This window comes from Lygodium microphyllum, chromosome 26 (assembly GCF_053477565.2).
Source record: "Lygodium microphyllum isolate KBCC chromosome 26, Lygodium_microphyllum_v1.1.10, whole genome shotgun sequence".
NCBI classification, from domain to species: Eukaryota; Viridiplantae; Streptophyta; class Polypodiopsida; order Schizaeales; family Lygodiaceae; genus Lygodium; species Lygodium microphyllum.
In genome coordinates, this window is record NC_141160.1 from 61,824,963 (window position 1) to 61,897,051 (window position 72,089).

Sequence of the window (72,089 nt, forward strand, 5' to 3'; positions counted from 1 at the left end):
AATCAAACTGGTATCTTCAATGTAAAATTCTTCCCTGATTGTCTTCTTGAAAGCTACCCAGTCAGCATCCTGCATGTATCATTCAGTAATCCACGCTTTCAATTCATGTACAGTGACCCAAACAAAATACTGGCTCTATGCAAGTTGAGCCACTCCAAAGAATTCCATCTTTTGAGCATAGGTATGTACATATGCATATACATTCCTGCCATTGAACAACTTCATCCTCATGTTCAACTGCTTGCAAAGCATTCATCACAACACTTTCTGTCTGACTAGAAGCATGCTTCACCTATTGTTGTTGTTGTACTTGCATAAGCATATTCATATTTTGCACCAACTGTTGTAAAACATCACTGGAGATTGTGTTCAAAGATTCTCCCATCTTGTCTTTCCTTCTTCTGATGACCTTTCACGTCGGGTTCACCAATGTCGAAGGGGTTTTTATCGAAAGGTCGAATCCACCAAGGATCAGAGATAGAAAAAAGTAGAGATAGGAGATAGAAGAGAAGAAAAAGAATAGACAAGAGGTAAACATGACAAAGACAAAGCACAATGAATCAAATCAATATGTATTGACAGAACCTGGAATCCCTTGTCAAGCACTACTTAGAACCAATCTCCAGGCATTAGATCTCCTGGAGCTCCCTTGAAAGGGATGCAGGAGATGTGGGAGAGAAGAGCACACACAATGTAGGTGTTGTTAATAATGTTATGACAGCCTTATTGCACTTTCATATATATACGAATAAAGAATATGGGCGGTTACTGTATAGAGCAGGCTCAAGGGCCTTTTACTCCAACAACCTCCCACTAAAAGGCCAATGGGCCAGGGAGTGAAAAAACAAAAATAAAAGAAAAGAGACAGGGTGAGGAATCATGACATCTCACCCAACGCCCAATCCGAAAGCGTGATGTGCAATAAGTATCGGGAATCTCCGAGTCCAAGACATCCAGGAGGGAAGTGATCCCCCAGTCTATACAAGGGAGCAATCCAGCACAACTCATGAGTGCACGGCTATACATCATTATTATCAGAGTAGCGCATAGTATCAGTGTGGCACATACAAGACAACGGAGAGCATCCAAACTCCCCAGAGTCAATCATTGAAAGGGGGCCATCCCGGACACAAGTCAGAGATGGGGTCTCAAGATAATATGCGGCCTCAACGAAGTGGAAGACTAACATACGACTGTAGAATCAGCCATAAAGTGCACTGAACGTGTATCAAGAGGCCTAAGATGTGTTTGCGTCTCATAAAAGACAACATGACGACTACATAGAACCTGTTGGGCATCTAAATCCCAAAACCTGTAAGCTATAAAGTCACCATCTCCATAACCAAGGAGTATGCATCTGCGTGACATGGGCTCATGTGGCATACTAATAGATGCCAAACATCCTCAAGTGATCATAGGAGGGACTCATGCCACTCCATGCCTCATGCAGAGTAATAACATCCAAAGAGAAACACGACGTCTGATTAACCAAGTAGACTGTCGTCATAAGGACCTCGGCCCAAAAGCCATAAGACAACCTAGCTGTGATAAGCATAGAAGCAACCTTTGCCTATAAAGTCAGGCACATGCTATGAGCAATCCCATAATACTATGGGCATAAGAAATCAATGCCATATTGTTGACAAGAGATCCATAAGCTGGGAGAGATAGCATGACTCTCATAATCCATCTGCAAGCATCTAGGCCTACTACCAGCAAAATCCATAAACTTGTCAAGCATAGTAACAGCATCCTCAATCCGTACCAAAGGGTAAGCCCAAACACGGTGGGTATCATAATCCATGAAGGTCACAAAATACGACGCTCCATCAAGTGATTGGGAAGACATAGGTCCATATACTGCAACATGGACTAGATCTAGAGGAGCATGCCTCACACGATCGCCATAGGCCAAAGAGACTCTGCACAGACCATGAGTACAATGAGGGCAAGTAGCATGGGGAAGAGCAAGCAATAAGCCCATATCACATAAAGCATCCATCTCAGTGTGTCGTACATGGCCTAGGTGACAATGCCATAACAATGCATGTGGTATCTACGTAACTGCAACCATAGAATCTCCCACATGAGAGACATGCACTACATAATCACTGCCATATCTAGCACCTCTGGCCAATACCAAGCAACCACGATGGATTTTCCATGAAGTATCCCCAAGAGAGACATAATATCTTGCACCATGCAATTGATTGATAGAGATCAGGCTCTTACTGAGCGTAGGTATATGCAAGACATCATGGAGCATAAGAGAAGACCCATTTGGCAAAGCCAAGTGTATATCCCATGTACCAATAACATGACAATCCTGCTCAAGGCCCAAAGAAATACATCCGTCAACCCCCCTGTAAGAAGAGAACCAAGCTCTATGTGGAGTAACAAGACAATATGTCATACTATCTAAAAGCCAATCAAAGGTATGACCATATCACTGAGCAAGTAATCTATAGGGTAACACAATGCCAGGAGTCTAGGCTCAGCTGCATCATCATGGGTAACTACATGCACCATACCACTATCAACAGTGGTCTCACCTACTGCATCACTGACTCTACTCTCATGTCTAGTGCGATGCAATCTTTTCTGCTTTCTAATCCACTTGAAGCATTTACACTTCACATGCCCTATCTTTCCACAATGAAAGCAAATAGAACCTGTAAAACTTGTAGAAGAGGACAACTGCTCTGTAATAGCATGAGTAGGGCTGTCCAATACATCCAAGGAGCTCAAAAAATCAGGGGAACTCTCATCAGAGAGAACAGGCTCATCAAGAGGACTATCTGCATGACTAGAAAAGCTGGAAGTCGTCATAGCATGCTGCAAAGGGGACTCATCCAAACCAGAAGGGGAGAACACAAAGGCATCAACCACGGATGCAAAAGCTCCCACATGGATAAGCCTAGCAGACAAAAGCATGACATATCCAACCAATGTAGCTCACAGCCATAAAAGCATAAGCATGCCTCAGAGCCATAAATGCATAAGCATCCTCAAAACATAGGAGTATACATAACTTTGCAGTGTCTCATACCATGTACTGACATACATGTCCAGCCAAGAACGGCAGGTGGCAAATAAACCTGCAAGAATCAAGTTCTAATAAAAGCCCAAATATCTGTGTAAAAGCATCCAGGTAAGAGGCTCTGTAAAATACATAGCAGCAGCAGACCATGTGCATACACGGGTGGCCATAAAGATCAACTGTTCCCTGATATACACGGGCAATAGCAGCCCAAATAGCATAGATGCCATACAACAGAGAAGCAGGACGGCCATAACTGTAAATCCCAAGCACTATCCAAGTTCATTGATCAGTAAGTATCCCGCATATCAAATGCAAACAAGCAATCACAACTCAATAGGCAACTGCCAAAACAAGGGAGTAGTTAAGTACATCCAAGTAATTAACCAAGATCCATAATCAGAGCATCAAATCCCATATAGCATCCAAGGTCGTAATAGAAAAAGCCAAGTCGTAATGGAAAAAGCCAAGTCAATGTCCAATTGCTCAAGGGAATACTCAAATGAATGTCGAGATGAGCTCAAACAACTGCCATCCACAGCCAAAGCATAAAAGAGACATCATAACCTGTATTGGGTAGCCTAGGCATAAACCATATCATAGATGAAATGCGAGCTACAAAGAAGTGACAATCAAACCCAAATCGAGCTCTAATCTCAGCTCAAAAGCATTTCGGAGCATAAACAAGACATGTAACATAGTCCAAATACATCATAACATCATACCGGTAGCAGGGAGTACCTCGTGACCAATAGGCATAACCCAACTGTAGCATAAATAGTTTTCGCCCTAACTCATAGGCATACATTCCATGACATGTAGGCACCAACCGGGCATAATTGGGCATCAAATGCCAAGATCTATAAGCATAAAATTGAAGTAACATGTGGCTGCCCTGTTTTGGACAATATGGGATCGTTCAAAACAGTCAATGGCTGAGCTAAATCAGTTCCAAATGCGTCTCATATAAGAGGCATAACATCCACAAGTGATCCGATATCAATAGACATCAGTAGAAGCATCACATAAGCCATAGGCATAAAAATACATGATGTCTCGGACCTGAAATCTATTGTTGAATATTATGTCATCAGAATTTGGCAAATCCGACAACACCATCGTGTCCGGAGCATGCCAAAACCCCAATGTAGACTCTTATCTTGCCTGAATTGGATTCCGAATGCCCGAGATATGACAAAAAGAGTGATTTTTGAGCCATTTTTGCAAACATGTGCAAATAAAACGTGCGCATGCTACTATACTTGAGGGGCCAAATCAAGGTGGATAGGGCTAAGTAAGAGCCCAATGAAGGCCTATAATAGGCCTACACAAGCCTAGGACAAGTCCAAGCAAGAGGTGAAGAGAACAAGCTTCAATGATGGAAGCTAAGGCTGCCTCTTCATGAAGCCATGTTGTTCATGTCAAAGAATGACTGAGAAGTGAGTGAGAAGCAAGCTCTCATACCTCGTGTAGATGCCGAGGAAGGCCAGGAAGCGCTCGCGAAGGACATGCTCTAATACCAGTTGAAAGGGATGTAGGAGATGCGGGAGAGAAGAGCACACACAATGTAGGTGCTGTCAACAATGTTATGACAGCCTTATTGCACTTTCATATATATATGAATAAAGAATATGGGCGGTCATTGTACACGGGCAGGCCCAAGGGCCTTTTACCCCAACATCCCTCGTAGACCAAAAACGTGGATAAAAAAGAACAGCTCCTCTACTGCTCGAAACCCAAATCTAATGGCTTCGTTGGCTTCAAAAGGGGGGTAAAACCTCAGGACACCTGCTCCAGGATCTCCCAGTTCACTCCTTCTTCTTCTAGTTTAAAGTGCAGTTTTCAGCCTGTCAACAGCGATCGCGGCGCGCACGATTTTTCCAATCTTTCTTTTTTATGAAAAATCCCATAACAGACTGAAAAAGCAACTTGCTTTTTGCATGCCATCCTAATCTAGAAACTTTTCTAACTTTTTTGAATTTTTATGATAAATAATATAAAAAATAGGATAAAATTATCCAAAAATCTAGTATTTTTGGACCATTCATGCCACTCACACTATTACTAATGACTTAGATCACATTGACTCTCTTGATCAATAAGAAAGTCGGATGATGATGCACTCTAGAGTTTTTCACATCTGTCCGCGTAGTGGCACGACAACGTTAGATCTTCTTTCAAAACCACACATCTTCTTAAGGTGATTACATAAATCAGTTCAAGGCACAGGATAGTGTGAATAGGGCTGCTTGGAGCACTTTTGAGAGCAATAGTGTGAACACACATTAAAAAACTTAGCCTGAGCGTGAAAGGGAAGATTTAGTTAGCCTTTTTTTAAACCTAAAGCCTTAGACTTTAGAAAAAGAAGGGAAACAAGGATAATGTCGAGGAGCAAGCGACGAATATGGTGAGTTGCTTCAGCAACGCAGCACTATTCCTAGCGCAGGTCGTGGTTTTGCAAGGGTGCGCTTGGAACTGCCGCAAGTACCAGCACCTCCCTCAGCCTCGATCAAATCAAGCAGCATCTTTGTCCAAGCATAGGCATGCTCTTTGTAGGAACAGAGTACTGCACAAACGCTAGTCAATCAACTGACAGCCGTAGGCACCGTGTTCCACAAAGCTTGCTTTCGATGTAACTATTGCAAGGGCTCCTCAAAGCTTAGTAACTACTCCTCATTCGAAGGAACTCTCTACTGCAAGCCTCATTTGGATCAGCTCTTCAAGCGGATTGGAAGTTTGGAGAAGAGCTTCGAGTCTAGTGTGCCAAAAATTCCAAAATCAACAACTAGAGAGTCTAGAAGGCTACAATCTTTGAAGACGTCAACTACAACACCCAAGTCCTATTTTTTAAGCTTTTGCTTCTCATCATTTAGCTTCCCTACCTCTTCTCTTGATTGACTAGGCCTCCTCAAACTCTGTCATTTTCTTCTCCTTGGTTAAGGATCGATTATAGTTCTTCTTCTTCTTAAGACAATAAGGCCTCAAGGGAATTGATGCCTAATGCATCAAGCTAGATCAAGCAATCAGAGAACTTTCAATGAGAATATCAGGTTAGTGGATTGTGTAGATCTTACATGGAAGCAGTATCGGAAGAAGGCTCACAAAGAGAAGAGACGAGGTTGATTTTAGGTGAAGAGAAGGATGAGAAGGATATGAGATGAAGAAAAAACCAAAGGTATGGATATGGCAGAGGGCCTTAAGGTAGGTTTGACTCCTACTATCCATTCATAATAAAATATGGCTAAAGAAGGACTCTACTCTAATGTAGCTAGTCATAGCTCACCATCGCTCTGATACAATGTTGAGAAACATGGATCTAGAGCTATGCTAGCTATGGTGGACGGAGGTTACAAACATAAAACATGATTGAGATAGAGAATTGTAACTCAAGTGAATTAGATTCCAAGACAGATTAACTTGGACTCATAAACACAATCTTGAGTGATACAAAATGATAGTACCATTCCATTGAAATGAGTGTCAAGTACATGCCTTTATAGCTTTTTTGGATAGTACCACTTTTGTTCTTTGTACTTATGGGATTTTGGACATCTGTCATAAAGCTTCTAGAGCATACATCTTTTCTCATAAATCCATTTATGGGCAAGCCTCTTTTGGGCACACATCCACCCTCTACGGGCATTCATGTTAAGCATCATTTGCTATTCTCAACAATTGCATGCGTTGTTTGCGACATTACTAGTTTTTTATGATCCTATGCATCTTGGCCATTTGTGGAAACGATTCAAGGTTGAGATGATAGATGATTTACTATATGGCTTGGTTTCTACTCATGGGCACAGTCAAATTGCTCAAGAATTGGCTTTTAATTTGGGTTTTGCTACATTTGGAAAACATCTTGTGGCAACATGGGCAAAGTTTGGCACATTTTGATGGAATGCATGAAATTGATAGTATCTTTGGTGTCAAATTATGCAGGAAACCCTTTGATTTGTGAGGAGCTAGATATTGACATCGAGAGCCAGCAAAATAAAGCATTGCCTATGGATCCAAATTGATTGAATGTTAGAAAAATGCATATTTTATTGTGCTTGATGCTATCACCTCCCCATGTCAAACTATTTGCTTTTTGGATGGACTTGGTCATTCAGGAAATACATATTTATACAATTGCTTGCTTGCAAATTTGAGAGGTGAGGAAAAAGTTGTACTAGCAATAACATCATCTAGAATTGTTGCTTTGTTATTGTCAAAGGGAAAAACAACACATCAAGGTTTAAGATTCCTCTTGAGCTCAAGATTAATTCATCATGTGACATTCTGATGCAATGACAGCTTGCAGAATTGTTAAGGATGGCATTGTTGAGAATAGCAAATGATGCTTGTATGTACGCCCATAGAGGCTTGCCCATAAGTGGCTTTGTATGAGAGAGAGACAATGATGAATGCTCTAGGAAGAGATGTCGAAAATCCCATATGCACAGTGAGAATAGTGGTACTATCCAAAAGCTATATAAGCATGTACTTGACACTCATTTCAATGCAATGGTACAATCGGTTTGAGTCACTCAAGATTGTGTTTATGAGTCCAAGCTAATCTCTCTTGGAACCTAATTCACTTGAGTTACAATTTCTCATTCTAATCATGTATCGTGTGTTTGATTTGTGCCCACCATAGCTCATCTAGTTCTAGGTCCATGATTCTCAATATGGTATCAGAGCCATGGTTGAGCTAGTGAGGGCTGAAATGATGAACGGGTTGCCTCTTACCCCTCTTACCCATCCAACCTCCAATCCTGACTAAGAGAACTAAAGAGGGGCACCACCTAGCCAAAGGGAGGATGGGCTAGGACATCCCTTTCTCAAAGAGAATCAAAAGAACCAAGACATAAATTTACAAGAGAGAATATATGTACTAGACACCCCATTATAATATGAGTCAGAGAGATGAGAGGGGAGGGAGACAAGAGGAGAAGAGGTAGAGGAAGCTTGCCATTAGGAGAAGAGGTAGAGGAAGCTTGCCATTATGTATTCATGGAAAGAGAAGATGAGAAGAGAGGGAGACAAGAGGAGAAGAGGTAAAGGAAGCTTGCCATTATGCTACATAATAAAAGAACTCACATCAAAGAGATGGACTAGAATGAGGGTATTCTAGAGTGCTCTCATGTGCTTGTCATTGTCCTCCTCCCTCTCCATTCTCCATGGGCTCTTTATATTGCCTCCATGAGGGATTAGATTAAGCTAATCTTCTTGATTAACATAATCCTAGATGATGTATGGCATCTTTGAAAATATGGAGAATAGTGGATGGGACAAGTCTCCACCTTGGTCATCATGCAAGAAGCCAAGGGTGGTAGTAGACAAAATAGAGAAAGGGAGCTAGATTACAAGAGGTGGGTGCCCAAAGCACTTTATTATAATATATTTACAAGAAGGATAGAATGGAAAGTTGGTGTGGTGAAAGAGAGAAGAAAATTGCATGTAGCCAGCAGTCTGCACCTTCGTTTCAAATCCGTGAAGAATCAGAAAAAAGTTCATTCTGCAACTTTGTAGATCAAGTCGAAACCGATCGGGCCTCGCGAGAATTTTCTTGAAATTTGCTTTTTCTTGGGAGTTATTGAGATTATAAAAAACAGCTTCCAAAAGTTGCTTTGACTTTAGTCCCCCATGTATATAAATACATATAAGCATGTGATAGAAGGGATCCATGCTTGTAAGCTTTTGCGTAAGATCCAAATGACACCATGATGTGGATATTGACTTGTGTGCTAGGGTGAGGTGTCCTCTAATGATGGTGATAGATTCCAAATCTTAGTGATGCAAGCGGAGCCCATGTGTAGTTGGAGGCTAGTCCTTTGAAAAATCTATGCACTCACTCAACTCCTAGGTATAATCCATTTCCATCTTCACTAAGATAACCATCCCTTTTACCCTTTACATTGACATGCCTCCTAAGAACTTGTTCCCCCCATTTGCTAGAGTTATCATAATTGAGAAGCAATGTAGCATACCTAGTGCTTGAAGAGTAAACCCAAAGTGATATGGTAAGCTTTTGATAGGGGTTTTGGCCAAATTTTATGGTAGTAATCCGGGTTGTAAAAAACCCAGATCATTAGTCCTCCCCTTAGGCTAGAGGCATTTATGCCTCTAGCTTGCTAATGATGGTCCAATAGAGCAAGGAGGACTACACCCCCTCATTGGTGGCTCTTCATTGAATGACTGCTCCAAAGTGTTCATATTTCTTTGAAAATAAGACTTCAGTCGCCATCCATTCATCCTTACCTTGTGATCCTTCCCATCTATGTCACCTAGCTTATAGCTGCCATTTGGATATCTCCTTATGACCATGAATGGCCCTTCCCACTTGAACACAAGTTTAGCATCCTTTCTGTTATCAAAGCAGTTATCATAGTGTAGCACAAGTGATCCTTCCCTTATGTGTTTGCTAGCCAGCTTCTTATTAAATGTCTTCCTCCTCTCTTTAGCCTGCATGGAATAGTGTTGGACTGCCGCTTCTCTGTCTAACTCCAGCCTCTCTAGATCCAAGATCCTTTCCTCTAACTTGTTATCTTGATTCTTCTCTCGACTGGCTACTAAAACATGCAAACTGGCCAGTTCCACCTCTATAGGAAGCAAAGCCTCTTGCCATAGACGAGGTGAAATGGAGTATAGCCAAGTGAGGTTCTGAATGAAGTCCTATAGGCCCAAAGAGCTGCACTCAATTTTTTATCCCAGTGCTTGGGATCATGTGTACTTGCTTGGTAATTATCTTACAAATCAGCCCATTCACTTTTTCGACCAAACTATTACACTGTGGGTAGTAGGGAGTAGAATGCGTATGCTTGATTTTTAGCCTTTCCATTAGCTCCCCTACTAGGTTCGCCCTAAAACCAGGACCCCGATCATAGATAATTTCCAAAGGTGTGCCAAACCTGCAACAAATATTTTCAAACACAATTTTTTCCACTTCTTGGGCTGTGATCCTACTAGTTGCTGAAGCCTCTGCCCACCTCGTCATGTAGTCCACACCCATTATGATGTATTCCTTGCCAGACTGAGTTCGTGGGAGTGGCCCTATTGCATCAATCCCCCATTTCTCAAATGGGCCATATGTAGTTATGGGATTTTGTTCCTCATGCACTAGCTTCCTTGGTCCGGCCTTTTGGCAATCATCACAAGTGCGACACCAATGTTGCACATCTCGATGTAGACTAGGCCACACAAAACCGGCATGGAGAATCTTCCTACTGGTTATTTCTTGAGCAAAATGTCCGCCACAAACCCCTTCATGGCAGCTCTTAATCACATCCATAATCTCCTTTGCTGTTGGCACCCTTCTAAGCACTGCATCCTTTCCTTTGCAATACAACGCATCATTTATAAGCGGTATTTAGTGGCCTTAGTAGCCAGTCACCTTTTCTCACTCTTACTCATATGTGTAGGTGCCTCACCATGCTCAAGAAAATAAAGCACATCTTGTAGTTGAAACTTACCCTGAAACAAGGGAAGCTTTACTGCAATGATACCCACCATTACCTCTTTCAATTTTTCAGCTATTAGAGCATCTGTGTCACCATTCGTGTGCCTTGGCACAAAATCGATTTGGACTTTCTGTAGCTTTCTCATGAGAGTTTTAGCTTCCCTCATTTTCACTGCTAAGTTATCATTTTTACAAGCCCAAATTCCTTTCATTTGCTTAACAATTAGCATAGAATCCCCAAAAACATTAAGTCGAGTGATACTATGTGAGAGACACCACCTCAAACCTAAAAGCAAGGCTTGATATTCTACCTCATTGTTAGAATGGACATCCTCCAAGCTGATACCTTCTCCATAAAGTTTGTCACCTTCAGGACTGAACACCACTATTCCTGCTACCGCTCTGTCTTTAATACGCTTGTAGGCCCCATCGAAGTAGAGGGCATGGGCATTCTCCACCCGTGGCGGCTCCTCAAGAGGAGGTGTCTCCTCTTTTACCTTTCCCTTCTCCTTTTCCTTCTTTTGATGGCATCTATGGGTCAACAAATCAGCTAGGCAAGCTCGAGTAGAATCCTCCACCTTGAAGGTGTAGTCAAACTCTTGGAGTTGTATCACCCACTTAGCGATTCTGGCTGAAACATCCATGTGCTTTAAGGCATAGGGAAAATGCTCTTCTGTTGTGATTACTGTGAACGGCCTAGGGAGAAGATAAGGACGAAACTTTCTTACAGCAAACATTAGAGACAAAACCATCACCTCCACCATCTTGTACCCTCGTTCTGATGATGTCATTACTCTGCTAGAAAAGTAAGCTAGCCTCATCAGGCCAGTTTTAGCATCCTTTTGTATTAGTGCTGCCCCTAGAGCATCTTCCCCAAAACTCGGATTGACAAAAAACTCTTGATCCTAGCAAGGCTGTAAAATTATAGGAAGGGTGCTAAGAGCCTTCTTCACCTCGTGAAAGCATATTTCGCTTTCGTCACTCCACAGGAGCTCCTCAAAGTGGGTTAACTGTTGCAGTGGAAATACTAATTGGGAGAGGAGATGAATGAACCGTCCCATATATCGCACCTTCTGAATGAAAGAGGTTAGTTGCTTCACAGAAGATGGTGATGGCACCGCCAATAGGGCCTTAACTTTGTTTGGATCTGCTTCAATGCCCCTCTCACTTACGACATGCCCTAACAAAGTTACACTGCTTTCGCCAATGCGACACTTCTCATGGTTTAACTGCCCCCCCATTTGACCGAGGCGGTTGAAAGCTTCATCCACCTTCCCCAGATGTAGAGCCTTAGAACTATAAATACAAAAATCATCAATAAAGACCCTGATGGATTTCCCAAAATATGGCTAGAAGACATAATTCATGAATCACTGGAAGGTAGCTGGGGCATTTGTTAATCCAAATGGCATTACTTTGTAAGCAAAACACCCCCAAGGCATAATGAAGGTGGTCTTCTGTTGATCCTTCTCAGCTATTCGGATCAAGAAATAACCTGAATACCCATCACAAACAATGTATCTCTCATGTCCGGCCACCTCGTTGAGTATTTCATCCTGAAAGGGAAGAGGAAAGTGATCTCTCTTTGTTGCAGCATTTAGTGGCTTGTAATCCACACAAATCCTCCATTTTCCATTCTTCTTGGGTATCACCACCACAAGTGAAACCCACTCTAAGTCTCCTATTGGGTAGATGAAGCCTGCCTTCAAAAGTCGGTGCACCTTAGTGAGTAGAGCGTTTTGTTGAACTACTCCCAACCGTCGTAGTCGCTGCACCACTGGCCTTACTTCCTCTTTTAGATTAATGTGATGTTGTACTGCTGTCACACCTGTGATGTGTTCATAATCAAAAATAAAAAGTGCAGAGTGTTTTATCACCACTTCCATGTAGGCTGCCTTCTCCTCAACTAATAGATCCTTAGCCAACATTTTTTCTAACCCCTCCTTCTCAACCTTTGGAACTGTTGTGGAATTTCACTACTAGAAGGCCCTTTTAATGTAATCCCCATCACTTCTAGAGAGCTTACTTCCTCCTCATTAGAAGACTCTCCCTCTATCATAGATGACCAGCCCTCACTGGAACTCCATTCATCAGCGGTGGTCTCTAACACAAGATCCTCCTGTCGGCCCTCCTTCATGTTGTAGATAGTGCTCTTCCATTTTTTCTGCAGCCCCTTTTGTGGCCTTAGCTCTAAAGCCCCTGTCTCCCAATCTTGTCTGGCTTTCATTCCCATTAGCCATGGTCACCCGAGAATGAGTGGATAGCCATCCCCCTTCACTGGCATCACATACATGTCAAGCTCCAATTGCACTCCACACACATTTACCTTGACTTTCTTTATAACTCCCAAATAATTTACTACTACATTGTTAGCCATTTTGGCCCCAAATTTAGTAGTTTCATTTACCTCTAATCCCAAACGATGCATCAACTTTTCCGTCATGACACAAATCTCTGCACCTCCATCCACATATGTCTTTGACACTCTCTGCCCATTGATTTCGGCTTCCACTAGAGACACAATATCTTTCATCTTTCTAGCCTGGATTGCATTCACATGTCTATTCTTCATGGGTCTAGTGCTTACCATCTTGGACCATTGTCGCCGCACTGTTGGAGATAGATGTAGTAATTGTGGCCATGAAATTTTTGGCCCTTGATCCCTCACATCAGCAAGCAAATCATAAGCTCTAGTACCTTTACCCAGGGAAAAATCATCTGGCTCAATGTGTCAGCGTGAGTGAGCCCTCCTCTTTTTATTGTTGCGTGTCTTTGCAGCCATTGATGACTCTGCCTCCTCTTCTATATTTTCAACCTTCTTTGGTGGTGTAGGCTCCATTCTCTCAATACTATGGGCTTTCTTCACCGGCATTGCTTCAACCTCTACTACTTTGGCCTTCCCTTTGACATCACTCTCATCTAAACTAATTATCCTAACATCATGATTCTCTGGCGGTTGGACAGGCAAGGGCGGCACCTCTGCAAGTGGTCGAGGATGCTAGAGAACTTGAACCGGCGGTGGAACAAACCTTTCCCTAGGTGGTGTCACTTGTTGTCCCCTCCTTCTTGGTTGGAATCCATTTCTTGGAAAATGCATCGGATGAGGGCAAAAGTACATACCATGGCCAGACTCCCCACAATTATAGCAAACATACTCTCTTTCTTATCTCCTTGGACCTCGATTGCCTTCATTTATGAGGGGAGGGGGCCGTACTCCTTGCACCAAATTTAACGAAAGGCTTTCAAGTTGATCAGTAATGCGTTGTAGGAGCTCTTGCTGTGGTATCTCCGGTTCAGGTAGGGCCTCTGCTATTTCTCTAGGCCTTGGCATGGTTGGTAAAACCTGTATGGGCTCAACTCCCCCCCTTCAACTGGGCTTGATACTTCAGTTTTCTATCTTTCTCCCTCGCATAAGTGACTGATTCTTCATAGGATGTGGGAAACTTTCCTTTGACCTTCTCCCTTAGTAGAGGATGGAGTCTGGTTAGAAAACAATCTTTCTTAAGGCAATCAGGTACTCTTTCTCCCTCGGCTAAGGAGGCTGTCCATTTATCCCACAATTTTATAAACATGCCTTTATATGCTTGGTACTCCTCTGGTAAGGTTTGGCGAAGATCTAAGAGTTGTCTTCAAATATCTTCAGGTGGCTCTGTATATTGGTACTTGTGCATGAATGCAGTCTTGAGATCCTCCCAATTACCCCTTGTAGCCTTCGAGAGAGCTTGATACCACACTCAAGCATCACCCTTTAGAACTAAAGTGAAGGCCCGTACTTTGATTGCTTCATCATCCCGGCCTGTGACTAGGAAGGCCATTTCTAAGTCATCCAAAAAGTCCAGAGATTTCTCCCCTTTGTGCCCAAAAAAACTTGGAAAAGCCATGATAGGAAGATGTTGATCTAGCTCAATACAAAATAAAGATGAACACGTTTAGGCCCAAGTCATATCTTATTAAGGGTAGAATAAATGGATTTACAGATGCATTAATCTCAGCAAGACAACGAGGGCCCAATAAGCCCCTTATAATATTTTGAAACCTGAGCTTTGTGCTAACGATTATATGCAGGTTTGTCTAGCAAGTGGACGGATAGGTCCATACAAATCCCTATGGTTCATGGGATACACTTAGAGTAGAATGAATATGTGCACATTAAAGGAGATGTTATAATCCAAAATAGGGAGTATTATGGGATCAGGGGACAACAAGATCTCTCTCAACCTCTCAGCTCCAAAATAGAAGACCAACCTTTGCTGAAAATGTATATTTCTACTAATGTATACATCCACCCGAATGTTTTGAACCGATTGAAAGTTGTAGAAAGTAGGAGTAGTCATTTATGCATTAACTAAAAATTTTCACTACAAACTTTCATGAAGCGTGTTGTTGAAGCTATGGCCTCTTAGATCCCACCATTCGAGAGATGCGAAGGATTTGCTCACCACTGATTAGCATAGCTTTTGTGTGACCATCATCAGCTTTGTAAAGTTCATAGGCCTTGATAGCTACCTTCTCAATTACTTTGAGTCTTCTTGCTAGTAGTAGTTGAAGCGCATCACCATATGTAGCCTCTCGCCAATACCGCACACCATTGATGTGTAAGTCCCCCTCCAAAAACTTGTTAATCCCCGAATTTGAAAGCGCCTTCACCACTTGAAGACGAAGCTCCTTAGGGAGTGTCTTTACACTAGACACCAAAGCACTCAATACAATGCCTTGACCTAGAGACTTGATGAGAGCAAGATTTCTCATGAAGCAAAGAAGGGTGTGTGTAATTAACTTGCTTTACCCGCATACGTGCCGTTTGTCGATAAAGATCCTTCTTCTCTTGAGCTTCTTTTGGAAACCATAGTGGTACTCTTGAGCAGTGAATCCCTTGAATAGGGTTTGATGAAGATTCCTCCTTAGTGATTCTTTGACAAACACTCGTTGAAGAAGAGGACAACTCCTTAGATATTTCTTTCTTCATAGAAGTTGTAGAGCGTAGCTTGAGAACTCCTCAGCGGGGGCACAAAAAATGAGGGCTGAAATGATGAACGGGTTGCCTTTTACCCCTCTTACCCATCCAACCTCCAATCCTCACTAAGAGAACTAAAGAGGGACACCACCTGGCCAAAGGAAGGATGGGCTAGGACATCCCTTTTCTCAAAGAGAATCAAAAGAACCAAGACATAAATTTACAAGAGAGAATATATGTACTAGACACCCCATTATAATATGAGTCAGAGAGATGAGAGGGGAGGGAGACAAGAGGAGAAGAGATAGAGGAAGCTTGCCATTAGGAGAAGAGGTAGAGGAAGCTTGCCATTATGTATTCATGGAAAGAGAAGATGAGAAGAGAGGGAGACAAGAGGAGAAGAGGTAAAGGAAGCTTGCCATTATGCTACATAATAAAAGAACTCACCTCAAAGAGATGGACTAGAATGAGGGTATTCTAGAGTGCTCTCATGTGCTTGTCATTGTCCTCCTCCCTCTCCATTTTCCATGGGCTCTTTATATTGCCTCCATGAGGGATTAGATTAAGCTAATCTTCTTGATTAACATAATCCTAGATGATGTATGGCATCTTTGAAAATATGGAGAATAGTGGATGGGACAAGTCTCCACCTTGGTCATCATGCAAGAAGCCAAGGGTGGTGGTAGACAAAATAGAGAAAGGGAGCTAGATTACAAGAGGTGGGTGCCCAAAGCACATTATTATAATATATTTACAAGAAGGATAGAATGGAAAGTTGGTGTGGTGAAAGAGAGAAGCAAATTGCATGTAGCCAACAGTCTGCGCCTTCGTAACTTCAAATCCGTGAAGAATCTGAAAAAAGTTCCTTCTGCAACTTGGTAGACTAGGTCGAAACCGATCGGGCAACGCAAGAATTTTCTTGAAATTTGCTTTTTCTTGGGAGTTATTGAGATTATAAAAAATGGCTTTCAAAAGCTGCTTTGACTTTAGTCCCCCATATATATATATATATATATATATATATATATATATATATATATATATATATATATATATATATATATATATATATATATATATATATATATATATATATATATATATATGCATGTGATAGAAGGGGTCCATGCTTGTAAGCTTTTGTGTAAGATCCAAATGACACCATGATGTGGATATTGACTTGTGTGCTAGGGTGAGGTGTCCTCTAATGATGGTAATAGATTCCAAATCTTAGTGATGTAGGCGGAGCCCATGTGTAGTTGGAGGCTAGTCCTTTGAAAAATCTATGCACTCACTCAACTCCTAGGTGTAATCCATTTCCATCTTCACTAAGATAACCATCCTTTTTACCCTTTACATTGACATGCCTCCTAAGAATTTGTTCCCCCTATTTTTTAGAGTTATCATAATCGAGAAGCAATGTAGCATACCTAGTACTTGAAGAGTAAACCCAAAGTGATATGGTAAGCTCTTGATAGGGGTTTTGGCCAAATTTTGTGGTAGTAATTCGGGTTGTAAAAAACCCGGATCACTAGGTAGCTAGTGGTGTGATTTATTCACTAAATTGGTCTATGACATAGACTCAGAGAGAGAGAAATAGAGAGAGAGTCTATTGTCTATCGTCTATCAACGAGACAAAGGATAGAGAGATGTCACGTCTTTGTAATGGAATTGTAGTAGGTGGTCTCCTCCTATTTGCGGTTGTAGGGGTGGCCTTCCCCTTCTATCTAGGAGCCTTTGGCCATGGCAAGCCACCTATCATAGATCCCAGTAAGCCATTGCTCCCTCAAGCATGTAAGAGGCCCCTACATTAACACACATTCTCATGACATTGGGCTTCTTCGCATCATCATCTTCATCATGTGCTTAGAAGAGGAGCGCTCCTTAAAGGCCTTGGGCCCCGACCTTGCTGAAGAAGAGGATCCGGAAGCCGAGCCCGTGCTTGCAGTGTAGCGGCTATATGAGGCGTGCAGAGAAGCCTTCACACTGTTAGGACCTCCATTCTCTCCTCAGGAGTTGCAGAGAGACCGCCTTCTTCTAAACAATATCAAGCCGCTTGATGTTGGATTGTATGAAATCCCACCTCAACAAGCAAATGGAGGTTCTGACTCTGCCCGAATAGAGAAAAGGAACAGGGCTAGGCATCATTTAAAAGCATCTCGTTCAACTCCAATCATATCATATATGCACATATACGAGTGTGATGAGTTCTCTATGGAGATCTTCTGCCTACCTATTTCAGTTGTAATACCTCTTCACAATCATCTAGGCATAACTATCTCCAGCAAACTTCTATATGGATCAATGCATGTCAAGGCTTATGGCTGGGTTAACAGTGGTGATGCAACACAATCTAGGCTTGCAAAACTAGTTGTTGATAGGACTATGTCAGGATCTTGTGAACCATCAGTGCTTCACCCAACAAGTGGAGGTAATATACATTAATTCATAGTAGTAACAGCTTGTGTTGTACTAGCTATCTTGGCTCCTCCTTATTTTAAAGAAGATGGCAGACATTGTAGGTACTATCGAGATATTCCATATTCTAGACACATAGGTGAATCATTTGGTGATGGAAATGGAAATTATGCCATGAGTGAATGCCATATATCATGGCTAAAGGAGTCCAAACCAGCAACTGACTTGTTAAAGGTAGCTCCTTACATGGGTCCAATAATTGTACCTTGAAAAGTTTTGCTTTCGTTGCTGAACCAGTGTAACTATATTTGTTTGCACTTCTCCAAAATCCATTGCCATGTCAAGCCCTTTCAGTGATTGTCTATCCATTAAAATCCAAAAAATTCATGTATCCCGAACTTCAATGAATGAGAGTTTGTCAAACCAAGCCCATGTACCCATCAGTGTGTTCATTTGTAAAATCATGAAGCAAAAAGGAGATGTACCACGTGTCAATAAAGGGACAAGAATCACAACAAAGGCAAAGAGCATGAAGACCAAGAAGGAGTCTAAGAAGATCAAAGACATCTAGAAGATTGAGAAAAGCCTAGGATGCCAAAGAAGCATGGAAAAAGAACTTTCTGTTGCTGATAACAAATAATTTTTCCCATAGTGGATGTAAAAGCCCTTACCAAAGATGTAAAGTTTCAAGCCTTAACTTTGTTGAGATATCGAGCTCCACTCGTGATATGCCAGGGTGACCGTTGTGTATTTATGTCACCGACGTGTCGGTTGCAGATGCGGTTGGTACACCGCCCATGAATAATAGCTACATGATAGCTATCCTTATCTATTCTAGTTCGTGGCTCAGTTAGTATGCCACCTTAGTTAGTTGAGTTTGGTTTGAGACCCATATAGAGGGTTCTTCTATTTCTTTGTACTTGAGTTCTTTTGGCTTACACAACTAAGAAGAGGAAAACTGTTTTCAGCCTCCACCCTTGTGTGTCTTCCCCCATTGTGCAAGCAAGAAAGCTTCAAGCGAGACTCCTTCCTTCTCTCCCACAATCTTGACATGGTATCAGAGCCTTGTTCGTGGTAAGGAGCTCAAGAAAGCAAGCCAAGCTCGCGGTGTTCTGGTAAGAGGAGCAGTGTTGCTTTCATTTTCTGTTTTGGGAGCAGATCTCTGCAGGTAGCACAGCCGGAAATTGCAAGAGTGCATTGTCTCAGGTTGAGACGCCCTTCGCGGTGAAGCAAGAGGGCAGTATATGCTGCGGGAGAGAGCTTTAGCTCTCGGCGACCTTGTTTTTTTGATTTGAGGCCATTTCGGGGCCTGTTTTGGAGGCGGAAGTTCTCTGCACGCACTCAGAAAAAGGCCCAGTTTTATGCTGTGCAACCACTGTTCTACAGATCAGTGAAAAGTTACTGTAGAAATCGCATCGTATGCTTGTGCGCAGAGACATTGGGAGTTACAGAATCATCCTTGGTTCCTGTTGATGCAAAATCGTCACTAGGAAGTGACTGTGTGGTCAAATACCACTTTCGCCAGTTTTGCAGATTTGCCCTTGTGAGGGTGAAGCTAAGTTTTTGCAGTGACAGAATTTTTCGCAGTGTTCTGTAATGGCGTCTGATTCTCTCTCACAGATTGTCACTGAAAAGCTTGACAAGAACAACTTCCAAGCATGGAAGTTTAGAATGACGAATTTCCTTATGGGAAAAGGATATTGGGAGTTTGTTGCAGGAAATGAAGAAGAACCAGTTCTTCCTGATGTTCCCAATCAACAGCAGATGCAGGCATTCAAAGCATGGCATGAGAGAGCCAGAAAAGTTATGTACTGGCTGTCTATCAGCATTTCAGACTCTATGATTGTGCATATTCAGGATGCCAGTACGCCAAAGGAGGCATGGGATACTCTGTCAAAGATGTATAGCACAAATACGCAAGCCAGGAAAATGCAGCTCAAGCAAGAGTTGCACAATGTGCAAAGAGAAAATATGAGCATCAACGACTACCACATGAAGGTGAAGAAGATTGCAGATGCACTTGCTTCCATTGGGTCGCCAGTGGAAGATGATGATTTAGTTTCCGTGACCTTGAATGGTCTAGGAAAGGATTATGCACAGTTTCGAACATCCATTTCCGTTCGTGAAAGATTTCCTGACTTTGAGGAGTTGATTGCTCTTCTAATTTCTGAGGAGCAGAGAAATGGTGGTGCATCTTCTTCAGGAGGAACTTCAAAGGAAGCTGTCTTCTACTCAAATGCTGGAAGAGGTAGAGGCAGAGGTAGAGGAGGCCGATTTGGAGGCCGTGGTAGAAATCAGAATATGCAGCAAACTCAAGAAAACCAGTCCTATGGAGGAGGACGTGGTAACTCTAGAGGCAGGGGGAGCCAACGAGGTCGTGGTGGATGGCAAAGAGGCCAAAATGCAAACAGTAATGTTGAATGCTACTATTGTGGTAAAATGGGACATATGGCTAAAGACTGCTACAAAAAGCAGAATGACATCATGAATGGAAAACTGCAACAAGGAAATTATGCATCTTCTAGTAGACAGGGTGATGACAGAAATGAGCATTTGTTCATGGTGCAGCACATGAACAATTCTGTGACAAGTGCAGAAGAAAGCAACGATGTATGGTATGTTGACTCAGGTGCGTCAAACCACATGACAGGTCATGCAGAATGGATGGAGGATGCAAGGAAAATGGAAAAACCAGGATTTGTGGAGACTGGTGATGATACTGCACATCCTATTGTGCAGATTGGAAAAATTCCCTTGTCTATGCAGGATGGGAAAAAGAAATACCTGTCCGATGTATTTCATGTTCCGAATATCACCAAGAATCTGGTTTCTGTCGGTCAAATGGTTGAGCAGGGCTTGCAGGTCAGATTTAATCCTCATGGATGCTTTGTTGAGGATATGAAAAATAAAGGTCGCTTGATAGCAAAAGGAAAGAAGAAGGGCAGAATGTTTACATTGGATGCAGACATGTCTGAATTGAGTGCAGCAATGTTTGCACATGGGACCGGTGTAGTTGCAGATATTGATATCTGGCATAAACGCATTGGTCATGTTAATGTACAGCGACTTAAATCAATGCAGGCCCAAAACATTGTTGCAGGATTGCCAAAATTCAAGGTTGCAGAAATGCATAAGGTATGTGAAGCCTGTCAGTTTGGAAAACAGGCAAGGAAACCATTTCCTAGACATGTTCAAGAGAGTGAGAAGCCATTGGAATTAATCCACTCTGATGTGTGGACTACTAAAGCTGCATCTCTTGGAGGATGTCATTATTTTGTCACTTTTATTGATGACTATAGCAGAAAAGTTTGGGTGTATTTTATGAAAAAGAAAAGTGAAGTCTTTGGGCATTTCAAAACTCTTAAAGCTATGGCTGAAAAAGAAACAGGTCTACAAATAAAATGCCTAAGGTCAGATGGAGGGGGAGAGTACCTCTCAAATGAGTTTGCAAGGTTCTTGCAGGAGCATGGCATAAAGCAGCAATATTCATGCAGTTATACCCCACAACAAAATGGAATTGCAGAAAGGAAAAACAGGCATATTGGAGAGGTATCTCGTGCCATGCTCAATGAAAAAGACTTGCCAGATTTTTATTGGGCTGAAGCAGTTGCTACAGCAGTCTACATAATGAACAGGACTCCCACTGCAGCAATACATGGAATGACTCCAGAGGAGAGGTATACTGGTAGGAAACCAGATATTTCTCATTTGAAAATTTTTGGTTGCATTGCCTATGTACATGTGCCAGATGAGCTGAGATCCAAGTTGGATCCAAAAGCTGAGAAGTGCATCTTTATTGGTTACTCTCTGCAGCAAAAAGGGTATAGATGCTATAACCCTTCTACTCGTAAGTTTACAGTGAGCAGAGATGTTGTTTTTGATGAGATGAGTAGCTGGTATAGACCAGTAAATGTGATTGATGATGAAGATGCACAAAATGGTAATGCTACACAGAATTCACAGCAGCAGTCACAAAATATTAGTGGACCTGGAGCGTCCTCTAGCAGTGGTTCACATTCTTCGCCATGGACAGGCAGATTGAGATCAGGAGAATCTTCTCAAAGCAATGCAGATAGTGGTATGCAGGTATCACGAAAAGGAAAAGAGAAGGTAGATCAGCCCATGTTTGATGTGAATGCAGGTCACTCTTATGTGGATGGTGAATCCAGTGGCTCAGAACAGAGCATTGATGATGAGTTGGGTATTCCTTCTATTGTTACACCTGGAGTAAGGAAGACCAGGGTTGTTTTGAGAGCACCTGGGAGTGAACCTACTTTGCGCAGGTCTACAAGAGCTAGGTATCCTGTGGATAGGCTGAAATATGATGGATTTACAGCCATTCACTATGCATATATGGTCAAAGTGATACAGGAACCAGAACCCACATCTTTTGAGCAAGCCATGGGAAAAGAAAAATGGGAGAAAGCCATGGATGAAGAAATGGATGCCTTGGAAGCAAATGCTACATGGGAATTGGTACCTTTGCCTAAAGGTAAGAATGCAATTGGCTGTAAGTGGGTTTATAAGGTGAAGCACAATGCTGATGGTTCTGTGAACAGATACAAGGCAAGATTAGTAGTCAAGGGGTATGCACAAACATATGGCATTGACTATGAAGAAACATTCAGTCCAGTTGCAAGGATGGCAACTGTAAGAGCAGTCATTGCTATGGCTGCATCAAAGGGATGGTCTTTACATCAGATGGATGTAAAGAATGCCTTCTTGCATGGTGATTTGCAAGAAGAGGTCTATATGGAGCAGCCACCAGGTTATGTGCATGCTGTTCATCCTGAGTTTGTTTGCAGGTTGAAGAAAGCTTTGTATGGCTTGAAGCAAGCACCTAGAGCATGGTCTGACAAGATAGGACAGTATCTTGTCACTATTGGCTTTCAGATTTCCAAGGCAGATTTCTCACTTTATGTTAGAAAAACAGAGAAAGGTATTATGCTACTTGTCATTTATGTTGATGATTTGATTATGATAGGTGACAGTGATGAAGATATCCTTCATGTGAAAATGCTATTAAGGCAGAAGTTTGAGATGAAGGATTTGGGAGAGCTGCGTTATTTCTTGGGCATTGAGGTGATTAGATCACCAAGTGGGATACAGCTCTTGCAGAGGCAGTATGGATTGGACATGCTGTCCAAATATGGGATGACAGGCTGTAAGCCTATTTCAGTTCCTTTGGAGCAGAATGTGAAGCTGAGCACAGATGCAGGTGAGCTTCTAGAAGACCCTACTATGTACAGACGCATAGTAGGAAGCTTGATTTATATGACTATTACCAGGCCAGATTTGAGCTATGCTGTTGGGTTGGTAAGTCAGTTTATGCAGGCTCCAAGGAAACCACATTTGGATGCGGCTAGACGCATACTCAGGTATGTGAAGTCCACATTGCAGTATGGACTATTTTATGAGACTGGGGTTCAGATACAGTTGCATGGATACACTGATGCTGATTGGGCTGGTAGTATTTCTGATAGACGATCTACCAGTGGATATGTGTTCTCTTTTGGGAGTGCTGCAGTCACTTGGAGCAGCAAGAAACAGCCTACAGTTGCCTTGTCGAGCACAGAGGCTGAGTACAGGGGTGCAGCAATGGCTGCATGTGAGGTAGCTTGGTTGCATAAGCTACTTTATGATATGCATCAGTCTACAGATGGGCCAGTTGTCATTTATTGTGACAACATGAGTAGTATACACTTGGCAAATAACCCAGTCTATCATGCTAGAACAAAGCACATTGAGGTGCATTATCACTATGTGCGGGAGAGGGTTTTACTAGGTCTTATTGATCTAGTTTATGTCAGCACAGAGGATCAGGTAGCTGACATATTTACGAAGGCATTGGGCGCAGAGAAGCTGCGCAAGTTCAGAGACCTGCTTGGTGTGCAGGAATTGGGATTGAGCTCGAGGGGGAGTGTTGAGATATCGAGCTCCACTCGTGATATGCCAGGGTGACCGTTGTGTATTTATGTCACCGACGTGTCGGTTGCAGATGCGGTTGGTACACCGCCCATGAATAATAGCTACATGATAGCTATCCTTATCTATTCTAGTTCGTGGCTCAGTTAGTATGCCACCTTAGTTAGTTGAGTTTGGTTTGAGACCCATATAGAGGGTTCTTCTATTTCTTTGTACTTGAGTTCTTTTGGCTTACACAACTAAGAAGAGGAAAACTGTTTTCAGCCTCCACCCTTGTGTGTCTTCCCCCATTGTGCAAGCAAGAAAGCTTCAAGCGAGACTCCTTCCTTCTCTCCCACAATCTTGACAAACTTGACTAGACTGCCAAAGAGCTAGTCTCCCGGTCCATGTTTTCATGCGGGGGGGGGGGGCAAAAGCCAGCAAGGGTAGGAACTCATCATTGGAGGGGGGGGTGTTGAGAATAGCAAATGATGCTTGTATGTACGCCCATAGAGGCTTGCCCATAAGTGGCTTTGTATGAGAGAGAGAGACAATGATGAATGCTCTAGGAAGAGATGTTGAAAATCCCATATGCACTATGAGAATAATGGTACTATCCAAAAGCTATATAAGCATGTACTTGACACTCATTTCAATGCAATGGTACAATCGGTTTGAGTCACTCAAGATTGTGTTTATGAGTCCAAGCTAATCTATCTTGCAACCTAATTCACTTGAGTTACAATTTCTCATTCTAATCATGTATCGTGTGTTTGATTTGCGTCCACCATAGCTCTTCTAGTTCTAGGTCCATGATTCTCAACAAGCATATCTTATTATTTGGGATGAGGCGCTAATGATGCATTGGCATGCTTTTGAGGCATTGGATAGAATATCGAGGGATATAATGGCATGTGATATGCCTTTTGGAGGCAAAGTCATTCTCTTTGGTGGAGATTTTTGTTATATCCTACTTGTAGTGCCAAAGGGTAGTTGTGAGTAGATGGTTGCTGCAACCCTTGGTCTTTCTCCTTTGTGGAATCATATGCATATTTTACATTTGTCTTGAAATATGTGAGTTTCCATGCAATATGAAAATCACAATTTTGTTGAATGGCTTCTCTCTCTTGGTGATGGTCAATATTATTTGGATGGTAATAACCATGCTGCTATTCTGGCACATATGGTTTTGCAAGATGCAACCATGGATGGTCTCATCTCACATGTTTACATGGACATCCATTGTGCAAGAATATGCCTTCTTTTTCAAAGGATGTGCTATTTTGGCCTCTAAAAACAAGGATGTTGGTGCGTTGAACATGGTTGCCTTGCGAGAAATGCTAGGGGATTGTCATATGTATTACAATGTTGATTCTATAGCTGAGACTGATGCAAATTCCTTCCTTTGCTCAAGTGAGTATCTAAACTCCATCAATCTAGGAGGTGGTTGCATTGCTTGGTGTTGAAAAAAAATGCATGGGTGATTAAGAAGCTTGAATCTTGATATGGGAGTCTGGCAATGGTACAAGATTGATATGCAAGCAGTTTCATAGTAAAGTCCTAGAGGCTAAGATTATCACTAGAACCTATGTCAGTGTTACCATCTTCATACTTAGGATAATCTTTATCCCCATGTTTGCAGGGTTGCCCTTCATCATGCGTAGAAGACAATTTCTTGCCACGCTGGCTTTTGCTATGACTATTAACATGTCTCAAGGACAAACATTGGCCTCCTTGGGTTTGTATCTCAAGACGCTAGTGTTCTCTCATGGTCAACTCTATGTTACTTTTAGTCGAGTGAGATCTATTGCTTCCATAAAGGTTTTGTTGGAAGATAGAAGTGTGAACTCTCGTATCACTATGAACATTGTGTACCTAGAGGTGTTGCAAAAAGCTAGATGATTTTGTATTTTGGCTCAATGTTTTGATTTCAAACATTTATCATTTTGCATCATGTGAAAAGAGTCACAGCTGTGAAAGTGTTTTAAGAGAGTCTCTAAAGGTTTTCTTATAATTAATTGTGTTTTCGTTTACATGTCCATCTTATGTTCTATGACTTTGCATGTCTTATGTAAACTTCATTCTATTTTTCTTGATTAGATATGTGAATTGTCAAGTACTGTCGTGTTGTTTATCATTTCGCATTATGATAGAACGTGAGTAATCCTCTATCCCTGTTATGCATATTGCATTTTCTAAACCAACACTTGCAATGTCTCCCAATATAGTAGATACAAGTAATATGAAATATGTTGGAAAAACCATGTCTCGATGATGCTTATCTTATTAGTGCCATTATGGAAGGTATATGTTGCTCCCAGCTTCGTGTTTCTTGAACATTTCTATGTTCGGAACTCTGCATGGCTCCTTTGTGTAACATTGAGATGTGTTGCTCTAAGATGTGTTTGAAAATGTTATATGTACATGTTCCTTATGTCCAAGTCTTCTGTACCAGTGGTGGCAGAGGTCTTGCCACTCCCATGACCAATAGATGAGGTGGGGTGAGATGTGCATCCTTACAACCCTAAGCGTCTAAGAACTATGGAGATGATGAGTAGTTCTTCTTCCTCATGGAGTTTTCAAAAAATTGATGCTAAAGTTGAGAAATTGACAAGTCGAATTGGGCAACTCATGCAATCCTTTTCAAATGAAATATGGATGTAGTTTGCATGCCTACATGATGTTTCGTAGGAGTTGCGAAGTGCAAATCTTCACCTCCATAGTAGTGTTGGTGGAGAGTTCCATTGTGAGTTGAAAGCTGGAATAGAGGGGGTGTATGAAACAAGAAAATTGGTGGATAACATGCCAAAGAGAGAGAGACATGATTCAAGGGGATCAGAGAGTGAGACAAACACTTTGGCCAATGAGGAGAATGTTGACAAAGTTATATTTTTGAAGAAGGAAGTTTCATCTTTAAAATTGTTTGTTGCTAAGTTTAATAGACTATTGACACTAATGAGTCGCTGACTCCGAGCGAACCGAGCAATGGGATTGGTTCATCACAAAACAATTAGGAATATCTCTCTGTTGTGGATTGGCATTTCATTATGGGACTAGCGAATGAATTTGACTCTGCTCATTCAAGGGAGAATTGTATGATGTGGGTTCAATTTTTGTGGGTGACGTATATCGTTTTTGCATATGAGTGTGTTGGTATCTCCTTTCCACTTACACCATTATATATGCTTCTTTTTATATCCATTTCTAATTTTGAAAATTCTCAACAAATCAAAATAGCAAATTTTTTTCAATATTTTCAATTTGTGAAAACATTGGTATAATTTAAAAGTTTTACATAGATTTTTTCTATGTATATGTTTTCTTATTTATTTCATGAAATAGAGTTATTATTTAATGTTAAGTTGGATTGCCTGTTCTTTTTAAAAATGGTCTTCACATTGATGCACTGATAATTTTCATCTAACTTTGCTTAAGGTGAGTTTTCAAACATGTTCATATATAGAGTTTGCTTTCTACAATTTGATATATCTTACTTATTTTTGCACTCCTTGCTGTGCTCAATATCTCAACCTTTTCCACGTGCTTCTTCATATGTCTACACATATTACGCTGTGTCAAAAGCTCAATTGGATCTCTAGGAGCAATACACATTTGTGTTGTTAGATCCCATAATGCGCAAGAGCCTTGCTCATGTTATCAAACATCTGTTGACACTCCCATACTTGGATTCTTCTAGTTCAACATTCATGGAGATTCAATATGGGACTTATGTCCAGTGTTTTTATGTTTTCGCCCCATTTAATGCATTCTTGATTCAAAAAAGACATTATTTGTGCATCCCTCGATGTTAATAGCATCACGAATTCATGGATATTTCATGCTTGGTTAGGGTGCATCAAATGTATCTTGACGTTATTGTGTTTGATGGAGCTAAGATTGTGCACCTTCTTCTAATTCAGGCGATTGAAACTACATTTTCTATTTCAATTCAATTCTTATTTGATACAAGTCTCCATTGGTAGAGAGTATGATCATTGCAGTTGTTCATGTAGAAACAACATGGGAGCATCATCGCTACACAATGTCATCGATGATCCGATGCTCTTGAACAATGCCTCTTTGTGGAAAATAAACTATTTTGAATGGTTTTATAATTTTTGGTGTACTTTTAGCTTTCCTTCATTAGCCATGTTGTAGTCAACTGCTTAATGCTTTGGCTAAATGCACTTTCACCTTTCAATTGTTCTATCCATCTATGACATTGGTCACCGATGTGTACTTTGCCATGTTTTTTGAGAGAATGTCTACAATTTCCTGAGCATGCAAACGACTAATTGAAAAAGTCTTAGAGCTGGGTTGCACGAATGATAACTTGCCTTACTTTCTTTGGAACATTTAAAACTTGAAATTCATATATTTGTGGGTGCAGCATGCTTTTAAAAAAAAGATTTTTGAAACAAATGTGAAGTAAGAAGACGTAGCCTTGCGAACTTTGCAATGATGCCAACTGGATGAAGCACATTAGTAGGTGTGTCGGCCACGTAGCAAGTAATTTTTAAAAGACTCATCTTTCCCCTTTCCATGATCATTTCCTATGTTCAATTGAAAAAGAGAGAGAGTGTGTGGATTTACATGTGTCAAATATATATATATATATATATATATATATATATATATATATATATATATATATATATATATATATATATATATATATATATAAGCCTCACTTACTCTTCAAGATAAAGTCATATTTATTTCTTGAATACCAAACTCATTCTCCTTGTGCCACGTAGGCTTGGGAGTCTCTTGGTTGGTTAGAGATCCCTAAGGGAAAGCTCTAAATAATATATAGAATAGATAAAATATACATATATTAAGGCCCTTTGAAAATTGGCTACTATTATGGATATCTAGTTCAGTGAGACTAGCTCTAGTTACATTTGATACTAAGTAAAAGTAAATGTCTTAAAAAAAGAGTAAATGCATATATTTGTAAATGTAAGTTAGTTATTTGTGTATATGTACATGTATATGTGCATGTGTCATACTTGCACATAGCTATGTAATTGGGAAACCTTTATGAGTCTAGACAAACATGCATTTTATGAAGCTAACATCGTTATATTTATATATGTGAATGTCCTTGCATGCATGGATGCACGTGTGTGTTACTAAAAGGTAATAAAGCCTCAAAAGCTACAAAGGTTTGCCCTAGGTAAATGGTAAAAAGAGTGAACAAATATAAAAGGCAAAAGAGGAAGCATATGATTCATGAATAGATATGAGAGAGAGAGAGAGAGAGAGAGAGAGAGAGAGAGAGAGAGAGAGAGAGAGAGAGAGAGAGAGAGAGAGAGAGAGAGAGAGAGAGAGAGAGAGAGAGAGAGAGAGAGAGAGAGAGAGAGAGAGAGAGAATGTTTACACATACCCAAAATACCTTTAGATTGAGGAGAAATAGGAAGGAAAATGACAAGTGTAGAAGATCATCATTGCCCTTCATTAAAATGATCAAATATTCCACTAACAATATTTTTGAAATTGACGAATCTATTTCTTCATGAAAAATATTATTTGGAGCTGATGCGAAAGTGTAAAAGATCATCATTCTTGTTTAGTAAACTTTCAAATGTTCAACTAAATAAGATTTTTAAAATCAACGAATCAATCACAATGTAGAATGTTAATGGAAAATATTTGTCGCAATGACACAAAAACCTTCAAGATTCACAATTTGCAAGATTTTAAAAATATTTTCCAATTTTTTCTTGCTCACAACATGGGGTGAATACAAAAAGATTTGAAAGTTTGTAGTATGTATTGCTGAGAGCAAAGAAAAAAGATGGATGCCTTTTGGCATATTTTATTTTTATTTGACAAACTCATCTATATTATTAGTTAACAAGAGGTGGGGGGCGGGTGCCACGTGGCAGCCCCCACCTCCCCCGCGTCTGGGCGAGTCTAGGTGCGGAGCGCCTAGTCTGTCTCTATTTGCAAGTCCGCAAAGTACCCCCAAAGCGGCCCAGCCAAGAATTGGAATCATGATCACACTCCACACACTGAGTATTCCTACCATCTGGGTTGCTGCTCCAGGGTGCAGAGAGCAAAGTTATTCTCCATTGTGTGAAAACCTGCCTTAGAGTGAGGTCACGTGCAGACTTACTAAACCTTTTACATGTCAAATAAGTAAAGTCTGCAAGGTGTGACATGCCTTTTTTCTTTCCCAATTACTAAATACCTAACCACCTTTAGGTTTGGATGTATTTTACTAAATACTTTACTAAATACCTAACCACCTTTAGGTTTGGATGTATTTTACTAAATACCTAACCACCTTTACGTCTCGATGCAAATACAGACTAAGCCCTGTGGCACCACTCTTAGAAGTAACGAACGACCCCCCTTTTGACGAGTCTACTTCCATAAGCGGGGGTGTGTTAATGCACCGTTTGGGAACCTCATTACAACAAAAAGGAAAAGAAGGAAGTGCAGGCCAACGTCTCTCTCGTAATATGCAAAGCAATTTTAAAAAATAGATGGATAAACAAATGAATAAACCAAATACCAACAATTGCTTTTTGTGCGGCAATGGGCCCTGCCCAAAATTGAAAAAAGGAAATACGGAGACGTGGGCGGGGGGCGCCCACGCGCACACAGCTGGCCGAGCTCATCAGAGCTGGGTTCAAGTTACGGCGCCCCCACCACCACCACCATCACCATAGTCATCCCATCCATCCATCCCATCCCATCCCATCCTCCCCCCGCCCTCCCCCCTTTGTCAACAATATGAGCTGTGCTCTGCTGTGATCATGAGATGATGCGAGAAGAGAGGAGGCACACCCCCCCTCTCTCTCTCGTCTCCCTGTCTGGCTTCCCCTTCATTGGTCAGAATCGTACCATTCCCTCTCTTTTCTCCCCCACCCCTCCCCCTCCTTCTGCCTACAACACAGTTCCCCGTATGCTGTCCATCATCATCGTCCTGGCGCCCCAATCTTAACACCTAAAAGGCTGAAGGGGGGGGAAACTTCTTGTCAACGGCGCAGGCCTCGGCCTCGTGAATCAGTTTTTCACCGGATTTGCCATTCAATCACATGTTCTCGCCTCGACTCCATTACCCATCCCGTTTCGCAGGTTCTCAATGATTCCACCTCCATTCTTTTTTGCCTCTCGATCCGCCAAGCCCCGGAAACTCAACGCGTCTTGTGTCTCCATCTGAGATCGCACTCTCCTCCATCCGGCTGCCATGGTCTCTCATTGACATCGTCCTTTGGCTTGGCCTCTCACTGACGTCGTTTTTTGTTGCACCTTGGCTGTCTTCTTCTCGGCCTAGGGTTTTCCAAGCCAAAGAGAAGACATTTCGGTTGCAGGAGAAGAAAAGGCAGCGGGTTTTGCGAGAAGGTATATAAGACAGCGCCTTCCCCCGCAATGGTGAGCAGAGGTTCTGTCTTGCTCAGCCTGCTCCCGCTTCTTCTGGCAGCAGCATTCATACTTACGCCTTCTCTACCTACAGTATTAGCTGTTACGGACCAGACCGATGGTAAAGGCCATTATCCCCTCTCTGTCTCATTCTTTGTATCGTCTATTCGCAAGAAGTTTTGCACATTGTGGCAAGTATGCATCTCCGTTTCTCAAATTCTGACAACATCATGAGCATTTCCAAGGGAGGCACCATATACCTAGTCAGTTGCAATGCCCTCACAGTACGTGCGATCCCTATTCTTCACTGCCACAAGATAGATGTGGAATGGCTCCTTGGCAGGAGATATTGACGTTCGGAATGGGAAATGACCTACAGTTCCCCTGTGCATACTCTCCTTTTCCCATTGCAATGGGTAGATGTATAGTAGCTCCCTTGCAAAAGCTCATGCTGTTAGGACACTTGTACGAGGGATTGCATTCATTTCCCCTGCTCCAATGCTATCCGTCTCCCACTGCAATAGGCTAGGTGTGTTGTGGCTCTCTTGCTGGACCTAACGCTGTTAAGACATTCCCTTGCAAGAGCTCAGGACATAAAACGCTTTTACATGGGAATGCCATAGTGTCTCGCAGTAGAAAATGATTGAAACTCCTTGCGATATAGTTCTGCAACTGAAAATGCGTATCCAGTCTATCTCTGCACTCAAATAATCTAAACATGAAATGCTAATAAGCTAGTGGCTTTCGAGCGTGTAAATCTCTGTATTTTAGTCATGTTGTCGACTTGGATCATTCGAAAAACAGCTGTTGGCTTTTGAACGTCAATCTCTGATATCTGTCTGCAGCTGCCGCGCTCACGAACTTGTACACGACCCTCAATTATCCCAATCAATTAACCTCCTGGACCAGTAACGGTAATGCAGATCCCTGCGGACAATCTTGGAAGGGTGTTCAATGCAGCGGTTCTTCTGTGACACAGCTGTAGGATATTAAATCTCCTTTCATGTTCGTTGACATGTTCTTGTCTCGATATAGTGGTTGCTAACGGCAATATGGTCATGTGCCTTGTACACACAGCACTCTTTCTGGCCTGAACCTCAACGGTCAGCTTGGATACCAGATGGACAAACTCAAATCTCTCACTGTCTTGTACGCCTCCCCTTCTCTGTTTCTGTGTTTTCTAGTTGTTTTCTAATCCCTTTTCCGGAGCAGGGACAGGGTTTAACCAATGTGTCTTTGGATGCAGGGATTTGAGCGACAACCAGATTAATGGGAATCTTCCGTATCAACTGCCGCCGAATCTTACAATTTTGTGAGTATTTCCCTCTTCAGATACAATGGCTGATGACTGCTCAAGGCATGATGAAAGATTTTCTTATCATCTGGATCTCATGCAAGCTTTTCTACTTTGTCGAGCTTAGAAATATTGGAAACAACAACCTCGGAGGAAGTTTTCAATATTCGATAACGTCTATGACTAGCCTGACGCAAATGTAAGTGTGATGGATTGGCATTCGTGCTGCTACGCAAGCAACAGCAATACACACAAGCTCTAAGATGAAAATTTTGCCTTCAGAAACATGAGTCACAATCACATTAACGGAAACCTTCCTGATGCGTTCTCAAAGTTTACTAGCCTCGCGATCATGTGAGACCTTTTGCAGTTCCTTAAAAATTGGACTTTGTCTTGGCATATGAAAATTCTGTTCACTGATTCGGGAGTCTGGAACCTCGTTGGCAGGGACCTATCCTTTAACACCATCGGAGGCTCATTGCCCCAGACGTTTTCCACTTTGTACAGCCTATCGTCCCTGTAGGTTTTCCACTCTGTATTTGCAGAACCTCTCTGTTGCTTTTTCTTCTTTTACGACTCAAATGTTCGTGCTGCTCTCAGATATTTGCAGAACAACCAATTTACAGGAAGTCTGAATGTCCTTGCCAATTTGCCTCTTGAAAACCTGTAAGTTTGTGTGCATCTCACCAGTTTGCAGTAATCCTATTCCACGCCTTCTGCACTCTGTGAGGGTAGAATTGATGAGCTCTTTTACCTCACAGGGATGTTGAGAACAACCAGTTCACTGGCTGGGTGCCCGCTTCATTCAGCAAAATCCCTCATGTCCAGTAAGTCTTTTGGATACACCAGTTTCTTGTCAAAATGATAAAGTCTTTCACAATAGTCAATAGAAAATTTTAACAGTTGAATGCTGCCTTTGCTTCTTATGTGTGATCAGGTATGATGGAAACCAATTTAGCACTTCCCCAGCTCCCCCACCCCCTCCCTTTACACCACCTCCACCTGTGCCAATAGCTAAAGGTTCAGAAAAGAAGTCAGGGAGTGGATCCAAGAGCACAGGGAGCAGCTCTTCTCTAAGCAGTGGAGCCATAGTTGGAGTTGTGATAGCCTGCCTACTGGGGCTTGCTGTTGTTGGCCTCATTGTAGCATTTTTCTTGTGGAAACCCAAGGAGAAATACATTACAGATGAGGAGAAGCAGCAATCATCAGCACCAGCACTAGGACCACTTGCTCCTTTGGTTACAAAAGGTGCATTCTTATTTTGCTTGGAGCTTACAGTAAAAGAATTGGTGGGCTATTCATAGACTGTCTTATCGATGATGTTGGAAGAGGAGGTAGTACAAGAAGTTTGACATTTTTCTACTTATGATTCCCTAGAGAGCTGCGACATCATGAGCTCCTACAATGGAGCAATGATACACCTAGCTTCTTGGAGGAGGGGGATGGCTGGTGCAAACCCCTGGTCCCCACTTCAACAGGCTAGTTATGGGTGCCTGCTTTCCAAGAGCTCTCTACCACATCTAGCTTCTTGCAGATAGAGGGATGACAGGTGCAAACCCCTCGTGCCCGGCTGCAACAAGCTAGATATGGGATGTCTGCCTTCTGGGAGCTCATGATGTTTACTCTACTTCATGTTGATAACATAAGATCTCCCGCAGTAGAGCAACAAACGTTTTTGTGTTTGCCTTCCAAGCCAACACGATATACAATTATCTTAGCAATTGTACACAAAAGATGTTCCAAAAGTTTTGGTCCACAAGGAACCATGAATTGACATATTACAATTGTCTTAGCAGTTGCAGAGCCAGCTGAGTTGAGTCCAACGCTTGTAGCATCAGAGACAGCCTTGAAGCCTCCACCTCTTGTGGACACTTTCAAGGCTCCACCTCCAGAGAAACCAGCTGGCCGTAAGCTCAACAACAAAAGAGGGCAGGGGAAAATTACAGCTTCCAGTTATTCGGTTGCCTCCTTACAGCAAGCCACCAACAGCTTTAGCCAGGAAAATCTCATTGGTGAAGGTGCATTGGGTCGTGTATATAGGGCAGAGCTTCCTAATGGCAAGGTAAAGTAGATTATACATGTTCACAGGAAACCTCACTGTGGGTCTGGCCTGGTCTCGTTTCTCATGTTGTGCATTCCCAGTTACTAGAACAAGAACCCAATCTTGTTCAGTGATCCATTTCTTTCAAACAAAATTTGAAAGTTTGGGGGCCTTTTTCATAATTTTTTGGTGCAGGTTCTGGCAGTCAAAAAAATGGATGCCTCTGCTATCCCTTCCCTCCAAAGTGAAGATGAATTCATGGAGATTGTGTCAAATGTTTCAAGGCTCCGTCATGCGAACATTACTGAGTTGGTTGGGTACTGTACCGAGCATGGACAGCGTCTACTAATTTATGAGTACTTTGGCAAAGGCTCTTTGAGTGACACACTGCATGGGCCAGACACATCTGTGAAGGTGGACCTCACTTGGAATGTTCGTGTGAAGATTGCATTGGGTGCTGCTCAGGCTCTTGAGTAAGTATCTGTATATGTTTGTAAATTGTAATGTGCTTTGGGGATTCTGAAGCAAATTAACACATCACAGTTGGACATTTAGACCGGTTTTCACCATGGACATTGTCTATAAAGCCGGTTTATTGTTTGCTAGAAAAGCATCCATCCAATATATTCTTCCAGAGTCATTCTTTTTTGATTTTCAACTTAGGTATCTGCATGAGGTTTCCCAACCAGCTGTTGTGCACAAGAACTTGAGTTCAAGCAACATCTTGCTTGATGATGAACTGAACCCACATTTGTCTGATTGCACCATTTGTGCATCGAACCCGGAACAGCAGGTATGCCAGCCAGGCCATATTTCATACGCAACGTAATGATTGTGTTTTTTAAAAAGGTTTTAATAGCACTGCTGTTCGTGACATTTTACAGTCTTCTGCATCCGGGTACAATGCTCCAGAATATGCATTGTCAGGAACTTATACATGGCAGAGTGATGTCTACAGCTTTGGTGTGGTGATGCTGGAACTCTTAACAGGACGGTTGCCTTTTGACAGGTCAGTTCCGTTTGGACTTTTGTCATATTTGGAGTTGTTGTCAGACTGTACGAATGTTTGGGACTGCTGTATGTTCTCACATACATGCATGCATGCATGCTCATATATGTGTATTTATGGACACCTAATTGAATGTGTTGAGCCCAGTTCACAGTCATTTGATGCAGCTCCAGTTCTCTTTGTTGAGCCCATGTGTATACGTTGAGTAATGTTTTACAGCATGCGAAACAACGTTTGGGTTATTATGCAATCAGAGCTTGTGTATCATATACTGAAGGCTTAACAGTAGACTTACTCAAGTAGAAGGGATGGGATTGCAAGGCATTCTTAAGAATGTGATGATGGAATGCATAAACAATGATGGCATTTCTGTTGCAGTACAAGGCCAAGGTCAGAGCAATCATTGGTGAGGTGGGCCACTCCACAACTTCATGACATTGATGCTCTAGAAAGCATGGTGGATCCCTTGCTGAAGGGCATGTACCCTGCCAAGTCCTTATCGCGATTTGCTGACATCATTGCCCTATGTGTCCAGGTAAATTTTAATTGAAAATTCTCCTTCAAAAATTTAAAAGATCCCGAGTTTAAGGACAGTAAATCTGTGTGTGTGGATACGTACACACCCCTCTCTGTTACGGCTGTGTTGAGCCATCTTGCAACAATGCCTCACCCAGTGGCTGTTCTTTTGGCAGCCTGAGATGGAGTTCAGGCCACCAATGTCGGAGGTGGTACAGTCTTTGGTTCGCCTGATGCAGCGTGCCTCTCTCAATAAAAGAAGATCTAATGATGACCAACGAGGCCCTTCCAGTGATTAGACCTATGAACGACAGAGCTTTGTCTTGGAAACACATACATTGAGAGTCACTCTCGTGTGAGAAAAACGCCTTTGCAAGTGAAGAGTCCTCAAAACTGGACACCTTATTATACTTATATATACACAAGAATCTGATAAAAGCAAGGTGTTTAAAAGGTCATCTCTCTGTGTAAGAGAGCTATCAGCAGCTAGTGTTTCTATTCTTTTATTATTTTTTGAAAGATCATGCTATTAATGTGCTTAATAATAAGTCCTATTCTTCGGGGTGCATCTTCCTCTTTTCTGAAATAAGAAGGGACTCGTTGCAGAGCCTAAACAGAAATGTCCAGCAAATAGACAGCTTGTATGAGCCAGTCAGTATTATGGAAGTTCTTCCTGCAGCGTTCTAACGCTCCATGAACATGTACACACAGTTATTATCAGAGCGCTTTCAGTAACCTAGCAGAAGCTCGGATGTGTGTTTTTGTGATGCTAATTCGAGGGTGATGGGGCGAAATGATTAATTTAGGAACTGCTGATGAAGAACTCAAATGATGGGTAACGTTACACATGGATGATGGGGATGGGACGAGGGTAGTAGGATCTGTGCATATGCACCCTGCTGGCAGTTGAAAGCAGATGGTAGATCTTTGTTACCGGACGACTGCCGACCAACCATCTGCTTTCAGCTGACTGTTGACAGTTGAAAGCAGATGGTAGATCCTTGTTTCTCACTGGCTTGGTTGAAAGATATGCATCCTGAAAGTGAAAAGGCAAGCGCGGCGCATGCTAAAAGGTCAAAAAGGCAAGCCACGGGCCACCCCCCCCCCCCCCCCCCCTTTCCCTGGAACATTGACATGTGCAACACAATAAGTTCTGAATGGTGTTCCGTCTGTCACTCTGTCATGCGAAGTATAGTGTGTATGTATGCAAAACACGATTATGGACGGACTTTCTTGCCGTCAGTGAAGGCTGCCTTATAAAAGGCCGAACCTTTCTTATTACACCTCAACATCAATCAATAAGGTACCCATTTGGATTGGATTGGAAGAACCTTTAAAGCAGACATGAGCTTTGCATTTTCCAAATAAAAATACCACAGATTATTACCTGCTCATGAGCATCCAATCCAAAACATTATACGGTTCTTTTATCCGCTGGCACGCTTTGCAAGTTGCCATCCCCAAAAGTACACGCCTCGCCTCCCTCCCTTCCCCTATTGAAGCCTTTTTACCTTTTCCAAAGAACTTATTGCAGCCTTGTGTGCAAGGTGCTCTGTGGTTGGTCTTTATTATTATTATTATTATTTTTGTCACTTCATAGGGCGAGTCCCTTTCTTATGAAGAAGAGTCGAGAAATTTGTTCACGAGCAATTCCAAGCGGACTGCGGTCTGTGCAGTTGGGTTGGTGGGGAAGGGGAGGACTGACTGGAGGGCTTTTACCAGGTCCTTTTGGGCCTCTGAGAGAGAGAGAGAGAGAGAGAGAGAGAGAGATTAGAGTTGGGCAGCTTGTCGACTCATTTAGGCAGAGGTGCTATGCTATGCAAAGTAGGACAATCAAGGTCTAACTGAGGGTAGTGTCTCTAAAAATGAACTTCACAAGAAGCCAAACTCGTTGGACTAATTTTATTTTGGCTGGAGTTTCGCACAATAAACAATATGGATCTCGACAAAGCATATGATTGGGAGTCTACACTACACTATCATGGATTGACCTTTGGGAGATTACATTAAGATGGATCTTGACAAAGCATATATATGATCGAGTTAGCTTGCAATTTGTTTTGAAGGTCATTGAGCAGGGTAAATTTGGACACTTGTTCAGAGAAATTTTAAGTGCAGTGTCAATGTTCACAAATAAGGATGGTTAATGTAAATTGAATTGCAAAGTTTTCAGAAAGACCTCCCAAATTAAAAGAGGTTCATAACCATGTGCTTCACAAGAGCTCTGGTTTTACAAATGGTAAATATGTGCACATTTGATTCATAAGGCCTTGTAGAATTTTGAGCTGAAGCTTTATGTCAATGTAATGAAAAATGAGGTTTAATGTAAATTGCATTGCAATTGCAAGGTTTTCAAAAAAGCTTTGGTTCATAATCTTGAGCTTTACAAGAGCTTGAGTCATAAAAATATTAAATATGTGCACATTCGATTCATAAGTCCTTTTGTTTTTACACCCAAACATGTTTTTTTATAAAATTTTTTTGGTTGACAATAGGCAAGTGCCATTTTCTCAAATATAAAATAATTGCAATTTGTATAAATGGTTATAACACCAAAGGTGTTGGATTAAGGAGCTCAATATGCTATGGGTAGCATTGACTTCAAGATTAGATAAGGAACTATCAAGCACCTACCTCTTTTAGATGTCTAACAATATTTTAGGATTTGCTATTGGTAGAGAGGGTTTGAGGATTTGCTATTAAGTAGTCCAAGTATGTCAAGTTTCTTCTAAAGCTCTGCTGGAAGTATATGGTGAATTTACCAATGTTTTAGGATTTGCTATTACTAGATAGGAGATCAAGTTGTTGGTGCTTGATTGTGTTGGATTAAGGAGGTCAATATGCTATGGAGAATATGGACTTTGAGATTAGATAAGGAACTATCAAACACCTATGTCTTCTAGATGTTTAACAATGTTTCAGGATTTGCTATTAGTAGAGAAGACTTGCTATTAAGATCTCCAAGTATGTCAAGTTTCTACTAAAGCTTTGTTGGAAGTAAATGATAAATATACCAATGTTTTAGGATTTGCTATTACTAGAGAGGAGATTAAGTTGTTGGTGCTTGACTAGGGTAAGGAGATGGATGTTGTTTTGTCTTTGGGATGCAAGTAGATAACAAAGGGCGAAGTCTTCTAATATGTAGGAAATTCCACAAGGGTGGGGGTTTCTATGGTGCAATTAGTTAATGGAAAGCCTTGAGTGTAAGTTTGTAATGTCACCCATCTTTTGATCTTTTGTAATGCCAATTGTGTTAAAGTTTTGTTAGTTCTCAAACAAATATCGGCCCTTGAATAGATTATCCTTTTGCCATTCGATCCTCAATTCACATTTTATCTCTAGAATCAAGAAACTCACATTTTAGCCTTAGAATTGGTTTTGATATTTAAAGCATCGTGTCAATCAACCTTGCTATAACCTTAAGGGTAAGGCTTTAAAGGAAAATATTCATTTTGAAACAATGACTTATGGAAAAGCACACCACCTTATAGAAATGAATTCTATGGTGCAACTAGTTGGAGTGTAAGTTTGTAATGTCACCCATCTTTTGATCTTTTGTAATGCCAATTGTGTTAAAGTTTTGTTAGTTCTCAAACAAATATCGGCCCTTGAATAGATTATCCTTTTGCCATTCGATCCTCAATTCACATTTTACCTCTAGAATCGGTTTTGATATTTAAAGCATTGTGTCAATCAACCTTGCTATAGCCTTAAGGGTAAGGCTTTAAAGGAAAATATTCATTTTGAAACAATGACTTATGGAAAAGCACACCACCTTATAGAAATGAATTCTATGGTGCAACTAGTTGGAGTGTAAGTTTGTAATGTCACCCATCTTTTGATCTTTTGTAATGCCAATTGTGTTAAAGTTTTGGTAGGCGCTCATCCATAATGAAGCCAATTAGCTGCATTCAGTGTCCCCCTCCTGTCATTACAAGAAATGGTTACCATAATTAATATGAAGCAAAAGTCTTACATTAAAATTGATAAAAGCTATGAGGTCCAATTGGTTAAGAAACCAAAAAAGTGCTTGGAATTGAGCAATAAGGTGGAGATGCATCCAAGCATGGAGGTTGTCAATCTTTGCTCCTTCGTTTAAGAAAGAATCTTCATGTTTAATTAATGACTCAAAGAAAAACAACATTGCCTTTGTGATGCACCAATTATGCCAAATTAGTACTTCCAAGAACATTGTGGTTTGGATTAGTAATTTTAAGTTTGAAAGATAATAATTTAATTTTCCATTTGAAAAGGTAGTTGAAAGATTTACTATAAGATAAAACAATGGACTAAAAATACAAAACTTGATAATATTAAAATGAGATTTTAAAAGATTGAATTGAGTAAAATAAATAATATAATCACAAAGAACTTAAAAAATTAATCATTCTAGATATTTATGTATTTTCAGTTTGAAATCAAGATCTCATTATACTAAAACCCAAAAGTGAATGTGAGTAAACCTTATAAAAGCACTAAAATAGGGAAATAAAAGAATTCACAAGTAGCTTGGAACAAAATATATTTTCTTTAAATACAAAGGCAAGAAAGATTTAGCTCAAGTAAGACTTGAGTACTTTGAAGAAAGGAAAGTTGTTAATAAATGAGCATATAATGAGATTAAGGAGCATTGCAGATGCTTTCATAACCATTGATCTAATACTACATAATAATAACTTGGTTTCATCTATTTTGGGTGGCCTTTATAATGATAAGTATGGGAGATCTTTTGGTTTTGTGTATATAAGAAAGCCATTCCTTGATTTTACTAAGTTTGTCTCTATCATGATAAGTCTAGGAGATCTTTTAGTTTTGTGTATATGAGAAAGCCATTCCTTGATTTTACTAAGTTTGTCTCTATCATGATCATTGAAGAGATAAATATGCACGGACAATCTTCAGAAACAAGTAATAAATAGGTCCAAGCCTTCCACTATATTTTAAGTAGAGGCTGAGGCAAGTCTTGTTCAAGAGGCTATGGCACGTGTTGATGGTAACTAACAAAGTAGGTTGAGTCAACAATTTCGTGATTTTAGGAGGCTATTGTAGCTCTAGAGGCAAAGGGAAGCTCTAGAAAAAGAGATGAATGTCATAGTAGAAGTTCTAATAAATCTAGTGTTGTATGCCATTATTGTGGAAGAACATATCATAGCGTAACCCATTGTTATGATGGGTGTGTGCTAGAAGCGAGCTTTAGAGTGATTTTTTTTGGGAATCCCCATATTTTTATTCCACATAGTCTACTTGTTCCAACCTTTGTCCATCACCACCATCACCATCATCAACTCCACCTTCACCTACACCACCTCATTATTGTTCTACCCCTCCTCTTTGTCCGGCTGTGTCTTTACGTGTGTGTGTATGTCCCTTATCTTGATTTCTCATTGCATCTTTGGTAGCTCTATGTGTATGCATGTGTGCGTATGTGTGTGTGTGCATGCGTGCGCGCATGTGTGTTTCCACTCATTTCTCTTCCTTTGTGCTTATGAACATTATATTAATATTTCACTATGTATGTCCCTCTCCCTCCGCTTCTTTGTTGGTCCCTTGCCTAAACGGCTCTCTTCCTCCATATACATGTGTCTCTTATATATCATTCTCTCTCTATGGGAGGATATATATTTGTATGTGTGCATATGTGTGTATAGAGAGAGAGATAGCAAGGTGGGGGAGTGAACGAAATGAGTATAATGGATCAAGTTCAAGTTTTTTAAGGACTATGTACTGAAGATATGGATTTAAATATTATTGGTAAAAAAACTCTAATCCACCTTTAGTAATAAATTTATTAATGTGATACCTAGTCTTAAGTATTAAAAAATTCTACTCTTAAATAGTAAAAGATATTCTTAAATCATTTGAATTTGAGCAACACACACACACACACACACACACACACACACACACACACACACACACACACACACACACACACACACACACACACACACACACACACACACACACACACACACACACACACACACACACACACACACACACGATAAGAGAGACAAGAAGAGAGAGGAGCATAAATATATTCTTAACTAATTTGAATTTCAGCAACACACGCACACACACAAGATAAGAGTGACAAGGAGAGAGAGGAGCGTAAAAACAATGTTTGATGATGAAAAAGAGATAAAAATAACTACTAGTTAAGAGTATCATATTGTGTGTGTATGTAGTATGTTTTCTTAGTGTGAGACATAGTAGACTGAGATTATGAAATTAACTATATTAAAATTTTAGACCTTATGAACAAAAATAAGCCCCTTTCTTTTGGAGAATGTTTTTAAACAAACAATTGACATATCATATAATGGCTATTCTCTTAGTATTGTTTGTTTGATTCAATGAACACTTTATCAAAGATAGAAAAGTCTTCTATGATTGGAACAATAATCACATTAGACTTTTTAGTCTAATTGTATTTAGGTAACAAATACTCTTAAATAGAGGAACACACACACACACACACACACACACACACACACACACACTCTCTCTCTCTCTCTCTCTCTCTCTCTCTCTCTCTCTCTCTCTCTCTCTCAAGATAGAGAGACGACTTTCTTTTTAAATTAGACATATGAAATGATATGACACTTCAATGGTTGAGAATGTGCATGCAATGTGTATATACTCTAAAAGCATCCACAAATACACATACACTATTGAAAATGAGTGGACTTTCTTTTTTAATTGAACATATGGGATGAAATTATAATTTAATGGTTGAACATGTTCATGCAATAAAGAAATATGAGAGAGGAGGAAAAAGAAAGGAGAGAAAATAAAAATGATAAAAGAGAGAGAGAGGACACACATTTATGAGGCTACCAAAATAGACACATACGTGTTAAACACATATATACATATGTACACACATATACACATATATATGTGCATGCATACACATATAGATATACATACCATATGAAAAATAAGAAGAGACAAAAAGAAACAAATATCTATATGTATATCATTTTTAATAAAAGATGCAAAATTGTATTTCAATTAACATATTATACATGTATAACTATAACTATAACTGAGAGAGAGAGAGAGAGAGAGAGAGAGAGAGAGAGAGAGAGAGAGAGAGAGAGAGAGAGAGAGAGAGAGAGAGAGAGAGAGAGAGAGAGAGAGAGAGAGAGAGAGAGAGAGAGAGAGAGAGAGAGAGAGAGAGAGAGAGAGAGAGAGAGAGAGAGAGAGAGAGAGAGATTATTAATTATGAAAGAGAAGAAGTAATTCTCAATATAGTTAATAGTAGACTCAATGTGTATATATGCAATGATAGGCTCAATGTGAATAGAAGTAACCATTACATGTGTTCATCTTTGAGATACTTTGAGAAATGGTCATGAGAGTTCTTTGGAATATATCAGTGAGTTCCCATATATTGCATTATCATGCATTCAATATCGTATTAGTCTAAGTTGCCAAAGCTTTTGAAGTTATGTTCCTTATATCAACCTCCCATGAATCCTCTTGCCTTATGAAATATGTTCTCAAACCTTAGTGGGAAGCACTAGGAGAACATCGATGAGAAGCACTTGGAGAATCTAGGCATGGAGTGTCTAGTTGTGATTTTTTTTTTTAAAAGAGAGAGAGAGAGAGAGAGAGAGAGAGAGAGAGAGAGAGAGAGAGAGAGAGAGAGAGAGAGAGAGAGAGAGAGAGAGAGAGAGAGAGAGAGTGTGTGTGTGTGTGTGTGTGTATGTATTTAGATGTGTGTGTGTTTTGCTATTAATATATGAAAGAGTCAAAGGTAGTATTATAGGGGAGAGTTGCTAGAAATGTTTAAAGCAAAAGAATGGGGCACACCCCCCTTTCTTTGGCTTAAAAAAATCCTATACTACACTACGTTTGGGCCTTTCCTACATCAAAATAAAAAGGATACCTCTCTAGTCACTTTTTCATATCATGTCTTCTTGCTTATCATATTTTTGAAAAAGACCTCTCTCTCTTGTCTCTTAGTAATGATTTATTACCTCCTCTCTTTCTCTTTTATATCCAAAAGAAAATTTTAACTCTCTCTCCTTCCTCTCTTCTCTATTGAGTCCTAATGCTCTTCTAATTGAAATTCCTCAAATTTAGAGTATATAAGAATATTTTTGATTCTAAATATAACGTAACCCATTCATAAATTACTTAAGATAGACTAGAGTTTTTATGAGCTATCATATTTAAAGGTATGTCTTTAGTTCTTTGATATACACTACTAGAGAAACCTACCTTCAGACACACACACACACACACACACACACACACACACACACACACACACACACACACACACACACACACACACACACACACACACACACACACACACACACATTAATATATATAGACGTGTGTGTGTGTGTGTGTGTGTATGTGTGTATTGGAAGTCCGAACACTTAAGGTGGATTAGAGTTTTTATGAGCGATAATATTTAAATCTATATCTTTAGTTATTTGACATGAAAAGAATAGAATAGAATACGCAACGGAAGGAGTAATGACACAAGATGTGGCGGCCTAAGAATTTTTCTTCTTCTTCATCTTCATTCTTCTCATTCTCTCATTGTTAATTGATACACCACAAAGTATCCTCTAAAGTGATATATACCTTTTGAACTCTAAGTCACTTCTCACATAGACTCTACTTTATTTATGCATACATAGGATATGACTTATCTTATGTCTTATTTCTCAACACTCCCTCTCAAGCTTAGAATGAGCTTGCAAATATAATATCCCAAGTACACTTCTAAAGTATTCAAACTTATCCTTACTTAATGCTTTAGTAAAGATATTTGTGACTTGGTCATTGGTTTTGACATGCACAAAGACAGTCTCTCCATCCATAACCTTCTCTTTGATGAAATGGTAGTGCACGTTGATATGCTTCATCCTTGCATGGTAGATTGAGTTCCTTGCCAACATAATGCTGCTAATGTTATCACAGTATATAATAACTCCACCATCTATCTCTATTCCCATATCATATAATAGTAATCTCAGTCATATTTGCTCACATGCTACTAGTGCAAATGCCTCTATACTTAGTTTCTGTACTTCTTGCTGCTCCAACTTACCACGTCTGAATCAAATGAGAATGCATAGCCACTAGTGGATCTCCTATTCATGATACTTCTAGCCCAATCTACATTCCTATATTCAAATAATGTAGGCTTAATCTCTTTCTCATAAAATGAGCCAAAACTAACTGTCTTCTTCACATATCTCAAAACTCATCTCACTGCATCCAAATGTGAGTTGTATGGTTTCTAAATGAATTGACTAATAGCTCCCATTTAATAACTCAAGTCAGACCTTTTTATGGTTAGGTAGATTAGACTTCCAACCATCTTTTTGAACATAGTAACATCTTTTACATACTGCCCATTATCCACTATCTGAATATTTTGATTCGATGGTGTACCACTGGCTTATATCCTATCAATTCCATACTTCTCCAACATCTCCAATGAGTATTACCTTTGCACTAACTAAAATCCATATGGAGTCTCAATCACCTCAATGCCAAGAAAGTATCTCACCTCAATAAACCAAGGTCCTTGATTTCAAATTCCTTGTGCAATCTCCATGTTTTACTTGAATAACCCCTTCCTTTAGAGTATATGTATTGATGAGATCATTAGCATAGATGACCACAACAACCATTCCATCTTTTGTATTTCTAACATAAAGTGAGTAATCAAACATGCTTTGTTGAAATCCCGTGCTACATAAGAACTTGCTGATCCACTCACACCAAGCTCTTGGTGCTTGCTTCAATCCATACAATGCTTTCCTCAACTTGTGCACATAATGTAGATATTTATGGTGTATATATCCTTCTAGCTTGATCCATGCATACTTCATCTTCCAATGTACCATTTAAGAAAGACATTTTCACATCCATTTGGTATAATTTCCAGCCATAGATAAAAGCTAATGCAATGATTGACCTCAATGCAGTTATCTTAGCCACTAGACTAAATGTTTTCTCATAATCCAAACCCTATGTTTCACCAAATCTTTTGCAATTAACCTTGCATTGTATCTCTCCAATGAACCACTAGATTTATCTCTTCAAAACAAGTAGGCTCAATTTATTTCCAATTATCTCTTCAAAACAAGTAGGCTCAACATGTTAAAAATATGATACCATGTATGCATAATGCAAATTCATGAAGCCATTATATGTCAATCGATCCACTTGATGCCTCACTCTATCTTACTCCTCAACTACAGTGCATTAGATGGTGTCTCAACCATTCTTGCATGTGGTGGAACATACTTTCTGCACTCTTTATCCCTAGAGTTCTAACATGTGGTATGCCAAACTCATAATCCATAGACTCATCCTCAAAATTTTCACTCATAGGCTTCTTTCCTTGTGTAATTTCTCCTATCTTTTGTGCACTCCTTGCCACTCCATGGACTACAACTGCCATTGCATGATCTTGAGGTCCAAACATAATGTCAATATGTTGATTGCTTTGACTATGATTTGGTGCAATTTTCTTTACATACCCATCATCATCATTGCTCTCATAGACATCCATGTCAACTATAGCTTTCGGTTGATGCCAAGACATACTCATTGAATCTCACATCCTTGCTTATGTGAAGCTCTTTAATGACAGGATCATGACATTTCAAACCCTTTCTTCTCATCTGGATACCCAAGAAAAATGCATTTCATAGCTTGTGGTTTTATCTTTTTACTCAATTAATCAGGGATATGTACATAACATACACAATCAAACACCCTAAGTTATGCGACTATAGGTATCCTACCATACATCTTCTCATATGGAGACATATGATGCATCAAGCTTGTAAGTGTCTTGTTAATGATATGGATTGCAGTATGTACTGGCTTACCCAATAAGTCAAGGGCATGTGCATATGATTCATCATTGTCCTTGATACTTCTGCACTAATCATGTTCTTCCTTTTCGCCACACCATTCTATTGTGGTGCATACATGCAAGTGACTTGTCTTTTGATCCCATGGTCTCTCAAATAGTAAGAGAAATCATTTGATACATAATCTCCACCATTATCTAACCTCAAGAATTTTATGTAGCCCCCAAATTGCTTTTTTGCCATTGCTTTAAACTCCAAAAACTTTTTAAATGATTCACTTTTATGTTGCAAAAAGTATACCCATGATATCCTGCTAAAGTCATCAATGAAAGTGATATAGAACCTACATTTTCCACTCAAAGAGACATTCTGACATGGACCCCAAATATCAAAATGTATCATTTCCAAAGGTTAGTTGGTTACTCTCCCCTTCTTTGGAAATGGGAGTCTAGACTTATTGTAGAGAAAAAAGGGGAAAAAATAAAAAGAGAGAGAAAGGCTTCAACTTAGAATATGTACACCATACTCACTCCACCTAAGGGTCCTCAAAATTAGGGATCATTGGTAGGAACCTAGTGGCTTGACCAAGCAGCTCTATCTCTAAACCCCTAGCCTTTTTTCCATAGTAAAGTTTAGGGCATATCAAGGGTAGGATATCTCCAACTTGCTTGGTAGACCTATCACCCTAAATTACATTGCACCACTCACTCTTTCACTAGCCGGGTCCTTAAGTGTGGAGCACACTAAGGACTCTTGGCCTTTTGGTATTAGACCCATCTCACAGTTACACTTACTAATTTACCACCTCCACTACATAATTAGGTAGGCATACCTCTAAAGAATGTTCATTGTTTGTCCAAGAAAATTAAAGATGGAGTGCAAAAGCTATCAAATTTACTAACATGACCTTTCTCATCAATAGTTGTTATCCTATACGTTGCCCTTTAAGTTCCATGTAGCTTCAAGATTTGGACCCTTAGAAGGCTATCACATTACATTGATGGAGCATCCCATGAGATTGGCACTTGGCTAGTAATGGGGGTAAATGTCAACCTTTAAAGAAGACAAGTTACTAAAGGCAAGTTGAAAGCTAGACTTGAAGAGCAATGAAGATCAATCCAAAGTATCAAATTTTATTTTTCAAAGCTATGTAAATTGAAGAAATTAGTGGATTCATTTAGGCACCACTCATCCCGTGAGGCATACATGTAATTTTTCTTATTCATCAATTGTATATAAAATAGTACTATATGTTTGTAAACATCTAGTAAGAGATGGGGTCACTCCCATGAAAATTGTAATATAATGCAAGGTCATATTAGAAGCCACGCAATGGATATGAGGGTAGCAAGGAACTCTATTTATTTTTCCCCTAAATGTGTCCACAATGACCTAAAGCCTAATATAAAAGGCGAAGGATTGACCATGAATGGAAAATTTTAGAGGGTTCCCAATCCAAGTGAAATCCTAACCCGTGCAAGTGAGTATAGAGCTCATCCTTGTGTATGCAACTTTTAAGTTTGCCACACTTCTCCATATTTTTGTCTACTTGTTGCTTCCATTGTTTGAGAGTGAGGGATAGGGAGTGAGATTTTGACGTAGAGTATGGGACTATTAAGGGTGAAGCTCAGTCTTCACTCCTTTCTTCCATTTCTTATTCTTCTCTTGTTTCCATTACTTCGGAGAGAGTAAGAGGTTGAGCAAGAGGGAGTCTGTAAAAGGGAGAATGTGAAAGTGTTAGGGGCTGATTGTGAGAAGATCTTCTCCTTCTTCTTCTCCATCCTTTTCTCTTGACATTGGAGTGGTGGTGGTGTGCACGAAAGAAGGAGACTAAAGCTATTAAACTTCCGTCCTTAGAAAATTTTTATCTAAACCTTCAAGAAAAAAGTAAAATTTAAATCCAAACTAGCACCATTGGCAAAGCATATTATTAACCTCAAAGTAGACCAAAAAAAGGCCATTCCTAAGAGATTGATAGTCAAAGTACATGTGATTGTATTAATAAAGGATATGAGAAAAAGTTACATCAACCCTCTCTAATGAAGTAATGTAACAAAAAGTGAACGAAGTCAATCTCTAGGATAATGTAACACTGTTCTAGTTGCATCTTTCATGTATCCCTAGGATTCATGCTAAGACTATCCATATGGTCTCTTTTATTCTTACAAGCTTCAGTAAGTACCTGCATGGGATTTGTTAGTTTTGGATCCATTTCACTAGATTGAGCATTAGTATGGGATTTATTTCTTTTCCATTTTTGTTCTTGGACTGGATCCATCGATGCATCCTAATGAGCATAACCAACAACATCCTCAAGCAATTGGGAAATATCCTCAACCACACTTACCATATAAGCATAATGGTGAGCTACATAACCTTCAGAACCAAATATTTTAATAGGGTATCTAACCCTACTAGACCTGCATACCACTAGATCAATTAATAGAGCCTTTGCATTACCATGTGCTCTCTGTATACCTAGTGTCTTGACTGAGGGAATACCAAGCTCATCATCCAAACTCTCTAAACCACTGGAATCTCTATTGAATCCCAAGTAACTAGTAGATGCATCACTACCATCCAACACTTTCTTCTTTCCTTTATCTTTATCTACAACACTCGTAGATCCACTTAAAGATGTGGGGCTACTTCTTAGTCTCCTAGACCAAGGGCTAATTGTAGATGTAGTACCATATGACCTTTTTGGTCCACTAAGGCTCTTTGATTCTTGCTTTTCCTTTTGAGCATAACTAACATCATCATCATCATCATCATCATCATCATCATCATCATCATCATTGAATGCATCACCACTAGATGCATACCAACTACTCATCTCATAAAAAATAACATCCCCGCTCACTTTGAACTCACCTATGTGACATGGTTATAAGAATGATACCCTTTTTGCTCTAAGGAGTATCCAATAAAAGTAAAAATTTTAGCTTTTGGATCAAGCTTCTTTTGTAGCTCATTTGTCACATGAACATATGCAATACAGTCAAACACTTTCAAGTGTGACACATTAGGCTTCTTGCCTATAAACTATTCTTCAAGACTCATCCCATGAACTGGAACTATGGGAGTTCTACTATAATATAGACAGTAATATGAATAGATTCAAACAAAAAAAAAGGGATATTCTTTTCAGCCATCAATGCCTGTGCAACTTCTGCAATATGCCTATTTTTTCTTTCAGCAACCCCATTTTGGTGTGGGGTATACTTATCAAGTAAACTGTCTCTTTATCCCATGAGACCTCAAACAATCACTAAACCCATTGGAAAGGTACTCTCCCCCTCCATTTGATCTCAAGCACTTAACTTTCAAGCTTGTTTGTGTTTCAACGTTTTGAAGAGCTCAAATATATCACTCTTTTCCTTCATGAAATATGCTCACAGCTTCCTTGCACAATTATCAATAAATGTAGTTTGATCAAGCCAATAGACATTTACCCTACAAGATAGATGTGTATATGGTTAAATATGCACACATCAAGCATATATTTTGAATTTGGATTGTGTTATTGGAAGATAGACAAGATGCATAATCTTTTGTTTTAATGTGAAATAAAATGAATATAACAAGATCTGGATGATCAATGTTGGGGACGTAAAAGATGGAGAGATAAATGGTTGAGATCAAGACTATTGAGGGTAGAGGTGGATATTGATGGTTTTAGGTTTTTCTCAACGCATACCTAAAACAAACCCCCCCAAGGGCAATGTGATATGATCTATACTACTCTAGAATTGATGCCAAGAGGCATATTCCACGGTGGATTCCGTGAGGTTTTACGGTGGATTCCGTAAGATTTTATTATCGGGGCTCATACACAAAGTGGATTCTTTGTGCGAGAAGTCGATGGGGATGCCTATCCTTTTCGGGCGTTTTGTTAATTTTATGTGTACATGGGTGATTCCATAGCGGATGATTCCGCAAAATACATATTTAAATTAATAAACGTTTATGAGTTTAGAGCGCGTACTCGTGATAAATTAAGGTTAGGATTGATTTCTAACCAATTTATTTATGTGGCTGAAGACTGCTAGGTATTCACTTTTGTCGGTTTAATTGTATTATTTTACTAACAATTGTGAATGCTTCAGTTGATGTGTAGAGATAGCAGCGGTGGCAGTGGGAAGCATTGGAGGATAGCGTGTATTCAAATTATTGTCAATATTTTGATGGGCACTTATCTTAGGCATGGCACCTATATTTTGTTGCCCTTATTTATCAAGGCGCTTGATATTTATATATTATTTTTATATACGCATGGGCGCACGATTTAAATATTTGTATTGGACATTGTATTTGGGTACGCCTGACTTCTTGGGCGCCCATTAGCTTTAATTCTATTTGGCACAAAAGCAAACTCAAAAGCTAAAGCATGCTATTTTGTAATTTGGGCTATTATTTGAGCTTGAAGATGATTAATATATTAAATACATGCTTTGTGGAGCGCTCACACAAGGTATGGGGGGAGATTGTACCCAATTGGTCTCTTGTTCATGTCATGCAAGCTTTCTACATTGATTTGTGTGTAAAAATTAGAGTTCTTTTGTTCTTGGGGACCTTCTGACGCTCACTACGCGCGCATACGGCGTCCGATCTGTGCACCAGTGGTATCAGAGCGAAGGTGAGATCGAGAGCTTCCAATCGCTTACCATCTTCCGCGAAGACGGAGCTCCTGGAATGATTGAGCTCTACAGTCAGTTTCGTCACGAACGGTTGATACCGGTGTATTCCTGGCGGTCAAGAACCCCCTTCTGCACTCTCTGATCGCGAAGGACCAGCCTGTGGAGGCGGAGGACCATGTGGATATCTCCTACATCAAGTCGTCTTCAAATAGTAAGCTCCATAGCCAAAAATCTTAAAAGCTTTATCTCAAAGGTTAATAAGCTTAATAGTAAGCTTTAAAAAGCTTACTTAACGAAATTTGATGAACGGCGGCAAGAGTATGTGCTGGGCGGTGTCAAAACGGCCGTCAACGTCCTCACTTACACGAAAATCATGCAGACAATATCAAGCTTAAAGCTCTTTAATCCACTAAGTCTTCCAAGTCTCCTAAATACTGCAAGTCACAGAGGTTACTAAAGACTTACTCAACCACTACCAAAGGGGCGGTTCACACGCAGAAGCACAGAATCCGTTTATTACTTTTTGGTAGACTCTGTTCACACCTACAGACTTGCTGAACCAGTTTCAGCAAACGCAAAAGGTCATACGCAGGTCATACGAAGATTATACGCCGTTTCTACGACGACAGTTGTGACAACGAATACTGCAATTGCAAAGGAAAAAGACCATAAAAGCCAAACAAAAATTTACAAGCCTTGTATACCCGCCTTTGAGCTACGCTCATCCCGTTAATAAGATTTCGAGAGTATGAGGTCTTTTGGATTTTATAGGATGACTGAACAACACATGGACGATTTTATGGCTGAAGGTGATTTACCCGAACCAACGATGGAACAAAAGTTGGATTTGATTATGATGCAGCTCGAAGAAGAACGAAGAGCCCGACAAGCTTTGTAAGTTCAATTGGCCAATCTACAACAATCTACCACTGATCAAGATGGACCGCAACCCGAAGATCTTATACGACGTACCATCGATGCGACACTTGAAGCCCAATCCATCTGCAAAGGAACAAAGATAAGTAAAAGAAACTTCAAATTTCGTACTGTCAATGGATCTCGAGATGGAAAGATTGTACTTGCATTTATCAGTCAATTTGATGATTACTTCCATGAAGAGACATATGCTGAGAAAGATAAAATTAAATGTGTCACTAACCATTTAGTCGATCGAGCATCTTTATGGTGGACTGTGGTCCGCAAGAGCACTGATTGTCCCACTACCTGGGAGACTTTCCAACAGAAGTTTTTGCAGAATTTCCTTCCTCCTCAGTTCCATGAAAAAGCCATCAAGTAATGGGATCTTCTACAGTAAAGAGATCGCGAACCTATTTTCCAATACACTGAACGTTTTTGGAATGTCCTACTGCAACTACGCATGCTCAAAGATGTACCTAAAGCGACTCACAAATGCAAGTTTATGTCTGGCCTACTTGGACATTACTATGCAGAAGTCAATATGTTCAAGCCAACAACCCTTGAAGATGCGATTTCCTTGGCTCATGACACTAAAGACAAGATTCACAGAAGAGACAAGCGACCACAACAATTTCAAACTAATGGTAACTATGGTTCCAAACAATTCAATTCAAATTTTCGAAGATTCAATCAAAGTCGTTTTCTTCCATCTTCATTCCGTAAGTCTTGGACAAGACCACCTGCTTTGCCATCAAACACCAATCCAAACCCTAAGCCATCCTCACAGTCAAATCCCAATATTCCTAGACTTCCTGCCATTACTAACAATGTATCTAAAGCCAAACCCATAGTTTGTTACAAATGCCATCAACCTGGATATCTAGCAGCCAATTGCCAATCGAAAAAGCCACCTGTTCATATTAATTATCTTGGAGCAATCGAAGAAGAAGAATGTGAGGACATGCCTGACTTTACGGAAGATGATGACGACATTGGTACTACTTCGGATACTTTGCCAAGTATGCCAACTCCCAATTCTTTGTTAACAATGAAATGTTTTATGCATGGTAAAGAAAAGACTATTTCACATGATGATGGAAGCACACATGACTTTATTTCTGCAAAGTTAGTGAAAGAATTGAATTTATAAACTGTTTCTATAAATTATCGCATTAAGGCTGCATTCCTAGGCACAAGATATAATGGAATACAAGAAGTACATAATTTAAAAATTAAAATTGGTGAATACACTGAATGAAGAAATTTCCTAGTTGTACCTTTACAGTCAAGTGACATTATCTTAGGAATGCCTTGGCGTCATCAGTATAATCCTGACATAGATTATTCTACGCATTCAATTGAAATTTATTTTCAAGGAAAACAAATCACATTGCATGATATGCACGCTTCCAATAATTTTCCACTGCTTACTCATACTCAGGCTAAACGTGCATTACGTAAAAGTAGCAAATCTTATTTAATATGGGTGAATAAACTTCAAGCTAAAGAAAAACAAATGCATCCTAGGCATACACAATTTCTTGCCCAATTTCAAGATTGTTTTGCTGTTGATTTACCACCTGGACTACCATCTTCACGTCCTGAAGATCACAAAATAGATTTAATTCCTGGAACACAACCGCCATGTAAAGCACCATATAGGCATAACCAAATTGAATAGAAAGAAATTTAAAATCAAATAGAAGAATTTCTTAACAGAGGATTAATTAGACCTAGTAGTTCTCCATTTGGCGCACCTATTTTATTAGTAAAGAAGAAAAATAATACTTATCGCATGTGCATTGATTATCATGCCCTAAATAAAATTATTGTTAAGAATAGATATCCAATTCCTAGGGTAGATGATCTTATGGATAAACTACAAGGATCTGCCATATTCAGTAAGATAGATCTTAAATTTGGTTATCATCAAGTAAGATATGATAAATCTGATATATTCAGAACTGCATTTAGAACACAATTTGGACACTATGAATTTCTAGTGATGCCTTTTGGTCTAACTAATGCACCAGCTACATTTAGTCGTATGATGAATCGCATATTTCTGAAATATCAGCATTGTGTCATAGCATTCTTTGATGATATATTAGTATTCAGTAAAAATGAGAATGAGCATTATGAACATTTGTCTTTAGTTTTCAAGTTGTTAAAAGACAATCAATTATATGCTAATCCGGAAAAGAGTGAATTCTTTCAAACAAAAATTGAATATCTAGGTCATATTGTTTCATCAGAAGGTATTGAAGTTGACCCTAAAAAGATAAAAGCAATTTTAAATTGGCCCATACCCAAAAATGTGCATGAGTTACGTTCTTTTCTAGGTCTTGCTAGCTTTTACAGAAAGTTTATGAGAAATTTTTCATTACTTGCATTACCTTTGACTAAACTTTTAAAGAAGGGTATTGTGTATAACTGGTCTGACAATCAACAAAAATCTTTTGATTTATTGAAACATGCATTAACCCATGCTCTTGTATTACAACTACCTGATTTCAATAGACCATTCTTTTTAGTAGTTACCGATGCTAGTGGATCTGGAATAGGAGCCTTCCTTATGCAAGATAATCATCCCATAGCCTACTCTAGCTGTAAACTCAAACCATTTGAACTTAAATATTCTACCTATGATAAAGAATTGCTAGCTGTAGTACAAGCCTTATGTCAATGGAAACATTATTTAATGGGTGCTGAATTTATGATTAAAACTGACCAACAAAGCATTAGACATCTCCTTAGTCAACCCCAAATATCTGACCGACACATTAAATGGGCAGCTTTCATTCAAAGTTTTCATCCCCTTGTACAATATCAACTAGGAAAAGAGAATGTTGTAGCCGACGCTTTAAGTAGAAGACCGACAATTCATAATATTTCTGTGATATCATTTGATTCCCTTATCCCTATGAAAGATACTTATCAGGATCTTACTTTTCAAGCTGATTGGAATAAATTAGTTGCAAATAATTGGATTCCTATTGATTCACTGTCTTACAATAATGGATTCATGTTTTATGAAAAAAGATTATGTGTGACAGTTCCATTTCGATCATTTGTTTTGCATGAGATTCATTGTCCTCCATATCAAGGTCATAAAGGTATTATATCTACTTTGCGTACATTGACTGAAGATTTTTTTTGGCCACATATGGACACTGATGTATCTAACTTTGTATCTAAATGTTTAGTTTGTCAACGAGTTAAAAGACACCACGGTAAACAATATGGTTTACTAATGCCATTATCTATTCCATCACGACCATGGGAACAGATTTCAATGGATTTTATCACTGGTTTACCTAACACTAAAGCTAATCATGATATGATTTGGACTGTTGTAGACAGGTTTAGCAAACAAGCATATTTTATTCCACGCAAGAAAACTTTAACTGCATCTCAAGCTGCTCAATTGTTTTTGAAAATTGTATTTACTAATCATGGTTTACCAAAAGTTATTACTTTTGATCGTGATTCTAGATTCTGTAATAATTTTTGGATTACTTTGTTTGCTAACTTAGGAACAAAGATTGATTTTTCATCTGTATTTCACACGAAACAAATGGTCAAACATAAGCTACTAATAGTACTATTTTAGTTCTTTTGCGTGCTTAAACTATTTCAAAACCACACACATGGGATACACATCTACATTTACTTCAGTTTGCATATAATAATACACCACACACAGCTACAAAGAAAGTACCATTTGAAGTTATTTATGGATATAGATTGCCTACACATGTTGCATCATTATCAAACAAAATTCAAACTGTTGATGATATTGCTAACATGCATGCCACTATTTTTGATGAAGTTAAAGATATGATTGCCAAAGCCCAGCAATCATATACAAAACAAGAAAATAAGAAAAGACAGGCTATGAATTTTAAAGTTGATGATTATGTTTGGTTACGAATAGAAAAACATAGATTACAAAGTGTAGATAAACACCCAGTAGTGAAATTAGCAAGTGGATTCTATGGACCATTCAAGAGCATACACAAAATCAATGACAATGCATTTAAACTAGAACTACCACAACATTGGAAAATTCATAACACCTTCCATATCAGTTTATTACAACGCTTTAGAGGCCAAATACCTGTATACCCTGTCTATAAAAACCCTCCTTTGCTAGATGATGAAACTGAAATCCTTGAGCCTGAAACTATTATAGATACTGACTTTATGACCACTAGAACTGGCCGTAGATATTCTAGATATTTGGTCAAGTTTAAAAACCATCCTGTTGAAGAGGCCCAATGGATGCACGCTAGAGACTTAAATGCTTTCCCCACTCTGTTAGCTCCACATTGAGCTAATAGCAATTGAGGTCAATTGCTATCCCACCCTGGGGGTATGATGCCAAGAGGCATATTCCACGGTGGAATCCGTGAGGTTTTACGGTGGATTTCGTAAGATTTTATTATTGGGGCTCATACACAAAGTGGATTCTTTGTGCGAGAAGTCGATGGGGATGCCTATTCTTTTCGGGCGTTTTGTTAATTTTATGTGTACATGGGTGATTCCATAGCGGGTGATTCCGCAATATACATATTTAAATTAATAAACGTTTATGAGTTTAGAGTGCGCATTCGTGATAAATTAAGGTTAGGATTGATTTCTAACCAATTTATTTATGTAGCTGAAGACTGCTAGGTATTCATTTTTGTCGGTTTAATTGTATTATTTTACTAACAATTGTGAATGCTTTAGTTGATGTGTAGAGATAGCAATGGTGGCAGTGGGAAGCATTGGAGGATAGCGTGCATTCAAATTATTGTCAATATTTTGATGGGTACTTATCTTAGGCATGGCGCCTATATTTTGTTGCCCTTATTCATCAAGGTGCTTGATATTTATTTATTATTTTTGTATGCGCATGGGCGCACGATTTAAATATTTGTATTGGACATTGTATTTGGGTACGCCTGACTTCTTGGGCACCCATTAGCTTTAATTCTATTTGGCACAAAAGCAAACTCAAAAGCTAAAGCGTGCTATTTTGTAATTTGGGCTATTATTTGAGCTTGAAGATGATTAATATATGAAATACATGCTTTGTGGAGCGCTCACACAAGGTATGGGGGAAGATTGCACCCAATTGGTCTCTTGTTCATGTCATGCAAGCTTTCTACATTGATTTGTGTGGAAAAAGTAGAGTTCTTTTGTTCTTGGGGACCTTCTGACGCTCACTACGCGCGCATACGGTGTCCGATCTGTGCACCAAGAATTGAAATATATACTAGACCTCTTACCTATCCTTTATGTGTCATATGCAATGACTACTCCACACCTTGATATTTAAAACAAAAAAGCACAATCATAAACCTTTCAAGAAATAATATCATTTAAAAGACAAATTTTCCATTAAAAGTTGGAAATTAAATACAGAAAATGGGTGCGAGATATGACTTTGTTTTGCAAGTGGAAATTTTCATTATGAAATGTAACAAAAGTAATTACAAATATAGTTTGTGTTGAGATATGCAAGCTCAGTCAATCGACTCTATCCTAGCAATAGATTAGATGGATGACATGTTTGAGTAATAACGTTAGTCAGACTTAGTTGGTACAATTACTAAGTTTTTTTACATTGCTTGTTGACTTAGGTTGTAGTACATTGTAATTTGGGTTCCTCAGTTAGAGTAAGTGTGATGAATAATGAATAAGGAGAATACTGAGAGTTGAATGCTCTCTGCTGCCCCTATCTCTCTCTCTCTCTCTCTCTCTCTCTTTCATCTTTCTAAAATGGTATTAGAATCTTGAACCCCCATGACCCCACGAAGTATGTGAAGCTTGGAAGCTTGGCATTGGAGTTGCAAGAGCTTCATTATGAGTGGTTTGTAGGAGTAAAGAGTTGTCTCAGAGTGTTGAAAGCCATAGCTCAAGATCTAGGTATGTGTATGTAGTCTACCTATCAAACAGATTAGAGACTATTGAGGCTTGTTTGCAGGGGTTATTGGCAAGCATTAGAGCTCTTGACAATGAGCATTGATGAGCATTGACCTCAAAAATTGCAACAGCATAAAAAACGTGGAAGAGATAGGTTGCACCTATTTGTGGGATTGATAGAAAGAGGGCAGCATTAAACACAAACTTTTCTTGCATTTGGAGCTCCATGTTGAAGACAAATGCCATGACTATCTTATCAAACACCACCTAAAGTCACCCAAGCACTGTGACATGCTTAATGCTAGATTTGAAAGCCATCTAGAACCCATGTGATCTGCCTTGAATTGTGCATGTAGGAGGTTGATCATTCCCTCTTGCTCAAACTCAAACATTGGCACGTGGAAAAAAATCAGAGTTGCAGCATTGGAATGTGTGCACAAGAGAGAGAAAGAGGCTCAAAGTACAAGACCAAATTCTTGTTTATTAAGTTGCTCAAGGTACAACTTGGGTACACTCTATCTCAAGTTTGATAGTGACCCATAGGCTGTTTATATAGCGTCTGCCAAGATAGGGTTAGGATTTCCACTGTCCCTAAGGCTATTTACACCCATCTGCCCTCATAAACCCTTGCTTACAGTGGGTTCATATGCCTATCTTCTAACACCCCCCCTCAATGCCAGGGTGGCATTGGATTACAAGGCATGTAAGATGTCCCCCCCCCCGGGATGCCTTTATAAATCAGGCTTACAAGAGTGTTTTAGGTAGATGATTTAAAGAGTCAAAACAATCGATCTTCAGATGGATTGGAGGCATAGTTGGCCACCAATTCTTTGGGTACATCAGAGTGTTGGGGCATTTACTAGTGATATGCCCTGTCTTCTTGCATTTGTTACATTTCATTTTCTCAGGATACTTCTTCCACCAGTTGTTTACAAGATGTCATTTTTTCTTACAGAAAGAACATCTAGTGAGAACTGTATGTACCAATACTCGATCACGGGAAGTTGAAGATGCCTGACTATTGCTGCTTTCTTTGTGGTTCCTCTTTTCTTCATCCAAACAGGATTGGATGGTACTTGCCAATGTAGGGTCTAGAATGTTGGTAAGAGTGGTTACAAGAGTAGGAAACACCTATTTTACAGCTTTTAGGAGAATAGCAATAGCATCTTCTTCATGTATTGGAGCTTGTACAGAGGCAAGCTGTGCTACAAGTTCCTTCATGTGAGAGATGAATATTCCCAAATCTTCTCCTGATCCATATTCCAAGTTAAAGAATTTAATTTTAAGGAAGATTTTAGTATTTTTACCAGTGGCTCCATAGAGCTTTTCAAGCTCATCCCATTTTTCTTTAGCAGTGTTTAGTTGATAAACATGATGAATCAAGGGCTCATCTAAGTGTAATATTATGATGGCTTGGGCACGTTGGTCATCCTCTACATCAATGAGATTTGCAAAGTTTACAACTCTAGTACCTTGAATGAGAGGCCAATATCCTCTCTCCATCATTTTGTACTTTATAAGTACCTGCCATGGGTGGAAATATTTGCCATCCAACTTTCGAATTTGAGGATGGACATCAGCATATGTTGTGGCCATTGGGAAGGTCTTACCACTTGTTAAGACAAGGGTAGTGTCTATTCCCTTAAAAACTTGCCACTGAATGCGGAAGCAAATCAAACAATTGAAATCAAAGTTGTAATGAGGAGAAAGGCTGAAAATCATATAAATGTAATAGTTCAAAGTATGAGTGTGGTGGTCCTTTCTTATGTGTAAAGTTCTTCCGAGGTTTAATAGTCTTTTTAGGTTTTAATGAGGTAAACCCAGACTGGACTTCAGGCTCCTCCTTGTGGTATGGCTTAATGGATGAAGCTTGTGTTGGATAAGGTCAGTCTATGATCTCAATGCTTGTTTTGCTGATGATTCTAAGGAGAGTACAATGACACTCATCCTTTTGATTTCATTGACTAGTGTACTTGAACCAAAGTCACTCAAGATATGGAATACAAATCTAGTGTATGATGGTCTATGTGTTTATAATTGTACACATAACCTTACAACACTATAAGAAGAGGAAGTTGACAAAATAACACTCACTAGATTTAGTAAATACCTAGCAAGAAATTTTTTTGATGATTAATGATTAGTGTTTAGAAACACTAATGTCAAGCTTAGTGAAATGCTTGAATGAAAGTGATGGGACCTGAAATGGGCCGGCACTGGCTATAGCACTAACCGGACCTCATGCTCATGACACACAAACACTCTCACGGCCTCACGGACCAGGAGCGTCAATATAAGGCTGAAGGACAAACCGCCCTAAAGCTCAATTCCTACGTTTATAGTTTATAGTCCAACATTTCCCTTAAACTCCTTAGAGGGAGAACCCTTATACATTGGCAATGCCACGATCACACACACATAGGAGGCACTCCACCGACTAATAGTCGGAGCCCCACTGCAGCTCTCCTACATCGCAGGGATTGGCCTTTGATGCGCTGCTAAACATATAACACAAACGAGCACAAACTCCTCTCTTTTATATTTCTCGTATTTCCAGGAGATATACCATGCTTCCTCACTTCACAGTCCCTTAGGAAACCGACCCTCTACCCTACGGCAAGGGATAACCTCACACTCTCAATCGTGGGTCAAAGTCCTAAGAAAACAATTACTATGCAGTCCAGGAGATTTTCCTTCGATACCATGAACCATGCATAGTGCATAATGTGAATGGTTTAGTGCACAAACAATAGAAAATCAGCATTGTGTATCGTGCGCAACCAATCTTTTCATGATTTCCATGCTAACGTTTATGTATTGAAACGAGGAGAGACACCGAGCCTTACGCTCATGCTGCCTTCTCCTTTATTTTAAAACAACGTCCTATAGCCATGATGAAACACATAAATCAGATTTAAGATTGTACTTTAACGCTCAAACTCCCCTCTCACCCTACCGTTTAATGTTTTGCAATCGTTGATAGGTGTAAGAGTCGTTTTATGTGTATTTCTTTGTAGAGAAAGCAATAAATACGGACAAAAACATAGAAATGAGGGTAAACTGAGGCTAACCTCCTTCATTATACATTGCACAAACACTTATGTGATTTTTTGGAATTTTTCTTTTATCGTTTCCTAATTTTCTCCCATTTAAAATCCATTTTTACCATTTTTTTTTGTATTTTTCCTCTAGTTTCTTCAATAAAAATGACTAGAAATTAAGATTGATTATGGGCTGTGGCCCTTAGGTTCTTTAACAATAAAATTTCAGGCTTTATTGATGCTATATCTCATGTTTCCCCTTTATTTTGCAAAAAACCCCCATTTTGCCTCTTAAACGCGTGTTTTACGGGTTTTATACCATTAATTTCAGCCATAACACATGATTTTCTGATTTTCTGAGCATAAATTGATCAAACTCATAGCAAACAACAACATAATGCATAATCAGCCCATGGGAACAATATTTTATCACCCAAAAAGCATAAAAACTCATTTTTTCTTCATAAAAATTGAATTACTGCTTAGGCTTTGTGTCTCGGGATCTCGGTTTTGCTATGGGACTGCGTGTAAGCCCTCATTCAATGTCCGGAATCTTCAAGAATAGCACTCTTCATGTCTTCATCCACCCGTTACAAGTGGTAATAAAGGCGGGGTCAGGGCACAAAGAGAATTCATTGATGAAGTGGACCATGGTATCATACAAATTTTCTGATGTGAAAATAAGGGCATCTTTATATGTAGTACAATGCAGATTGTAGATTATCGGGAAATCATACTGGCCGTGGTGGACACTGGAGTCAAAATCCACTCTTACCCTTCAAGGGTATGGCATAAATGTTGGGTTGTTCCGCTCAAAGGGTTGAGTATTGCAAAAGGCCATCCAAGTGTCCATGTTGATGTTGCAGATCCACCTTCTCCATGTAGTTGGCTTTCATTACTAGGCACTGACCTCAACACTTCAAAAACTTTGTTTTGCCAAAATTCAGCATTTTTAGTGCCCCATAGAGTGGGGTTATGTTCTCTCTCCTTTAACAACTTCTCCTCGATCTTTTCTCCAATATTAATCACATCCTCCACCACCTTGATGGGAAAAACTCTAGGTAGGGTGGTGGGGAATTGGAAATTAAAATCAAAGGGGTTTCTAGCTGTTTCTTGCCATTCCCAGATCACAAGGTTGGTGTGGAAGATTGCTAGGGATTCATCCTTACATGGTGGGATAGGTACTGTGGTGCTATTACTCCTCTAGCATTCCATCTTCTTCTTGTTTCCTCCACCATTTGTTTTCTTCTTTCTCTTAGTTCCACCTTTCTTTTTGCAGAGGTATCTGCTTCGTCGCTGCTCATTTGGTCGTGGGAAAGGAGGCGGTCTTACAAGCTCTTCCTCTTGTGGTCCCATTTCAAAGTTCATTTCAGCCTCCTCCTCCTGCCTTGGCTCTTGTTGCACCCCTTCTATGAATCCAAGTGCATCAACCTCTTGTGGGGTTAGGCCTGCTAGCAGGAGATAGTGGCGCTGCTCTTCAAGGCTAAGGCAAACTCCCACATGTTGTGGTGGCATTTGCACGCCTACTCTCTAGGCCATGCGTGCTATTCCTAGCTTCATCTTTACGACTTTTACAGAATCTCCTTCCTCTGCTTATGTGATATCTAGTAAGGTATTTAGGAAGGTGCGTTGCTGAGTTTGAAAGCCCACTTGGGCTGCTCTGCTTTCAGTGAGTACTTTGTCTTTCTCCACTTGAGCCAGACGGCATGCCAAGGTTTTCACCCTCCTTTCATTGCAGGTTACCCACTCTTCTGCTCTCTTCATCATCTCCCTAAAGCTCTCCTCGTTCCTCTGTGTTAAGGTTGTTATTGCTGATTCTTATTCTTTCCACTTCTGAGTTATCACCTCCTTCTCCTTTTCCAGGTGCTCTATCTGTCTCTCCAACCTCTCTTGCTCATCTATCTCTAGGAACACCATTACTACTAGGTATTCGACCTCTCAGTGATGCTCTTCCTCTTCATGCTCTCTTTCTGCTTCTCTTGCAACGAGTTCATCCATGCCCAGTTGGACTCTCTTCAGTTGAGCTTCCAGGTCCTCATGCTGCATTATTAAGAGTTTATATTCACGTTGTAGTCTAACCAACTCCTGGTTCTCATCTTTGAGCTATTTTCTCCAAGTTTCCTCCCTTTCTTCCTGGGGTATTGAGCATTACTTTTAGCTCGCTAATCTCCTTTTGGTGTATGGCCACCTGCCAGGTTTTTTCCAACTAGAGGGCTACCACTCTGACTCTTTCTCGGCTTCCAACTTAACTCACCACTATTATCTTTTCCTCCTTGGCTTTCTCCAACTAAGAAAGTAGCTCCGTGACATACTCATCGTAGTTAGTGGGTGGTGTCATAGTTATGAGGATGGGAGCTGTGGATGTTCCCACCTTTTTTTGCTTAGGGTCTTGCCTTGACTTGGTGCCTATTGTGCTGCGGTCTCTTTTGCCCTACGGTTGGGGTTTTCATGCTCTTTGCTTGAGCCAGTTCCTTGTTAACAAAATATTACACCCATGCCATAATATTATTAGCATCGACCATGGCCAAGGTGCCCTAGGTAGATGTTATTGTTGTGGGGGTAGGTACCATGAGGGGTGTAATGGGGTGGATGGGGGCTTTTCCCTTGCCCTCCTACACTATGGTTTGGCATGCCTTTAGGCACATGTGTGCTTGAACTCGGGCCCTCATCTCTCCTCAGGCTCAAGGTGTCCATCTCGTCTTGTTCACCTTGTTGCTCCATTGACCTACGTTTGGCCAGCTCGATATCTTCCTCTTCATTCTTCCTCAACTCCTCCTCCTTTTCAGTGGCCTTTCTCTTCCTCTCTTCTTCGGCTCTTTTTGACTATGCCTCTAGCCTCTCAAACTCTTATCTCTCTTTCTTCTTGCTTGCCCTTGCCTCTTGCTTTGAATCTTTCTTGGCTTTCTGTAAATTCGCTTTCTCCTTTTTCTTCCTTTCTTCCTCTTGCTTTTCCTGTGTCATCTTCTTCTTAGACTTCTTTGATTTCCTTCTACTGGACTGAGTTTCTTGCTCTCTCTCCTCTTCACTAATTGTCCTCTCACTCGATTGTTCTATGTCATGATGAAGAGGTGACCTGTCAAGTGTTTCATTTATGCCCTCCTCTCCATCCTATGCCTCCTTTATTGCTTCCTGGATAAGAGTGGTCAAGATTCATCCATACCCAACGAACGAGGCTTTGACTGAAGGCTTCTTCCTCTCGACTCCTTTTGACGCTCGGGACTCTCCAGCTGTCGATATGCTTCCAAGGGCTAATGCTTTAGCAGATTGGTCAATGGTTTTCCACATGTAGCCATTTGAATCCACCTCATCTAGCGAGTGAGCCGCCACACTCTCCAGCATGGGCACACTGATCCTGTGCATAATCGAGTTGTACCTTTGGCTGGAAAAGAGGGAGTGGATCACCTTAACATGCAATCTAATGACCTCTGAGTCGGGGATGTCTTGGATACTTATGCCATTGTTTGTTAAGACGTCCTCCTTTTTCATCTTTAGCATGGCATAAACATCTCTCTTTTGCCACTTTTCCACCTTTGGTTCCGATCCCAGTGCCTTCTCTACCAAGGCCTTATTGAGCAGGATCTGCACTTGCTTGGTTCCTTCTCTTCTCCCCACAATTACTGTCCCATACTCCTTGTCAAGGTTGTATGTCCTTAAGAATTCCATACACTTAGTGTGGTCGAACTTTTTGATGTACTTGGCGAGGTTGCATTGTTCTACAACCCTCTTGGTAGCCTCCTCATTGGCCACCACCTCTTTGATGTTGTGAATGCTCCTGAATTTGTGCTGGTTGTATGCCCAAGGGAACCTTGGTTCACCATTAGTGCTTTCCAAAACAGTTACTTGCTGAAAGAAAAGACTTCATGCTTGTTGTTGAATTGAAACGTTTTTAGTACAGAAATAAAATTTCCCTTCAAGCTTTATTTCAAAATTTTGTGACATTTTTCCTAATTGTGAGTTAATGTTTTCCTCTCTTTTCTATTCTTAGGTGTGGATTGAGAATTTTAAGGCATGTTTTTCCTTTTCTTGTTTCCTTATGTGTTTGATTTGATTTTGATTCACCTTACCCCCTTACCCCCACCTCCTCAGAATTGAGAAGAATACTGCCTAGGATTGAAGGGCTAGAGGGTAGAGGGCATTCAGTGCATGGGCATAATGTTTTACTTTTACATGAGCCAAGCATAGAAGTTTGGATTATATTCCATATGAGTGTATTGGTCCATGTTGAAAGGCCGGATGCCTACCTAGGTGACATAAGTAAGGACATTGAGCAAGAAGTCACTGGAGTCTACATGACTAGCAATGTGCAGTTCCTTGGTGAGGATGCGATCTAAATAGGGGTGTCCTTGAATGTGTTCTTCCATGGGTTGGTCACATGAATGGTCGTCAATACCCTATAAGAGGTTGGAGCGATATAAGTTGGGTCATACTCTGATGTTTTGACTTCGTGTCGTTGCTCAACATTTGTCACGATTTGATATTCTTCGAGCTCCCATTGAAGGCGAAGAGCATACCGTTTCCTCAAGAAAGGGGAGTCACTGCTAGCAACAAGCTGTTTCAAGTCTTCTATATCTCGATCGTTGGCACAAGCTATGCACTTGTCTATGAGGTGATGAGGTGTTGTTTCTGTGCTTGTTTGCAGGAAACATTAGTGGTAATCAACTCCTGAGCTGCCTCAGAAGCCTTGAAAAACACAAATTCTGATTTTTCCCAAGAACAAGGGAGTGTCCATAGTTCCGTCGCTATAGGCTCATCCAAGAGTCCCAAGTCTAAGCGGTCATAGCTTTTAGCAAGTGACATGAAGGTGGCATCTAAGCATCTAAGACACAAAACCACGTCATTCTTTGTGTTCTATGCTAGGTCCATGGCCACAATCAGAATCGATCATCACTCATAAGAGGGCCAAAGGCCGGCGGGAGGTTGGGGTTTGACAGAACTAGAGAGCTCAACAGTTGATGGTGACTGCTTTGGTTGTTCCTGAGCTTGCGATTGGGCCTTTTGTATAGTAGATTGGGTTGTGGCTTTGCTGACGGTGCACTGCAACACTCGGGTGACGTTCCATGAGTTGTAGAACTAGTTATGGTACGAGTGTGAGTAGTAGGCTACTATGGTTTGGGTCGATAGACTCGCTCAGTTTTCACTATTTTGTGTGTTTGTGATTTTGAAGGCTTTGAATCCAGAGGCTTTTGTGGCCTTGGCCTTGGATGTGTCATGTGGGCTTGAGTGGCCAAGCTTGAGAGGGGCGTTCGATTAGTGCCTTTGGCCATTTTGGCCTTAGGAATCCATATCCATGCATTACCCTTGTAATAGCCTTGTGCTTGCAATAGGGTCTTGGGGACTGTACGTTGATGTCTATAGTTGTGTCTTGGCCTCCTAGGGCGCCAGGTAGGGTTCTTAGCCTTGCGGGGTTGTGGGTGTCTGCTCCTAGGTGGCAGTCCTTGCAATTTAGGCATCCATTGAAGCTTTGACTCATGGGCCTTAGCTTTGACTTTAGTGATTTGCTAGTCTTGAGGCTTGATGGGTTGTGATGAAGCACTACCCCCCTTCTTAGACTTGGAGGCAGATTTCTCTATCGGTGGCTTTATAGACTTGGAAGGAGTCATACAACCCTTGCTGAAAGTTGTAACTATATGGACGTTGCCCATGACTAGGTGAATACGTTGCGACTCATAGTCGGCATTGCAATGAGCTTGCTTCTTAAAGGTTTGTCCTAACAACGACTCCATGCCTACATCTTTAGTGTTGGGCAACACATAGGAGATCATCGGCATGCTTTCAGACTCGATAGAAACTGCAACATTGCACTTTCCTAAGAGTGCATATGATCGGCTCCCATATGGGCTGAGTTTAGCCGAGTAGGATGTAACTGCGGTTTGCCAATTTGGGTCAAATGATCATGAGTTAAGACATTAAAGTTAGCTCCCTTACTCGATCAATGCATTGAAGGTGTATGCATGCTTGGGTCCAATGATCATGAGTTAAGACATTAAAGTCAGCTCCCTCATCGATCAATGCACTGAAGGTGCATGTGTGCTTGACAGTGACCGTTATGTTTTAGTAAGCTGGTTCTATATCTTCCTCATCCTCATCTTCCATCTCAGTGAATAGTGGCTACTCGTTACATTGATAGGGGATGCTAGCATTGGAGGCTCATGTAGTGGGTGCGTGGGAGGGTAGTACTTCTTTATGTGGCTGCCATTGAAGAAGCCTATGCCCTCACCTTCTAGGGTTTTGAGTTCTATGTTGCCTATTCTGTTGATAGCTCAAACTCTGAAAGGTCCTAACTCCATAAACTTCATTTTTTGTTTATATCCCTTGACTAAGTACATCAGTACTAAGTCGCCCTGTTCAAAGTCTCGTTGCTTGACATGCTTGTCAAACCAGCTTTTGCGTCTTGCCTTCTCACATATTAGTGCATGGGTGGCTAGAAGCCGAGTTTCCAATAAGCATTTGAGCTCAACCATGCATTCCGTCCATGCCTCCTTCCCATCCCATCTCTCTTGAAGGGCTATCCTCAGACTAGGAACGAAGAACTTTAAGGGTAAAATTGCCTCAATTCCATAGGTCAACCTAAAGGGAGTATGACCCATAGCTGTTTTATAAGCCGTGTGGTAGGCCCACAAGGCCGCCATCAACTTGTTATCCTAGTCACAGTGTGAAGCAGAGACTACCTGGGTCAGGACGTTCACCAAGATTTTATTTGTGGATTCAACTTGGCCGTTTGCCTAAGGGTAATAAGGCAAAGATTTCCGATGGAATATTAGGAAGGTGGATAGGAGATGAGCTATCACTTTGTTGATGAAATGTGTGCCTTGATTACTAACAAGTTTGATGGGGCAGCCGAATCGTGAGATCACTTGCTCTCCCATAAGAATTTGGCAGTGGTCCTAGCGTTATTTTTCCTCGTAGCTCATGTTTCTGCCCATTTTGTTAGATAATTGATGGTGACAATGATGTACTTAGCTTGTGAATACTGTGCTGCGGGACTAATGGGTTTGATGAAGTCAATCTCCCATTTCTCAAAGGGTTGTCATGCAATGATTGGGGCTAGTGCCATGTGATCCTTACAAATAGGGACCTTAGTCTATTGCCACTCATCACAATGCTTTATGAATCATGCTGCATCATCTCAAAAAAAAGTGGGCCACCACAGCTATAACTGCAACATCTTGCGGGCTGTGGTGTCTCCATTGAAGTATCCTCTTGCAATTCCACTGTATGCCTCTATGAGTATGTCATGCATTTCATACTCACACATGCATCTATGCATCAACCCATCTTGCCACAACCTATAGATTTGGCTTGCTATCAACTAATAGGGTTGGATCTTTAGGATTAGTTACCTAAGTTGGGCCTTTTCTATTGGTCATTCAGGTAGTCCCTGCTCAAGCACTTGAGCTATATCATCTGTCCAATATGGCATCATATCAGCTCTAAACAAATCTCTTTGACTGGATAAGCTGAATAGATGTGCATATGGCAGCTTGTCTACAATGCCTTGTTCAACAGCTTCTCCTGTGGGGATGCGAGACATATGGTTAGCCATGTAGTGTTGCTTTAATTCATTTTGGTCTTAGTGAGTTGTCTGCTAGGAAATCTTACTGGGTAATCTAGGTTGTGTTCACCAGGCTGACACAACACAACTCCTATGGTGAATTTCGAAGCGTCAATGTACACATGGAACGTGAGTGTCTAATAATCTGGGGCTGGTTGAATTGGTGCAGTGGTCAGAGCCTTTTCCAATTCTTCATATACACATTGGCATTCCTTGGTCCATTCAAATATGATCAATAGCTTGTATAGAGGTCTAGCGATCAATCCATAGTTCAACACAAATTGTTGATAATACCTTGCATGGCCTAAGAAGCACTGAATGCCCTTGTAATCAATTGGGGATGGAAGATCGACAATGACTCTGACCTTTGAGAAGTCTGTGGCAATGCCGTTCTTTGACACTACGTGCCCTAGGATGCATCCATGCTTTACCCAAAACTAGCACTTCAAGGGGTTCAATGAGAGTCGATATAGTCCATACCGTTCAGATCACTCGGAGTTTTGTCTAAGTGTTCCCTCCAAGTAGAGTGAACACACAAGTCATCCATGAAGATCTCTAACTCCTTCCTAAGCATATCTTTGAATATAGTACACATAAATCATTGAAAGGTAGCCGGTGTGTTAGTCAACTTGAAAGGCATGACTATGTAGGCAAAGACACCCCACTCAGTGTGGCTAATGCGGTCTTATATCTATCATTAGGATGCACTTGCACCTGATTGTATCCAGAGAAGCTGTCCAAAAAATTGTAGGCCTCTTTGCCAGTCACTCTCTTGAGCATGTGCTTGGTGTACGAAAATGGATAGTTATCTCTCTTCATAGCATCGTTTACCTTCTTGTAATTGATGCACACTCTAATCTTTCCATTCTTCTTCAATATGATGACTATGGGCGAAACCCAGTCTGTGTGATCAATTTTTTAGATGAATCCTACTCTCATTAGCTTGTCAATTTTTTCCTTGATGGTGTGGATATGCTTTGGATTCATGGGATACAATTGCTGCTTGTTGACCGACGTTGCGTTAGGTGTCATGGGTATGTTGTGAGTCACTACACTCGGGTCTACCCCTTTGAGATCTTCTAGGGACCAAGCAAGGACATCTATATACTCTCGTAAGAGAGCAATGAGACTTGATTTCTCTTCCTCAATCAAGTCATTGGCTATAAAGACAGGTTGGGGTGTCTCACCTTCACTGGCTAAATTAACCTCCTTGACCTTGGTGGGTCCTTTGATTGGTTTGCTTACTTGCCCTTGTCGTTTGGCTCCCAACAAGATCACTACTTGTCTCCTTTTTTGACTTTTGTGAATCGCTTTGGTAGGTCATGTGGTTTTCACTGCTCTTCTACCTGTGTATCCTTAGGTAGCTTCCATCGTTCCTCCCTTAACCGTCGATGCCTTAGGTGGACAGGCAGGTCCCCCTTGGTGCGTCTTGTCTTGGAAGGTTGAGGCACCTCATGATCACTATATCTGAGCTGACTTTTGACTCAAAATTGAACTCTCCATCTCTTCGCTAGAAGAGGGAGTCTCTTCAGGTGGTCACAGCTAGAAAAGTGAGTCTGTTCTCAGTGGTGGTGTGGCACTTAGTCGGTGGGCTTGGCCTACCTGCTTGCAGTCAATTGTTTCTATGTGCTCCAACCAGGTTCGATCACAATCCATGTGCATGACTCCTCTCTCTAACCTAAAGTCATTCTACTTGCGCGGTTTGGAGTCAATCTTGTATTTGTTTAATTATACATCCCCAAGTGTTGTATTCTATGCTATCTATTTCCCCTTTGCCCTCATCATTGAAGGAACAACAATCTTCATATTCATCATCAGAGCTATCTTGTCTAACTGCTCATCATCTCCCAATTCTTGATAGTCTCTTCTTGTTGGTCGGGGAATAAGGCCTAATTGTACATCAAGTTAAAATCATGCACCTTGGACCATCGCCACTTAGGCTCATCCAAGAGATCTTAGAGTGGCTTGAGATTTGTTGCCGGATTGCCATGTGGGGCAGGTTGCTCATTTGATTCTTTGACCCATTGTTTCAGCTTGCGTTGGATGCTGCCTAAGTAGGTCTCCTAAGCTTAGAGTCATAGGGGTGGTCACCAATGTATTAAGGAGGTCGCTAGCTGCTTGCCTCTCTCCTAACTCTGTGGTTCTTGGCTAATGACATTGAATAATTTGGTGGCATTTGGACTTTGTCTAAGCAGCACTACTTGTGGTGCAGTTGCCTCCCTCGATGTCGGTCGTGGGGGTGAGACTGGTGTGCTTATGCTTGAGAGATCATCAATCTCATCTTCTAGTATGGGCTCAATATATTTTAGGTACTCTTGGACTTCTTTCACCCATTCGTTCACTTTCTTGATGGCTTCGAGTTAGCGCTTTGGGTTGGGGTACTCCCTGACCTTAGCACTTCCCTTTTCAGCCGTCTTTGGAGCTAAGGTTTCTGCCTCTGCGTTAGTGACTTTCTTTCCAGCAGGTAATGCCATGGCACTTTTAATTTTGAGTGTGACCTTAACGTCTGGTCTCTTCTTTCTCCACCTCCAACTCTTCTTTTCGATTGAGGTTGCATTGAGATTGCTGGCCCTGGCGATGATATGCTAAATTTCTTTGTCTGTGCACGGGTCATGACATACATTGGGATAGGTGTGACCTCCCCATTGAGCAACTTGACACATTAAAACAACCCCAATGGGACCAATGGCTCATTTTCTGAACTAGAGGATGGCTTTCATCTAGGGCAATCAACAAAGAGATGAGTGATTCCACACTCAACGCATCTTAGGTTAGCCTTGTCTTTGTTTGCTTGCTCCCTCTCGAGGCAGCGCAAAGAAATGTGTCTTGGGTGACCACAAGTCCAACATACGATTTCCTCTTGGGTTTGCCCTCCTAGGCCTGCGCCTCTCCCTCTACCTAATGCCATCACGAGTAGTCCATAAGGACTGCATTGCCTTCTTCGTCGTACGATACATAAGGCCGTACATAAGGCTCTTCGCCATTTGGCTCCTCCACATAGTGGACTGAAGTGTCATTTAGTGGATGGGTTACGTAGGGTCCAGGTGGTCTAGGGATACCCGTGGGGTTTATCTCCATCCTAGGGATGGCCGGCTTAGTGTTGTTAGGTGCTGGGAGGGCCAATGGGGCTCCCCTTCCAAAGAAGTTTGATGGCCTATTCTCAAGGTAGGGT

At 40.4% G+C, this 72,089-nt stretch overlaps 1 protein-coding gene and 1 pseudogene across 1 annotated transcript; both read left to right on the top strand.

Annotated features, from left to right (window-relative positions):
- Nucleotides 1-17,295: 17,295 nt before the first annotated feature.
- Nucleotides 17,296-18,123, top strand: LOC148013321 (plant cysteine oxidase 4 pseudogene; annotated as a pseudogene).
- A 12,357-nt stretch (nt 18,124-30,480) lies between these two features.
- LOC148013322 (protein STRUBBELIG-RECEPTOR FAMILY 8-like) lies at nt 30,481-36,539 on the top strand. The gene is made up of 16 exons (XM_087668619.1): nt 30,481-31,252; nt 31,977-32,112; nt 32,209-32,280; nt 32,378-32,443; nt 32,553-32,624; nt 32,708-32,779; nt 32,873-32,944; nt 33,026-33,091; nt 33,187-33,252; nt 33,363-33,673; nt 34,222-34,487; nt 34,662-34,939; nt 35,130-35,259; nt 35,351-35,475; nt 35,854-36,010; nt 36,168-36,539. Exons 1-16 carry the CDS (start codon nt 31,141-31,143, stop codon nt 36,288-36,290), a joined length of 2,124 nt encoding a protein of 707 aa, XP_087524745.1. The 5' UTR covers nt 30,481-31,140; the 3' UTR covers nt 36,291-36,539.
- Nucleotides 36,540-72,089: the final 35,550 nt, after the last annotated feature.

Bases quoted from the DNA above. Each gene is read 5' to 3' on its own strand.
- LOC148013322 (XM_087668619.1), top strand. From the start codon at position 31,141: ATGGTGAGCAGAGGTTCTGTCTTGCTCAGCCTGCTCCCGCTTCTTCTG. The intron at 32,444-32,552 runs GTGAGTATTTCC...TGTCGAGCTTAG, and splicing joins CCGCCGAATCTTACAATTTT to AAATATTGGAAACAACAACC. The intron at 32,780-32,872 runs GTGAGACCTTTT...CCTCGTTGGCAG, and splicing joins TTTACTAGCCTCGCGATCAT to GGACCTATCCTTTAACACCA.